At 39.2% G+C, this 72,089-nt stretch overlaps 1 protein-coding gene across 2 annotated transcripts; it reads right to left on the reverse strand.

The window, feature by feature from the left end:
• Window positions 1–9,441: 9,441 nt before the first annotated feature.
• LOC105926179 (regulator of microtubule dynamics protein 2) lies at window positions 9,442–55,885 on the reverse strand. Of its 2 annotated transcripts, none has more exons than XM_036126723.1 (11): window positions 55,822–55,885; window positions 51,249–51,687; window positions 34,807–34,969; window positions 34,620–34,722; window positions 30,228–30,288; window positions 19,135–19,210; window positions 16,653–16,730; window positions 14,259–14,357; window positions 12,664–12,717; window positions 12,502–12,582; window positions 9,442–10,105 (listed from the first exon to the last, which is right to left on the reverse strand). In XM_036126723.1, exons 2-11 carry the CDS (start codon window positions 51,662–51,664, stop codon window positions 10,052–10,054), a joined length of 1,185 nt encoding a protein of 394 aa, XP_035982616.1. In that variant the 5' UTR covers window positions 51,665–51,687; window positions 55,822–55,885; the 3' UTR covers window positions 9,442–10,051. The 2 variants fall into 2 exon arrangements, with proteins under 2 accessions (XP_035982616.1, XP_035982614.1); XM_036126721.1 differs by lacking the exon at window positions 55,822–55,885 and adding an exon at window positions 53,687–53,754.
• Window positions 55,886–72,089: the final 16,204 nt, after the last annotated feature.

The raw sequence follows: 72,089 nt of genomic DNA on the forward strand, positions 1-72,089 counted from the left end.
CGCAAGGTGCAGATGCTCGTTATGAGTAACACCGCTATAAAATGTGGCCTTTTATTTCATTTGTGTTGCTTTATTCTCAGGGTTGGCAACGTAAACTGCAATGATTTACCAAAAACAAAACTAACTGTGGCCTTGATTATACAAAGAGTCAACTTTATAACTTTATAAAATGGACCCAGCTTTTAATCATAGTTCACGTATTTTCAGCAGGATTGGAAAATAGGCCTAGCCTGCTTCAATCATACCAAAACTGCTTTTGTTTGGGTTTGGGATAATTTCCTTGGTGAAACGGTCAAATGAATCAGCATTATTGGCCATGAATGTGAGCACAATCAAGCATTATGACAGTGTAGTGTCCTCAAGCTTCAACCATCTGACCCAGACTGTCTCCTTCAGATGAGAAGAACTCGGTTAAGTCTAGAAACGACTCCAGTTACCACCACGGTTTGGGTGGGAAACTTCTGGATCGCCACTGACTGTCTACTGGCTTCACTCGCAAACAAGTAAAAATCATCTGGGGAAATGTTTCATGGTCAGAAGAGACAAAGATTGAGGTGTTTGTTAACTTCTTAGAAGTCAGAATGAGGCCTCCAAAGCCAAAGCACTGCAAAGTTCGAACTAAAAATAAGTAAATTATCTTGAAATGACTGTATTTGTCCTTGAATTGAACAGGTAAATAATCTTATCTGCCACTGGAATGAGTGTTTTTACCCCTAGAATAAGATAATTACATATAATGCGCCTGAAATAAGATGATGGAGATGAGTTGTTCCTATTTTAAGTGCAAATTGGCAGATAATCCTATTTAGCTGCTCAAATCAAGGGCAAATACATTATTTTAAAGGCAATTTTACTTATTTTTAGTTCCGTTTTTGCAGTGAGTGAATAGATGTTAAATCACGGTGGTGGCAGCATCATGCTACGGCACGGATTTACAGCTGTGATATCTTGCCTCAGCCTCCAAGGCACATTTCCCAATGAAGACGTCATGAAGGGAGGAGCGGCCGGTACAGGGTCTTCACCGGTTTGCTGCCTCTGAGCGGCTGAGGTTCTGGGGTGAATTCCCCGGCTTCAGGCTCATGTCAAGCCTCTACTCCCATAATGCTTCAGAACTTGATGGTTCCCGGGTTGTTTCTGAATATCGAAACAGATATTATTTTAGTCTGAGATGACTCTGCGCAGCCTGTGGCAGGAAAGCAACAGATTTAAATTAACTCTACCAGTTCAGACAAGCTGAGTTTTTTTTTTTTAATCCAGCAGGAATCACGCAACAGGACATGCCTGCAAAAAAAAAAAAAAAAAAAAAATGTCTGGCTGAGGTGAAACCTCATGAGTTACAGTTTGACTAAATTTTAGTTGCTGTGTGTTTATTTATGTACTTGAAGTCGTGTCTAATTTTGAACCTGTGTGGATCAAACACAAAATAGTTTTTAAAGTTATTGAAGTTGTTTGGTAATTACATCCGAGACAAACAAATCTACTAAACTGTTCACTGCAAAATGGGAACTAAAAGTTACATTTTCTTGAAATTGGTGTATTTGTTCTTGATTTGAGCAGGTAAATAAGATGATCTGCCAATGGAATATGATTTTATGCCCTTAAAATAAGAACAACTCATCTCCATCATCGTGTGTCAATTGCAGTACATCTAATTATCTTATTTTGTGGGTGGAAATACTCATTGCATTGGCATCATCTTATTTGCTTGCTCAAATCAAGAACCAATACACCAATTTCAAGAAAATTTTACTAATTTTAGTTTAGTTTTTGCAGTGTTAAAAGGCCAAAAATAAAGACATTTACTCCCATCTGAAAGGATTTTTAATTGTAAAATAATTACCGGCTGCAACCCATAACCAGTTCACTTTGTTTTCTCTGTGGATCACTTCCTGTTCCCAGGAACCGAACTCTGTCGGGACCTGAGACGGTCCTCTTCTTCAGAAATTTGTTCTGAAGAAGAGACTGGACTTCCTGCAGCAGCTCAAAAAGTCCGTCACTGACCATCCATCACTGCGTGGTTCGTCCACAAATCAAATTTTTCAAACTTTTTAAACTCCTAATACATTGTTCTATTTTTAAAATAGACATATCTCGTTTTCTTAATATGGTTAATATCTCTATATGGTTCTTGGTTGAATTAAAATCTTATTAAATCTGATAATTTTGGCTGTACCTTTATTCAGTGTTCATTTGATCACACGTGAAATCCGCTTTATATGATCTATTCATGCGAGTCTAGCTACCAAAAAAGAAAAAGAAAAAAGACGAACCAGTAAACAGCTGTGATGGACTCATGAAGGTGGATTTTTGGTTTAAGCAGACAGACATGCGACAATCTACTAACATAAAGCTAATATTTTCGTGACACATGTGAAAATGACCACAGAGCCGTTTACTTTCTCATAACGTGTTATATTGAGTGATCAATAGAGTTTTAACCGACATAGCAAACCCTTATGATAGATCTTACAAGTGTTACATTTTCAGTTTTTTTCACACTAACTGAACGACAATGTAACGACACCATTGCTATATTTCGTTAAGAAAAGTAAAACATCTTCATTTCCACACCTAATAGGTTGGAAATGAGGCAGAGTTAACTGGATTTATTCTTCCAGCTGAATGCGCTCCCGACGCAAGGGATGCAAATTCTGGCGTGGGTAAGTCGTTTGGCACAACGACACCGGTCCAAACCACAGCAAACCACGGGGTCTGCAGAGAGGCTCATCCGTGCTGACCATTCCTCCATCCATTCATCCATTCATCCAGGACCTGTACAGCTCGAGGATGTGGGAAAAGGGGCAGCTAACATCTCTGCAGATCCCACAGATGCTGCACACAAACTCTTCAGGCTTTTACCTTCAGGCAACAGAGAGAAACTTACACAAACCAGCCCCCGACTGAGTCTTTTCCACCAGACTGGACACCTTACAGCCTGAAATATATCATGCACACACACAAATATCAACATAATGTTCTCTTTATCTTTTATCTCCAGCGCGCTGAGCTTGTGAAAGCAAAGTCAGATCGCTTGTTGTGAACGTCAAGCCCCAGACTGACCTTGTGTGATCTCAAAAGAAAACCCCATAAAAAACCAACTCCTGCTTTACCGACAGGCAGCACCTTTAAAGAAGCGCCAGCCACCCGAAGACAAAACTGCAACCTCTGTTTCACAGGCAAACATGGCAGCCAGCCAACCCCCTCTGAATGAAAAAGTAGTTTTGCAATAGAGGAAACAGGACTCAAACATTTAATGGTGGGCAGTAGACAGAAGCAAAAAAAAACCTGCGTCTCCTGAACTCTTCTGCAGACACCAGCGAGCCGTCTGAGCAGCTGTCTCAACCCATGCATCCCACTGAAGTGCGCAGGCGGCTTATAAAAGCAGTGAGCAAAGATGAAGTTTCCACTACTGTATAAACAAACACCTGCGCTGATTTGGGAAGCACCTATTTAGAGCGGCTCTGCTGAGAAAAACAAATGAAACATGACTAGACCGGTGGGAGGCTGGCCTGAATCTAATCCGCTAACAAATTCCCCACCGTGCTGGCACACAATGTTCAGTCAGCCTCACAACCATTTATCCCCCCACTGACAGGAGCCTACTTGTTACTCCTTGATGATTTTGGATAAAGGTCAATTTAGTTTAACGCAAAAAAAAAAAAAAAAAAGAATCACTATGAGCTCTAATTATACGTTGGAGATTATATTACCGAATGCAAGAGGCTGCTTCTTCTAAACAGCAGTAAAACAAACGAGAACACAAACAAGATGGGAGAATGATGCCTCCGGTCAGCATTTTATATATTTACACGTTTCAGTACCAGAAATCATTCAGAACACAGTGTTATCTCGCTCAGTCTTGAAATAACAGAAAAATAACTCGTTTTGGCTTTTGAAATCATGCATTCCCTTTGTAACAAAAAAAAAACTAAACAAAAAAGAACAACAAAATCCTGTTAAGCAATAAAAACAAAAATCAGGTCATGTAATTTAATTTTATTAAAAAAAAAGATTAATAAAGCTTTCAAAGATTATGCATATTTGACCAAACGCTGTCCGTACATATTGGCACCCCTGGAAAAGATGATTAAATAGCCTTAAAATAAAATTAACTTCTATTTTCAGTTGCATAATTAAACAAAAATAAATGGGTATAAAAATGTAACTACAGTCTGGGAATATCTTTGTAGTGGATAAAAAAAAACCCTACATAAAGAAACACACATATAGACATAAAAGAAACCATCTTTATAATATTTAACAATTAATATTGTTATCACTATGCAATATTTAGTATTTTGTCATTTAGAAATAACAAAATAATTAAATCAAGACAATTATTATTCAGAAAGCAGCTTATTTAAGCAGTTTTAAGTTGGTACAACTGTTTCTCAAGGCTCCTCTGATAAAAACACAGAAGCGCATCTCTGCCACCCATTCTTCAACATGGGAAAGACAAGCGAACAGGCCATTAAAAGGCTACACACCTAAAATTGTCAAAATCCATAGTCTGAACAGTAATTAAAATCCTTAGAACGACAGGACTAGTGACTGGATGAGGCCCCACGCTGGGAGGTGAAACAATATCTCCAAATCTCACTAATGGAGAACTTTAGAGCCAAAGAGCTGAACCTGAGGGTCACTAACTCTCCAAAACCACCATTAGGTGCCACCAACATGCCTGTGAAAACCTTTTGTTTTGGTCCACCATCACTAAAAGACATGTGGATTTTCCCAAATCCCACTATAGGAATCTAACCGGACCTGCTTTGGAATGAGACTAAGGTGGAATTTGTCAGGTTTATAAAGGCTCCAGGTGGGTCTGATGTGAAACGAACGATGAATACGTGGGAAAAAACCTTCCATGGTCACCGTTAAGCACGGTGGAGGCTCTGTTATGCTACGGGCCCGTTTCTGTTCTGAAGGTCCTGGGAGCCCCTTTGGGTGGTCGTTAACTCTTTAGACGGGACAGAGAGCCAAAAAAACATGGATAAATCAGAAAAATAAGGGGTTCAGCAGAGACGATCTGAAACCTGTGGGGCGAGCTGACTGGAAGGAGCATCAGGGAGGATCCGGGTGAGTTTGTGGTCACAGACACTTCAACGCGGAGATGTGTTTCAGGAGAAAAGCAAAAAACGTGCAAAGCTTTCCTAAACACTACAAGGACTTTAATCTGAGACGTTTTCTTGAGCTTTTAGGCCATAAAAAAGGCAAATAATAGATCTGTTGTAAAGCTTTTGATGGCCAGAGGAGATCCGTGATGCTGGGGGTCAGACTGGATGGCTTCACAGACCCCAGAAAAACAGATTTAAAAACAAAAAACTAAACCTGAAAACCAGATAATGATCCAAATGATCTGACTAAACCAGGGCTCTGCAGACTTCACTATCCACAGGTTCATTTTCGCCCCCCAATCAAGCTGAATAAAAATCATTTTGAGCAACAAATCTTAACTTTTTAATTTTTGAGAGATATTTACTACAGGAAAAAAATATATTTTTTAAAGAAATATAATTTTTTTCTTGTATTTTTAGGTTCTGAATGAAAGAAAAACATACAACATTTGCCCAAAAGAAGATGGATGAATTTTCTTCTATTGGATGTTGATATTTGGGGAAAATGGAGGAAAACCTGATAAGATAAAAAAACCAAACATTACAGGTACTTTTGGTGTCATTCCGGTAAGGATATTACCTTACCTTACCGGATTATTATGCAATTATTCCCAAGAGAAAGAGAAAGACTGCCAAAGCCTGCAGTTGATATAATATCTATATTTACAAACATCAGCTGATTGTTTCTCACCTTTAACCAAAGTTATTAAGAGCCATTGTGAAATCACATCTGGATGAGCTACTATCTGTTTTATAGGATTGCTAGGGGTGCCAATAGGTGCGGGGGAGGCGCTTTATGTCTATTGAGCATCAAACTGAGATTAAACGTACAGGAATGTATAAAGATGAAGCATTTAAACATAGATTCAGACAATAATAGCCTCTCAGTTACATTCAAATCAACAAAAGCAACAAAAACAAAGACAACTGCAGTTATTTCTCTTCGCCACTACAACAAAAAAAAAAACCTGAAAATCTAATTTTTGTTATTTGTTCTTCACATCATCTGTCAACTACAGCTTAACTGACCTTCCGAACTTTATCCATATAATGTAGTGTAATAAGAATCATCTTCACATTCAGAGCAACAACATGAAGAAAGTCTGACGCCGACGTTTGCTTCAGGAAGAAATATGTAAACCAGAGTTCAGATGATTCATAAATGCTTTTTCCCACAGATCCTGGGGGATCCCCCCCCCATCCCCACCCCATCCCTCCTCACCACCCTCACAAAGGTGAAGCAATTTCAGTTTCTAAGAGGCTGGAGAGCATGGGAGAGTTCGCTTTAACTCAGGTGTGCGCTTTCTGAATTAAACTTCAGGGTCGACTGAGGTTAAAAAGGTGCAGAGTTAAGACATCGCTGCACCCTGAGCCGTCGGGCGTCTCGTGTTCAAAGGACGGACGCCGAAACCCTTCAGAGGACTTTTACAGCGTTGCACAAAGAGTGATAAACGCTTATTTCTGTTCATTTCGGTGAATATGGCTTAGGGCTATTTCTGTTTCCAGCCAACGGAGCAAAAAGATTTTTCGAAACAGAAATGTTCTGGGGAAGATTAATGACTTGACCGTCTTCCAGCAGACAGTCGTCAGAAAACTCTCCCGGCTGTTCACAGACTGCCGTCTCCCACTACATTCATGGAAAGTTTAGTGGAAGAAAAAAAAAAAAAACAACATCTATGGGAGATGTTGTGAAAGAGTAACTCATTTATATTCCATCGATGTTGATTAGACTGTGAAGTTAAACTCATTCAAGGGTTTGGGGAACAATGACCAGACATGGTTTTATAAAGCATGTGGATCCAGCGGCACAAACGCAGACGTATTCCGGACGTGAGCAAAATGGGCAGAATCCATGTTGCTTCAAGTCCAGCGTGACGTTTCCACAGGCAGTGATGATTTAGAGTGCTATGCCATCTGCTGTCCTGGACCCAGGCCCAGAACAAGACCCTGCAACTATCAAATTAAGGTCAAAAATTGTTTTCCAACATTGATTTGTATGTCAATGAAAATGCAGTATAAGTATTTAAGCTACATGATAATTATTATTTTTATTTCCTACTGGTCTAAGTTATATTTAGAACACGTCTGACAGGTAAACCTTAATGGCCGTGACTCGCTTTGGTTTGTGCCGTTTGGCATCAGGAGCTCAGAGTTAAACGAGTAAAACAAGCTGCGGCCTAAAATAAAAGAGAACAGCCAGCGTCTATGGGAAGCCAAATGTGCCACAATTATAAATGTGAAAAAAAAAAATTGGATTTGTGTTAAATAAATTTATCTTTATCTTAAATAACTATAGAAATCATTTTTTTTATTTTACATTTAAATTAAATAAAAATCCCTCAGCATGGTTAACACTACTGTAAAAAGGTGATTGGTCTGCAGCTGAGTTGCTGGGAAGGTTAACCAATAAGATGTTAAGGTTCATTATGTGACACGTAGCAGTATAAGCTATCTACTTTACACTTTGAATAAAAAATGTTTAAAAAGATGAATACTTTTTATTTTTTTTCATGTTTTGATACATTTGATTTACATTTCAACTCAATTCCCTCAATTTAGTTACATCATAAAGTAACAAATTGACGCCTTTAAAATATATAGAAAAAGAAACGTGTATTTATTTGTTGTACATTTATTTTCAATTAAATAAAATGATCAAATATAAAAATGTATTAAATAACTCATTAAATTTGGGGATTTGTGTGAAACCTGTGCAACGAAGAAAACTAAAAAAAAAAAAAAAAAAAAAAAAAAAAAAAGACAAGTATGGAGCAGATAGGAGGGGGATGAGGACCACTTTCAAACTGGTTGTATAACAAAACAGTTAAGTTTCCACACCCAGAGCGTCGCCTATGAGCCAAGCTATTCCTGAAAACATCTATCTGTTGTATTCTGAATTACAGCAGAAGGATCGGGGAGTTTTTCCTGCACAAATCAGTTAATTTTTAACCATACCGCTGCACTCAGATGTCCTAATCTCACCAGCCTGACTCATAAACATCGTTTGTGAATTGACTTTATCACCTCAGCCAGCATTTCTCCGGTTGGTTTGTGCATCGGTTGAAACAAAAACCGCCGCTGAGCAAGCACCAGCACTGATTTAGCTCTGGAACTGGTTTGGTGGAAAAACCCCCCATTAAAAGTCTGTCATTTCTGAGGAAGGACAGGAAATGATTTATTAGCGATCGGTCGTTAAATAAATCCAACTTTGCCGCCACAATGACGTGTTTTATTGTTCGTTAAACGGCTGTCTCATCTTTTTTTCCATGCATAGCGCTGCAGTTACTGAAACATAAATACATTAAAAGGTGTTAAAAAGGTAATTTTTTAAATGTTACCGCTCTCTTCATCACATTGTATTTGAGTAATTAAAAATGTAGGGCCCTTTTTTTGTTGCTTTTTGAAAATAGCGCTGCACGTTTATCGACATACAAAGAGAAGATTCACACTTCAGCTAAGTCGTTACTCTGAAATACATAATTCACCCCTAATTCTTTTTCAATATATTCTTACAGATATTGACAACGATGGACATTTTCTCAAGACACACGTTCTCAAACAACTTTAAAAAGCATAAAGCCGGTTGTTCCTGAGATCAAACAGGGTTTTCCATCCCTCGTTTAGCACTGATCCTACGCTCTAAAGTCCTTTTTGATAGGAGGCACGGAGGCAGAGTAAGCTGAGCACTTCCTGTCTGTCGGCTGAAAGAAGGAAGCTTTAGTTTTCCCTTTCTTACAAGAAAAGAGAAATTCAGCTGTTTGCAAAAGCAAAAATCACAGCCAGAGATGGAATCTGCCACCCCATTATTCCTTTTTCCTTTTTGTCTTGTCTTTATTTAATAGCCAACCTGCTTGTGCTGCCCTGTGAATGACAAATGCTCCTTAAATGAAGACCGCGTGACTGATTTAGTGTGAGAACCCGTGATTCAAACCCACCAATGCAGCCGCGCATTCACTGCTGTTGAATGAAAAACGACCAAAAGTGTTTGTTAATGTCACAATGCGGGCTGAATGATTCATTCAGATGAGACTCGTTAGTAAAACGGAGCTGGCTTACAGCAGAACCCTGCTACTGTTGTCTATTTAATGTTAGAGAGCGGTATTGTCGTACACTGCAAAAACAGACCTTAAAATAAGTAAAATGTTCCTAAAATTTGGGTTTTTGTCCTTGATTTGAGCAGGTAAATTATATTATCTGCCAATAGAATGAATATTTTGACCACTAAAATAAGATGATTAGACATCCTGTACTTGAAATAAGACGATGGAGATGAGTTGTTCCTATTTAAGAGCTAAAATCTTATTCCATTGACAGATCATCTTATTTACCTGCTCAAATCAAGGACAGATACACTAATTTTAAGAAAATTTTGCTTATTTTTAGTTCAGTTTTTGCAGTGTATACATCTGCTAGGTGAGGATTTGGTTTCTGCTCACCCTTCAGTTCAGGGAAAGGATTAACGCCAAATCTAGTCCGCCGCAGAAAGTCCAGCAGGAGCTTTTTAGATTAATTTCCGTTTTCTGGGAAGAACCTTGTTGGCACTGGGCAGCGCTGCCAGTAAACGGTGTAATTTGGCTCAAACAGCGCAGACTGCTTTGCACCATGAGTTACTTTGAAAAACGACCCGTTGCTCTCAGCACAGGTGGAAACTGAAGCCGATTTCAAGCATGTTCCCCAGAGCTTCTCACACCAGAGCTTCATGACTGATATGAGTTTTTTTTCATGATTAGAAACGAGAATTTTTCAATTTATTAAAACAAAAGTCTAGAAGTAGAAAAAAAAAGGACAAGGACGTTGCCTTGTGCTCTTACTGATGATTATATTCTCATGCTTACACTCACAGAGTGAATCACACAGATATTTTCACCGACTACATATATATCTGCAGCACCCATAGCAGGTGTGAGATTAACTTCAGAGCAATTCTTCAACATTTTTCACACTCCGAGCGCCGGGAAGAGTAAATCCAGCTCCTTTTGTGCTTCTTCATCCTGAATAAAAGAACATATTTTAAGATTAATTAAGACAGCAGACAAAGCGTGAATTCTTACCTCACTTTGGACTTTTATGCCTCTAACCGAAGCATTCAGTGTCTTCTTTGCGCTTTCCCCATGTTGCACCCACAAATCTCTGTTATTTTCTGGTGCGTGACAGATTTGTGTGACAGATCAACGCAAAAGTAGCGCATAATTGTGAAGCGAATGTAAAAGTATACACGGTTTTTGGCATTATATTTTATGAACGATGGTCGAGGATGTTTATTCAGGGCCTTATACTCTGAAAATCCCCTCAAACTAAATCCAAAACAACCAATTACCTTCTGTCCGGATGAGGTGAATACCTTAGTTTATAAAACATTAACTCAGGATTTAACTACCGTTAAAGACATCTGTAGATGACGGAAGGAGCATGCACTGCAAAAATAGAACTAAAAATAAGTCAAATTATCTTGAAATGAATGTGTTTGTCCTTTATTTGAGCAGGTAAATAAGATGATTTGCCAATGGAATGAGTATTTAATCCTCAAAATAAGATAATTAGATATTCTGCCCTCTAAATAAGATGATGGAGATGAGTCGTTCCTATTTTTAGTGCAAAAATCTCATTCCACTGGCAGATTATATTATTTATGTGCTATAATCAAGGACAAATACATTCATTTCAAGAAAATTTGACTTATTTTTAGTTTTGTTTTTGCAGTGTGGTAACTCTGTAGGAGCTGCAAAGATCCAGCGCTCAGGTGGGAGAGTGTGTTGACAGGAATACTGTCCCTCTCCACTAATCTGACCTTAATGGAAGAAGGTCCTGGGTTCAAATCCCCGGCCCTTTCTGCATGGAGTTTGCATGTTCTCCCTGTGCGTTTGTGGGTTCTCTCCGGGTACTCCAGCTTCCTCCCACAGTCCAAAAAACATGACTGTTAGGTTAATTGGTCTCTAATCGATTGGATACTAATAGTTGATTTCTCTAGGTGTGTCTCTGTGGGGTTGATACGTTTTTTTTTGTCCCTGCTTACCTTTGTATTCGCTTCTTTGTTCTGGTACCCAAATGAAACATAACAACAATCAGTCAAGCGTTTCTGAACGTTTGACTGATTGTCGTCTTCTTGTCTTGTTTCATACGACTGGAAGGCTAAAGCAAAATACTTCAGACTGGGGCCAGAGGTTTACCGTCCAGCAGGACAGTGACCCTAAACCTAAAGCCAGAGCGACAATGGGATGGTTTAGATCCAAGTATATCCATGTGCTAGAATGGCCTAGTCAAAGGCCTGACTTGAAATCAACCCAGAATCTTCAGCAAAGCTTGAAAACTGTTGTTCAGAGATGCATAAATGTCAGTTTCTAGATGTGCAAAGCTGATGGAGACACAGCCTAAAGCAGGGTGATCCAAACTTTTCGGTACATGGGCCAAAATTGTCAAGTGAAAGGAACTCGAAGGCCAAAAAATTAGTATTTTTTTGAAAAACCAAACAAATTATGTTTTTTACCTGCTCTACAAAATATGATCATTTTAAATAAATAAATAAATAAGTCAGAGTTTCTGTAGGAAATTATTGTGAAAATCATTGTTAAAAAAGGGTTTTGCTCGTTTGTCTAATTAAAAGATGGTCATCCAGTTCGCAAGTTATTTTTAATAATTTGACTACAACAATAATAAACTGAACTCTTTTTGGTCTAGCAGTATAAAAACCAGCATTTGGGTCAGTTGGTCTTTGAAATATATTTGCTGTAATTAGGTAATTTTCATAAATGAATTCAAAGCAGCCTTTAATGCACCACAGTCTGCAATTGAGCAATTAAATGTCATACACTACAAAAACCCAACTAAAAATAAGTAAAATGTTATTGAAATTAGTGTATCTGTCCTTGATTTGAGCAGGTGAATAAGATTATCTGCCAATAGAATAAGATTTTTGCACTTACACTTGGAACAACCAATCTCCATCCTCTTATTTCAAGTGCAGTATATCTAATTATCCTATTTCAGGGGTCAAAACACTCATTCCATTGGCAGACCATCTTCCTTACCTGACCAAATCCAGGACAAATACACTAATTTCAAGAAAAAATTACTTATTATTTTGAAGTTTCGTTTTTGCAGTGTATGAAATGAAAGAGAATGTCAAAAGTGTGTTAAGATATAAAGATACAAAATACTTTGTGTTGTACTTAACATTTTCAGTTGTAAGGTTTTATATTTTCTGTAATAATTTTGCCCAAATTAAACATAAAATGTGAATACCGTGTCCTCGCGCCTTTCAATTTCCCAACTATGCGCTACCTTGTGTTGGTCGATCACACAAAACCGACAAAAGCTTTTGAGTTGTAATGTTACAAAATGGACAAAAAGCGGTGTGGGCTCAGGTTTTCTTATCTGAATGAACATCTACCTCTTTGGAGACGGTTCTCATCGAAGAGGCTGCTTCACACATCTTCCTGGCCGTGTCAGTCTGACCCAGAGCTTTATAACACTGCCACAGAGAGGAGCGAAAACCGTTAGAGGAGGCGCCGAAGGATCACAGCCGACGACGTCATCACAGACCAGCACTGACCTTAGCCAGGAACACGTAGTTCAGTTTTGAGTAAGCAGGATGAATCTCTTCGACCTGCATTAAAAGACACGAAGAGGAAAAAAAACGGGTTAATTTTAGTGGCGGTGAAGGAGAGCAGCCAGCTGACACCGTGCTGTTGGGGTCTCTTTGGTCTCTGAGGTCGGCTCCAACCTCAGACTTGGTCTTTTTTCAGCAACGGGATGCATCTGCTCAACAGCACATTTACTCCAGGCTCTTGGCTGGCAAGTCGTAGCAAGAGCCGTTTAACCCAAACTGATGGGTGAGACACCAGAACGAGGCATGCACGGGAATATTGGCCAGAGGCAAAAGTATTTTCCCTGCTGTATAAACTGTTGAAATGTGGGAACACAGATATGGCCTCTCTGAAAACAAATGGCTTAGGCTTTTAAAAACTGAGCCCAGGAGCATCCTGGAGGCATTTCTTTTTCTTTTTTCTTTTTTTACAACAGCACAAGATAAACAAGACTCTGCGGGAAACGATTTTATTAACCAGGGCTGCTCATGAGAGAGAATGCAATCAATTAAACAGTATTAAAAACTCGTCTCCGATCCAGTGGAAGATTAGCTTTTCCTTATTTGAGATCATTTCCTAACGTATTGGAGCCAATTCTGATTAAGCCGCATGTTCCCGCCTCTTTTCTTTGTTTTCCTTCATCACAAAGAAAACGTCTCTTTGTGAGCTTCAGCATCTTAGCCGCAGTAAATCAGCTCTTTTCACACTTAACACGGCAACGGTGAAATTAATGTACCTAACATCACCTGCAGGTGGCAGTAATGCAAGGACTTTAGCTTTATTTGATCAAGCCAACTTCTGAAGAAGAACTTCGCGCCAGAAAGTACATCAGTCAAGTAGCTGATTGGCCACAACAAACAATGGCTTCAGGACCGGTGGTTCTTACAGTGGTTAGCAGCTTTATGGAAACTTTATGAACACTAGAGCGATCCCGGTAAATTACCCGTTATGAAAATCATGACCCGGTAAATTGACGGGTCAGTTCTGGCTTTATTCATACACAACCCTGGCTCAATAAAATACCAGTAAATTACTGGGTAAGGTTTTAAGAGTAAAAGCAGCTATTGATAGTGCTGCACTTGCGACAAAATTTATTGTGCAGCCGTACTTTAAGAATTTCAAAACAAATATATATATTTTTTACTGTAACTTTCATTACTTATAAAATAATAATCACCTTTTTCATTGCAACCTGTACATCCTAACAAAACTTCTGCATCTAACTCATCCCTTAGGGAGCAGTGGGCTACCACAGTGCGGCGCCCTAAGAGCCTTCTAGGGTTAAAGGTACATAGCCACGTTATTTGACTTTTTAATTTATTTATACGGCAGTAGTTCACTCTAATTGCATTGAAATTTTTTATGAAAGATTGTCACATTATTTTGGTGTTTTATGCTTAGTTTTTGCTCAGTTTGTTAGTAAATAAAGCCTTTGGTGTTTATTTACGACTTTAATGGAAGTACGTACTGTGCATGCACAGCATGGGTTAAAGCAAGGAAGCGGCTAACGGCTGTTAGCATCTTCAGGCGAAACAATGAAAAAAGGTCCAAGATCCAGTACCTTCAGGAAATTCTTCAGTGCATCTTCAATCGAGGCGCTTGGAGGTTCTCCAAATAGTGTTGCAGCTACTTTTCTCTCAATCCAGGACAACTGAGCAACCTGGAAAATAATCAAATATCCAACTTTAAAAGACAACTGTTTCCGCTGAAGAGGGTAACAACATGCAAAAAAAAAAAAAAAAAAAAAAAAAGAGGGTACAGAGTGATATGTTATTTTTGCCGCCCCTGGTAAAGACGTGTAAGAAATAAATTCATCCTCTACAGCATGGTTTCATTTTATTTTTTTATTTTTTTTTAATTTTTGTCCATTTATTCATTGGAATAATTATTTTCTATTTTATTTATAAAGCTAATAGTAGCATAATTTGTGATAGATAATTCTCTCCAGTTAATTTTCTCTGGTTTCTAATGCAATGCGAGTTAAACTTATGTTTCCAGTTGTTTTGTTTTTTTTTTTTTGCTAATTTTACTGGAGTTTTATGTTTGCACTTTTATCTTTATAGCTTTAATCAACAATCCTTTGAATCAACTCTGTCGGTTTTAAACGTTCCTTTTACATAAAGGTGTATTGGACTGGAGTGAATTAGTACAAACAATCCCGCTTGTTAGAAACAAAGGATGAATGTGTGGAAAAGCACCTAATATCCTATTTCAGGTATGAAGGAGAAGCTGTGATGCTGTGGGCCTGTTTCTTTCCCAAAGGCTATGGGAACCCTGGAGGTTGTCATTTCGCCTTTCAGCAGGATGATTATCCCAAAACATGAGGCAAAAATTAACAGAAATGTTTCACCAGACAACCAATAAACCCCTCCTGTTAAAACCAGGAATCTGGACTCTCTCCCTGTAGGCTCCGACAACGTCAAATATGTGCGGCTCTGGTGTTTCTTTATCCCCACACAGAGTAATTTTACTGAAATGAAGTTGGGGATTTTTCTAAAGTTTGTGGTGTCACATTTTACTTAATTATCATGTTCTCTTACCTTTAACCATTCTGAAGAGTGGCAATGGGCGTCTGTGTCACATCGTATTTATACCCCAACAGGCAGTTTTGGGTTAACGACTAAAGGTTCCTACACACTCTAATAAACTCCAAACAATAGAAATAATAAATCTTTAACATATAATTTTTTTTTTGCACTGGAAGCTCAAATTAAAAGGTGACATTTTTCACACATTTTCAGAGTGAGATCCTGCCAGCGCAATAAAACATACATTTATTTTTTCCACACCTTTACCAGGGAAACAAATAAGGCCCGTTTACACTACACTTTTTTAACCGAGCCGAGCCGAGACCAGTCTGAGCTTGGATCAGTTAACCAAGCCTAGACGACCGTTTACACACCACACTATCCCGGTTCCTTGGTTGCTCCTCGCCTCCTAGTGATGATCTGTGGTACTACCGCTCTCTGGGTTTGAAGGCGGGACCGAGCAAATCAAAAAGGCGGCGCCCGTAACATTCAGGATGTTATTGTTAGACAGAGTCGGCTTTTGGGACGAGGATAAGACAAACGAACGTCTAATAAGGATTTACAGATGCAGGAAACAATGACAGACGCTGAGGTTCATAAGCAGAGTCATCACTGGAAACCGTGTGGCACGGTAAGGAAGCTAGTATTATTATGAATGTCAGAAATTTGTCTGAATGGAGTGTGAATCGGGACGTGCAGCCAGACACGGCGGAAAACCCGCGGACAGTCAGCTGACTGTAAGGGGATGACGCGGTCTGCTCATGCGCTCTTTATCAGAAAACCGGGATAAAAAAAAAAAAAAAACAGGCCGAGACCTACTAGGGAACTGGTCCGCAGTTATCGCGGTCCGGTTACGTTTAGCGCGGTCCGGTTCAGTCTGCTGACCGTTTACACACAAGAGTTATCTCGGTTACCGAGCTCAGACTAGTCTCGGCTCGGTTAAAAAAGTGTAGTGTAAACGGGCCTATAGATGCGAGGGGGGGTGGGGGGGGGTGGGGGGCATTAAAAAGCGCAATTTCTATAGTTAAAATCTGTCAATGTTTTACAGCACAATTTAAAGCTCTTATCTAGATGCACCTAAATTTCTCAGTAGGAAATTTAGATCTCAAAATCTTAAAAATGTAACAATAAAACCTGAATCAGATCCAAACATAACAGCAATGACTAAAGCGACAGAGAGACGTAGCGTGGCGGCCATAAAACGGTCTTTATCTGAACAGCAAACAAAGAAAAGGAGTCAGGACGCAGCTATCAGCCGGTGGGAACGCTGGAGAGTCTAAACAGTGAGCAGGAGGAAACCGTGGGTGGGTTAGCACGGGGAGGAGGGAGACCGGGCCAACATGGCCGACACCAAGAGCTTCACGATCTGGCTTTCTGAGGTCAGACAGGAGAGAGAGAAACGAGGCGAGGCGGGCGGGGTCACGTACGGCGTAGCACCAGCGGCCCAGCAGGTAGTAGGACAGGGGGTCGTGCGGCTTCAGCTCGATGGCTTTGTCCAGGTGATCCTGGCAGGGGGAGACAAGAGACAGACAGGGAGACGTTTTCCACTGTTGATTCACCATTCCAGCTGCTTCTGTCCTGACCTGATCTGTCCTGCTTCACCAACCCACAAGTATTTGACAAACACCTCACACACACGCAAACCTGCTGGAAACCCGGGCTCTTTGATGAGTTTTTCCTTTTCTTTTTTTTTTTTTTCACATCTACCAGCGCTCTCGCTCCGTCTCATTCACCTGTCAAGAGCTGTGAAGGTACACAGTGTTTAGGAAAGCTGCTGACAGGAGATAAAACGCTACGTGCTGTTGCTCCATGCCCCTGCTTATGTAAGCCCATGTCTGTAGGAGGGCCTTCCCGCCTTCAGGGATACAAGCAGCCGTTCACCCTGATCCGTACGCGGCAGATGCAGTGCTCCGTATCTTTTATCTCTTTGCAGCGCCGTGTTAAAAGTATTCACACCCCCTGACCTTTTACCTATTTTTTTTCCCCCCACTCCCCAACCACAAACTCCAATGTATTTCATCGTCGTTTTGGATGAGGTGAGGAGGAAAGAACAGGATAAAAGGGTCCTTAATCAGGGTTCCTGCAGCATAAGGCAAGTTAAATTCAAGACTTTTTAATGCCACTTGAAATAAAAAGTTAAGACCAACTTCACGATAAACAAGATAAACCTGGTTGTGACAATTTCACCCAAATGTTTATTTTAACATAAACCATTACTTTCTGGCCCAGTAGACATGTTTAAAATTTAAAAAAAAAAACATTTCATATAGGAAGAAAGCTAAAAAAAAACACAAATTACAGATATATTTTTAACAACTACTGAACTGAATTCACAAACTTTGTTTTGTTCCCTACTAAAATAAACTATAAATCAGTTTTAAAAAAAACACTACATAACCAGTGCCAACTCTTTTTCGCAGCTATGGTCCGGCCGCAACAGTTTTTATTGGTTCCGCTATCGGAACGGAACCAATAATGGTTACATTGAACCCTGATTAATATTGAGACTCTGATAGCTCTAAATAAATTGTCTAGTTTTGCAAATAAAATACTGTTGAGACAAACATCTAAAAAGAGTCATTGTTTTCCTTTCTATTAGAGATTTTGTGGGGGATGTTTTGCCCATTCTTCGTTGCAAAGCAGCTGAAGCTCGGTCAGATTGGACAAAAAGCTTAAATTTTCCGGTTTTCCCACAGATTCTCAATTGGATCGGGGTTTGGACTTTGACTGTGCCATTTTAACACATGGATACGCTTTAATCTAAGCCACACGTGTCAAACTCAAGGCCAGCGGGCCAGATCCGGCCCGTCAAGGTAAATTATCCGGCCCTCGAGAGCCAGAAAAAAAGGCATATATCCTTTTAAAGTGTATAAAGTGGCTAAAACTGTGCCTACTGTAAGTGTAACTTACCCCAATAACAACTTTTTTTGCAGATAAACTGTATAAACTGGGCCTGAGGGTGCTACTTTTATGTTACTGTGCATTTTGTATACTACTATGTGAACTGGAATGAAATTATGAAATGAAAAGTATCGTCTCTACACGTGCAACCGGCCCTTTTAATGACTTCATGATGCCAAAGTGGCCCCATATAGAAATTAGTTTGACAGCCCTGATCTAAGCCATCATACTGCATCTCTTGCTGTATGTTTAGGGTTGCTGTCCGGCTGGAAGGTGAACCTCTGCCCCAGTCGCACGTCTTCTGCAGCCTCCAACAGCCTTTCTTCCAGGATTGTCCTGGATTTGGCTTCCAAGTCTTTGCTGAAAAAAAAAAAAGCATCCCCACAGCATAATGCAGCCACCACCATGTCTCACCGAGCGTCTCTCACATTTGGCTTTTAGTCTAAAAAGTTAAATTTTGTTCTCATCTGACCACAGCAGTTTGTTATGGTTCTTGGGATTTTCTCATAACGACGAGCTTTTTGGAGATCTGTGGAGAGCACAGCTTATGGTTTTTGTGTCAAGCTTGTGTTGAGGAGGTCTTGGCTGCTTCTCTGGTGAATGCTCTCCTGGCCCAGCCTGTCAGGCCAGATGGACTTCCATCTCCTGGTGGGTCTGCAGTCGGTCCATCTTCTCTCCGTGATCAGACGATGGACTGAACAGAGTTCTGTGAGGTGTTCAAAGCTTGAGATACTGTTGCAGGACCTGACCCGCTTTAAACTGAACCAGAACGTCCTCCCTGACCGGTCCGCAGGGTTCCTTGGTCTTCATGAAGGAACCTCTGAGGCCTGGAACAGAACGGCTGCTTTTCTACTCAGACTAAACAACGCACAGGTTGACTCCGTTTACTAATCTAGTGACATCTAAAAGCTGATGCGCTGAATGTTATTTAGGGGTAACGTTGAATGTGGAAACGTTGAAGGGTAATGGAATAGTTTTGCGAGGGGCTTGCAGATCTGCGTCGCTCACCTTAAAGACGTAACCGTTCCTGATCTTGTTTTGTATCGTGTCGTATTCTGCCAGGATTCCACACATGATGGCGTACCTGTGAAGACGACGCACAATAAAGAAATCAGTTTCAGCGTAAGCAGCTTTTAATGCTAAATAAAGGGTAAGAACAAAAATAACTAGAAGAAAATAGGGAATCTAAGGATTAGAAAGGAAATGACAACATTTTGTGTTGCATCTTTAATGATTCATGAGCTTTTGTGTTGATCAGTCGAACCAGATTTCTGGTTATTTTTTAAATCTATTTTAAAAATTAGGGATGTATGATATGTATCGGCATTAATATCGGTATTGGGCAATTTTTTTAACATATTTGTATCTGTCCGATAAGTGAAACTGATCCAATATGTTTATTTCCATCTAGTTGCCCTTTATTCCTGGGTTTCAGGAGGGGGTTGGGTCGGTCATGGTTTTTTTTCGGGCCACGTGATTGTAATGCAGTGCAGCCAGGATTGTGTGTGTTTTATGAAACAGAGATGCGATGTCAGTAGTGTGGTCGTTTTTCACAATGTCGAAAGAAGACAAGCAGCAAGTAAGAAAAGCAGAAAAGAAAGAAAAGCAGCACGTAAGTCTAGACGCATTCAAAGATTCAGTTAGCGTAGTTTTCAGTCGATCCAAAATTATGCAAAATATGACCGTCCCAGAAACGTAAACAGAGACACGTCGGTAAATATCGGTTTTCAGGCAGCGATATTATTATCGGATACAGTTCTGTTAACTGTGACATCATCCAGAGAAGACGGCTCACCCGCTACTACCATCTAATGTAGAACAGATTACTAGATCAACGTGTGCTTCTGTGCTTTTTTGTCTTTCTTGTTGTGTCTCTGTTCTGTCTTCTGTAACCCCAGTCGGTCGAGGCAGATGACCGTTCATACTGAGCCCGGTTCTGCCGGAGGTTTTCCTTCCCGTTAATGGGGAGTTTTTCTTCCCACTGTCGCTTCATGCTTGCTCAGTATGAGGGATTGCAGCAAAGCCATGGACAATGCAGACGACTCTCCCTGTAGTTCTACGGTTCTCCAGGAGTGAATGCTGCTTGTCGGGACTTTGAAGCAATCAACTGGTTTCCTTATATAGGACATTTTTGACCCAATCTGTATAATCTGACCCAATCTGTATAATATGATTGATTTGACTTTGTAAAGTGCCTCGAGATGACATGTTTCATGAATTGGCGCTATATAAATAAAATTGAATTGAATTGAAATTGAATACTGATATCGGGCAAAATTTGCATATCCATCAATTAGACTCTTATGAACAGAGAAAAAAGCATTTTTCTCTGAATCTCAAACAATCCATAACGATACGAAACGATCCATCAAAGCCAGTTACTAGACAACATTAGCAGCAATGCTAGTAAAACCCTCTGACTCGTTAAGCTGACATATGGAGGGGACGCTTTGAGCTTTTGAATCTGTAGATCAGATGAGAAGAGGAACGAGATGATGATGATGTTTGTAAACCCCCAACAAGCTAAAAGTAGTTTTGGGTTGTTACTATTTTTCCACCACTGTTTTACTATAGGAGCAGAAATAAATATCAAAATCAGCAAAAATGTATTAAATGTAGTTATTGTTTAGCAGCACAATTGCACTGCTTAGTGCCAGTGGAGTCATAAAGTACCCTAATCAATAATCAACAAGTTTGTTTTTTTGGTTGTTTTTAATACAATGTTAAAGCTTTTCGTGTATTCCTAGAAAACACGATGAAATGAAGGGAGGCCCTGGCCTTTTAAAACCAAAAAGTTGGTGATGAGTTTAAGTCGGCAGTTTTCCAACTTTTGACAGACCAAAAAGGAAAAAGGAAAACAGACTGCTCAGGTGATCCAGGGAAACCACCATTACTCCCACTTCATGGAAAATCAACAACGATAAGACAAATACTACCTCAAATTACCCTGAAAGGTTAAACGCCGGCAGAGGAACTGAGGGCTACTGTTACTAAAAAAGACTTGAGTTTATTTTCTCAAGGCAGCACAGGAGGGGCCCCACACAGCCACCGGCTGGCGCTCCACCAGCTCGCAACCTCCCAGAGATGCTATCTGTCACCAGTAGTGCTGCCTGGCTTCCAATAAAAACAGGCAGCTGGATATAAAGCCTTTGAACAGATCTATCTGCTCTGATTTAATATCTGCTGAAAGTTAACTTAGCCACAACACGGTTGGTTTAAGCCTGACCTCGAGGTGTCAATCCTGGTTTCAGCTCTTTTCACACAAGTAGTTCAGAGTCTCTCAAAGAGTTCAGCTTGTATGGAGCAACCAAGTCATTATACCTTCTTAACTGTACCTAAAAAGAGTGAAACAAATAATTTACATCACAAAAAGAAGCTTAATCGATAAAAGAAATCAATCATATTTTAATTTTATATAGAGCGAATTCCCAATTTCAGGTCTTTCTGAAGAACTGAATCTTTATTAGGGAGTCACGACTTTCTAAGTGGTCGTATGATAGAATTGCCAAATACATAATTACCAAATAATAACAAGAATCTGTCTTCTTGTTCGGATGGAAATGTTTATTTCGTGAAGCATTTGCCTAAAACAAAAGTGCACAACACTTTGCAAAGGTAGAATATAGGGGTGTAAATCACCAGCAATATCACGATACAATGTTATATAATTTCTTTGGATGACGATACAACATTTGGTGATATCTAGCACTGGCACTATTATTTACATTGATACTAAATAAATAAAAAAAGAATATGATTTAACAATTTTATTTTAAGCAGGTATTTAAAATCAAAAACAAGATCCTTCTAATTTTAAATAATATAAATAATAATTAATAATAACAGATCACCTGTTTATTCTAGTCTCATGCCTTGTGAACTTCAAAATAGAGGTGCATCCTAAAAAGGACGATACGGATTGACGTAATTTTGCATCGATGTAATTGAATTGACAATCACTTGATTCATATATCGATGTGGAACGATGTATTGTTACACCGCTAGCAGCAATGTCTTCTCTTTTTGTGAAATAAAAAAAACACAAAGGAGTGAATAACAGTGATGTGGAAATAAATAATGTTCTTCAAACCCTTTGTTTTGCAAGAAAATAAAAAAATAAAAGTTTCTTCTGATTCCCAAAAATAAAACCCAGCGCAATAAATTCTCTTCCTAAAACACCTAGGAAGTAAAAAGGGTCCTCGTCAGATTGACTCGCCACGTCGGTATTTAAATAAAATTAGATATTATGAAGGACAGTCAGTTCATGAGCTCATCTATAGATGACTCTCCTTTAGGAGATGTTCTCAATATTTCCATTGACATTAATCATCTAAGGAAGTCAGGAGCTTGTTGTAACATCCTTATGTGACTCAATGCAATTAAGTGGTGGTGAGACAAAGACACAAACTAGACCGACATTCCAGAGATGAAGAGTAATCAGCCCTGGCATCAAGCATTGCTGAAGTGAGACATGCAGGAGAAATCAAACATGACATGATTTCTTTTGGGTTATTGACCCAATAAAACATGGAGCTACTTTGACAAGAGTCAAAGAGATCCATCACTGCAGCCAATCAGTCATCGTTATGGTAGCGTTGTAAGAAGCTCAGCTGTTTTTAACATGAATACTTGAATGTTAAGGTACCGTAATTTTCGGACTATAAAAGTCGTATCAGTCAAACAATGCGTCATAAAGAGGAAAAAACAAACAAACATTTATAAGTCGCACCAGGCAATACACATTTATTTAGATATTTATTTCACTCAATCCGAGACTGAAAACTGACATTTAATCTGGTTTTATCCAATGCGTTTCAGAGTAATGGCCTGTTACACTGAAAGTTGTCAAACTTACGCTGAAATTAGACCGTGAGCGTAGCGGTGCTACGTGCTAAGCTAACGGTACGACACAGATGTTTCAGAGCAACACAAAGCTCACGTGCATTGGAGAAGTTGTAACCCGCCCGGACAACAGAGCTGTAAACTGGTGCTAGCTGCTATTAGCTTCTCGGTGGCGGTCTGGGTCCTTCGAGCTGCACCACATAACGCTCTGCTGCGTGAATGCAGACTGAAGCAGTGAAACAACCTACAAACATGTGTTCAGTCTTTGTTGTCTATAAGTTAATGTTTTAATTATTTTTTTAAAATGGTAGAGGAGCAGCATATAGTTATCACAGGCCTAGTGCGCCCTCTCGCGGCTATAGACGCTAATGTTTACTCATTGGTTCATGTTGGTATATCAAATTTAAATTTGATATATACCGTATTTTCGCACTATAAATTGCATCAGTCAAAAATGCATCATAAAGAGGGAAAAAAAAAAGATATAAGTCGTACCGGACTATACAAATAGAAATCCGCCGAGACAACAGAGCTGTTAGCTAGCGCTAGCTGTTATTAGCTTCACAGACAGCACGGTAACAGGGTTGTAGTCTGGGTCCTTCAAGCTGCACCACGCAACGCTCTGCTGCGTGAATGCAGACTGAAGCAGTGAAACAACCTACAAACATGTTGTCAGTCTTTGTTGTGTATAAATTAATGTATTAATTAATTTTTAAAATGGTAGAGGAGCAGCATATAGTTATCACAGGCCTAGTGCGCCCTCTCGCGGCTATAGACGCTAATGTTTACTCATTGGTTCATGTTGGTATATCAAATTTAAATTTGATATATACCGTATTTTGGGACTATAAGTCGCATCAGTCAAAAATGCGTCATAAAGAGGGGAAAAAAAAAAAAAAGATATAAGTAGCACCGGACTATACGCATAGTAACCCGCTGAGACAACAAAGCTGTCAGCTAGCGCTAGCTGTTATTAGCTTCACGGACAGCCCTTTAACTCGGGTGACCATATTTTCATTTGGGAAAACCATGACACCTCGGAGCGCGGGGGGGGGGGGGGGGGGGGGGGGGTTGTAAGGCAAACGCGGCCGAGCGGGGAGGAAGACAAGCGCGGCCGACAAGCGCGAGGGAGGATTCTTTCTTCTGATTAATAACAGGGCTGCCCACACTGACGCGGCTCAGGGATTACGTCACACGCAGCGTGACGTACCAATGAAGGTAATTTAAAAAACAGGACATTTTCTCACTTTATAAAAAAAACTGTCCCGTATTTCACGGGACAGGACGTGAAATACGGACGTTTGGTCACCCTACGTTTGGTCACCCTACTTTAACAGGGTCGTAGTCTGGGTCCTTCAAGCTACACCACGCAACGCTTTGCTGTGTGAATGCAGACTGAAGCAGCAAAACAACACACAAACATGTTTTCAGTCTTTGTTGTCTATAAGTTAATGTTTCAAAACATTTTTAAGTTAATGTGACCAGATTTCTCTAACGAAAACCTGGGATATCTCTGATTTTGTTGAGAATCTCTGTCTGGGGGTTGGTTTGTTTTGCATGATTGCAACGCCGACGGGGCGGGGACAGCCGCAGGACCGGGTAAAAAAACTTTTTTCCTCCATCATGATACAATGAATATATATACTATAAACTGTAATGTTTACTCCTTTATTCATGCTGGTTAATATGAATTACCATTTAAATTTGACACACCTGATTATAAGTCGCAGGGTCAGCCAAACTATGAAAAACAGTGTGACTTATAGTCTGACAAATATGGTAAGTCGCACCTGACTATAGTCCGAAAAATAGGGTAATTCACCATGCAGGTAAAGGACTACATGAAGTTCTGCTCTTATGCAACAAGTTGAAGAGGCACAGATGAGGGAGGAGCGGGAATAGGATGTAAAGGTGTAGAGGTGTGTCTGGCCTCAGGGCCTCAACTGCTGTAGTTTATCCGCTCCTAACTTTGAGCTGAAACACTATCTTGGCAGGACTGTCTAATAAGAAAAGGAAAGTATCAAAAGGGGGAGGAGTGCAGTCACAATAAATGACAGGGGAAGACGAGGCGAGGACCGAGCACTTTATTGCGTAAAGTGCACATGTTCTTATAACATCTCTAAGAAATCCCCCAGTGTCCTGGGCAAAAACAAAGAGCCCAAAGAGAGACAGGTGCTTGGCGGAAACAGCAGATAGATTTCAGCCTTCAGATCCAAACATGAACAGCTCACTCAAACGCAGAGAGTGCCAGAAGGGACTCCAGGAAAAAAAAAAAAAAAAAAAAAAAAAAAAACGTGTACAGAAACAAGACGAGGAACTGCCAAATCTTACAAGAGAGTTCACGGGAGTGCGTAAAGTAGCTCAGCGCAAAACAAAGTGATACTGTTTTCTCTGCCGTCTCATTGTGGTCTCGATTGTCACAGAGATCGGTCGGGTGTCAAGTTTACGAATGTAGTATGTCAAGGTTTTCCTCGGCTGCAGAGAATAAGGTGCAGCAGTGGCACCGATGGCGTAAACAGGTTTAAAATGAACCAGCTCTCTGCTCTCCACTCCTCAGCCTGACTCGGTCCTGCAACTGGCTTTTGCTTCATCATGAAATCAAAACGTTCAGGGACTCTCTTGCTCTTATTTACCTGTGAATTGAGCAATTAGAGTCCCAACATTTTTGCACCAAAACGTGCCTAAAATTCTGCAAGAACCATTAGAGTAAAGGATGCATGCAATTTATAGCATGCATATGTGGGCCTACTTCAGTTTGCATCATTAGTTTGTCGTTACCCTGCAATCCATCTAAATTCTGCCGGCAAGAAACATCTTGTGCACAACACTTTGACTCGTCTTGTTGCTGAAAACTGGTATATAAATACACTTGTGTTTCTGCAAAGTTTGGCAGCAAAGATGGGGAAAGCATCCACTGTGATGTTTGCTGTGCATGGATGTGAGTTTTTAAAGAGAAGGACCTGAGATGACCCACCGACCATGCCAAACCTGTTTTCTTTTCCATTAAAGCTCTGACAAAAGAGCTCAAAAGACTCTTGGTTTATTAAAAGAACATCTGAGCTTTGTTGGCAAGACGAGACGTAGGAGTGGTACAAAGCCAGAACAGCAGCACCTTTCACAGTTACTGCTACAACCAAGATCTTCAAAGCAGGTTTGTTCGGATAGTCTTCCTCACCCAGCCTATTAAGCCATCACTCACATTCTCTCCGTGGACATACATTAAGACCCAACGCCATTTTTTACCAACAGTGCGATCTCCGAGGTGAATGCCGACACCTTTCCAGTACAGAACAGGTTAATGTGCTTTCACATTGAGCCAAGTTTGGGTCCTTTCGGGGAGTTTCCTTTTAAGAGTATGGTAATGGAGAAGTTTAAAGCCTCTTTATGCTTTTTTGGGGCAAAAAGGAGCTTGGCATGTAGTTTCAGTGATGGACCAGGAAGTGACTTGCGGTGCATGTAAACGGCACCTGCCAAAGTGTGACAAGCTGGACGGCATTCAGAAAAATAAACGGTGACAAGTTTTCTCACGGCATCTGGGCTCTAAGTAAACAGTTGCCTGCAACATAAACTTCCTTTCAACACCTGGCACCGCTCCACCAGTCCCACCCTCCTCACTCTACCTAATTTGACCCGTCCTTTCAAGTTTCGGGCGCTTTATTTTAGGATTCTTCTCAATTCCATTTGTGAAAATGAGATTAACCATTAGGCTTCCTAGAAGCATTTTCTCTTCGTTGACTAAACAAACACGGCTTTGCGTTTTGTTTGACATCTCAAGTGCTGGGGCGTGTGCACGAGCCAAGGCCAGTCGGTAGCCAGTGGACTGAGAAAACGAGGCTTCAGCCACATGCAAGCGGCTTTCTGGGAAAGCTTTGTCCGCGAAAACAAAAGGAAACCGCATGATCTCAGCAAACGGAGATTCATTTCAAGAATTCCTGACACACTGAATGAGGAAGGGTTTATGCTATGTAAACAAGCTAATGAAGCGCAGTCACGGCACGAAGGAAGACTCTTCCAGCTACAAATGGGTTCATTGGAAAAAACAAAGTACACTGATACCTCCAAGACTTGTGGAACCACATTCAGAGAAAATTACTCTTGGTAGTAATTTTCCCTCTGACCTCATCAGTTTCTCACATTATTGTGGAGGAATTTTGCCACTCGTCGTTATACAACATTGCATTAATGAAGTTTTTCAGACATTTGCGCCTCACAGCTCTTTCAACGTCCTACCAACGAAGTTTAGGGTGCTTTCACACCCGAGGTGCTTGGTTTAAAATTAACTGTGGTCCGTTTATCCGCTTGGTGCGGTCCGTTTGTGTGTGTCGATGTGAACACAGCAGTCGCACAAGAATACGAACCAAAACCACCGAGCCCTTTTGGGGGAGGTGGCTCCAAATAAACTCTTTAGCGGCTCTTTATTGGTGCGAAAGGGACCTAAATCCGATGCGGGTACCAGGAGTTCTCTGCAAGCTTGAGTCTGACAAACCTTCCCGTAGCCAGGTTTGCATTGCATTATGGGATACGGTAGAACAAACGAACTACTACACAACAGCCGGGCGTCTTTTTAGCAAAGCATTAAGCCCCGTGCAACTTTTAAGACGCCCTCTCATAAATCATTTGGAGGACGTTTGCTGTAAATAGTAAAGAGAAACACACTGAAGGTGTGATCAAATTATTAATGTTGTCAACTAGCTCGGAACAAAGCGCCCGCTTCCTGTATTTGCATTTGAGTTGTCCCGCCCCCGGACACATCCGACCAATCAGCAGACTGAATGCTCTGTGGCGATAGGTTTTAGTTCGCTTGGAGTTTTCTCTGTGTGAAAAGAAACAGAACCAATGCAGAAAGCTACGAGTTTAACTAGTCAACTGATTCGGACCAAATAAAATTATCTATAAGTGTAAAAACATCAATTAGGCTGAGATCTGGGTTTTAACTAGGCCATTGCAACCACTTGATTTTATAATTTTTTAGCCATTTTGTTGTAGGTCTGCTGCAGGGTTTGGGATCAGTGTTAAAAACCAAATCTACATAATTTTGTGCCCTCTTCTGGGGAGTTTTTGACTTGACATTTTTAGCTAGAAAACACTGGTCTACCTAATTCTTCCCATTCCTATTATTTTCTCCCTGGACTTCCTGTGTTTTCACTGTAGAGGAAATGTTAAATGTAAAAAAAAAAAATAAGTCAAGCATAATCTGACAGGACACACATTTCAGGCAGGTTCTGCAGCCCTAATTACACAGATCCAGCTGCGGATTCTTCATCTAATCAGCAGTCAAGTTTTGACAAGAGCAGATTTGAAACATAGAGCGGCCTGCACAGTTACAAACAGGAATGTTACATTGAAAACTTAATCAAAAGCAAAGGGATTCTCCCCCAACCCAACAGGCACACAGCAAAATTTTAAGTCATAGTTAGACTGACTGATTTACTACAACCACAGATTTATTGATACTTCTAGTAAAAATCTGAACGTCAGACAATAATGAGACGCAAACATGAAGCGAGAACGTCTGACTTGCAGCAACATTCATCACCATCACATCTTAAAGCATGTAATCTGTGCATGTGTACATAACGTATGCAGGCTACCGCCAACCCTCAGGAACAGCGACTGTAATATTAGAGCATCATTAATGAAACGAGTTATTCTGGTATAACTGTCAGGATATGTACGCCAAGTTATAGCCCTGGCTCTGTTTACATTCCTGGAGCTGGAAGCGATGCTATCAGCTCGACGAGGGAGTGATTGGAGAGAAGGAGATGTTTGGGAGGTAAACTGCTACTATCTCGTAAATATGCACGACTGGATAACCTGCAGAGAGAGTTCATGTGTTTACTCATTTCTGTGATTTTTGGATTAAAAGGGAAAAAGGTAGAAATGAGACAAGTACAGATGAGACCACCCAGAAAAATGCCGGCATTTAACTCGGGGGGGGTTCTGGCCAAGTTAAAATACAACGTCGTCACAGTTTTGTGTGATTTGGTCCTGTGGATTTTCTTGTGCTGTTGTGTTTTGTAAAACGCTGAATTCTGCACAGAAACAAACCCCTCTGGATTACTTAAAGTACTTTGTCACATCACCCCGAAGTTCAAGCGCCTCGACGCCTCTTCTCAAAAGAAAATCACCTGCTTTTATGCTTTTATTCTGAAAAATCAACAGCATGAATATTGAGACAAGCCAACAGGCTACGAATCTCCTCTTCAGGATATTTCTAATTCCAGAACAATCATCAAAAACCAGATTCCTGGAAAGTTGAGAGGAAGGACGACGTGTGGCAGAGAAAGGAGGACGAGCAGCTTGGATAACTCCTGGGGGGAGTTTGGGCTGCAGGAAGAGAAATGTTAGAGCCGTTCATTCTTCCTTCTGCTGACGACTTTAACGGAGACGCTGGTTTCATTTCCCAGCAGGACTTGGTACCGCCCCACGCTGCCAGAGGCACAATTACCGGCTTTAATGACAATAGTATCACTGTGCTTGACTGACCTGAACCCCAGAGAGACTCTATGAAGTGTTGCCAGGGAGGAGACAATGAAAACAAGATGAAGGCTATCAAAGCAAGCCGGGCTTCCAGAACATCTGAACAGAACCGCAGGCTGAACTTCTCCATTAAAATTACACGGACCTACTTTTCAGTACGCTGACAATTTGATGTCTTGAAAACTATTCCTCAATTCTCTTATGTAATATTCTTATCTTCAGAGAAAACGTCGGGTTTTTAATTAGTTTTGAGCCCTAATCACCTAAATTAATTTTCAATTCAATTAAATTTTATTTATATAGCGCCAATTCATGAAACATGTCATCTCAAGGCACTTTACAAAGTCAAAATCAATCATATTACACAGATTGGTCAAAAATGTCCTATATAAGGGAACCAGTTGATTGCTTCAAAGTCTCTCCAAGCAGCATTCACTCCTGAAAGAGCGTAGAGCCACAGTGGACAGTCGTCTGCATTGTACATGGCTTTGCAGCAATCCCTCATACTGAGCAAGCATGAAGCGACAGTGGAAAGAAAAACCACCCATTAGCGGGAAGGAAAAACGTCCAGCAGAACCGGGCTCAGTATGGAAATGAATGGAAATACACACTTGATGTATAGTGCATGTAATGAATGTATGTAATATACAAGTTTCACACCTTTAATTAAATGAAGAAATTAACTCGTAGATATTTGAATGCTAGTTTTTACTGCATCTAACAGTGAAAACAGTAATCATCAGCAGAAGGAGGGAAGGACAAGTAAAGTGAAGACCTACCACTGATGACTTTCAGCACACTTGGGATTCACGTTTATGGCCTCTTCGCCAACTTGTTTACCTGGCAGAAAAAAAAAAAAAATCAAAAAGATTAATTGTTCACTAAAAACACAAACTGCATACCGGGTTTTCAGGGCTAGCATTGTGGACCTATTGGTAGTGAGAAAGTTTTGAGAAATTTGACAAATGTAGGAAATGTTTGTGCGGAGGAAGCAGAGATTTATCGCAATAATTGAAGTGTGTTCCCGGTCAACAACAGTGACGAGGACTGGGTCGGTCAGTGCAAAGCTTTAGGTCAGCATCGTTTTGCAGAGATGAGGCACGTAGCTGGCTGTACGTCCAACTCAGAACATCACATAAATTAAATAAATAAATAATAAAAACATAAACGAAGGAAAAAGGAGCAGATTTTCTCCTTTGTCAATTTGTTGCCCCATCTTCTCCCCCATTAATTAAAAACATTTCCAGCTCAGGTATTAAAACTTTGCTTATTAGTTTGTTTCTTGGTAGTGAAGCAGTTTCAAATTCAAGTACAGTTTCAAGTACAAATTCACTGTTCACTCATAAAATTAATTAAATCATACATCATCTTCTGCCGTAAACTGTGTTTCTGATCCACACTTGGACGAGTTTACCCTTATGAAGCATGGGAGATTATGACTTATTGAACCAAAATACCCGAACGTCTCATTGCGGGTAGACAATTTTTTTCGGAGTAAGAGAATTTTAATACATTTAAATTAACTTTAACCTCCTGGGTGTCAGAGTGGGTCCAAAAATGACCCAAAGGCGAGTATTAACAGGTGCGTGTCATGTATAAAAAGTTCCTAGGCATGCAGCTTTTTGCACATCAGAGAAACCTGGGTACAAAACGACAAAGTGGAGAAATGACCGACGCCCACCTGGACCCAGACCCAGTGTTCTGTTCTGGCCAAGCTGACGCTCAGACCCTTAAAACAGCAAACTACAGCAGCGTTATTTCAGCTCTTTATTGCAGGCTGTGCTTCTTTCAGAGAGTAAACTTTTGCAGCATTCTGTACATTAATTGACTTAAAGTTAAACATTTTCTTGCATTAAACTGATGGAGTCTGCCACCAAAAAGCTGCTAATGTGAAAATGGGCCACTTAGTTGTCATTTTATTTTCACTGAGTTGCAAAAACATAAACTCAGGGTTTGGCAATTAATTTTTCCAAGGAGGCAAAAACAAATGTTTGCATGTGTATGTGCACCTGTACATCACTTCCACCTCTGACATGTACATAAAAACAACAACAATGGGAGTATTTATCCTGCGTCCTTTGCACTCTGCTCATTGCAGCATAGCAATTTTGTCCCAGTTGTCTGCTTGTTTCTAGCGTGTTCTGTATACTGCAGCCTGTTTGATTTGGATCACTGCATTATTGTGTTATTATATGAGCAAAGATTGCACAATCCAGAGTCAAATTCCTTGTATGTGTTCGCATACCTGGCAAATAAAGCTGAGTCTGATTAGAAACATTTTCTCTTTGGCTTTCAATACTCGGTAGGGTGTTGGTTTCATGTTGATCTTTTGTTGTTTTACGTGCATGTTTAAACCTACTGGTTCAGCTGGTGTTATCTTGCTTTTATCTGTACAGCACTTTGGCCTCCGTTTCTGTTTTTAAATGCTTTATAAATAAATACAAAAGTTGGAAGTTGAAAGTTAAGCATCATGGGTACCACCTTGTCGGATGAGGCACTGACTGGAGTTAGACTCCATCCAACAGGCTGAATATCTTATTAGCTATGTTTAGATGCACAAAATTTACGATCGGATTAAAATGTATTCAGATTAAATAATCGGCTTTTACCGTTTATATGGGCACGCAATCAATTAACCTGATCACAATATACGTGTATATGCACCTGGGTGTATTCAGAACATAACCACTCTGATATACGCAGCTATCAAATTCCCCTAAAAAAAAAAAATAATAATAAAAAAACACAAAAAGGAGAGGAACTTCCGTCTTCTCCTTTTGTGAATAAAGTGGCTGCTTCTGGAGTCCGAGCTCCCAGGCTGGATTTGCACAATGTTCTAATTACGGTTAAAACGTTACTGAGTAAACAACAATTTTGTGCTTTTACTTCTTCAAACAGAAATGTTTTATCTGGAGCACAGACAGTTTTGAAACCCGACGTATTTCTTCCACTCACCGACGCGGAAATACGTCACGTTTACATCAGGCGCACATGCGCACTAAGGTCAGTTTGCCACATTCAGAATAACCTCAGCCTGACGAGAGTTTGTATGAACGTCCGGATTACAATCTAATTCCGATTGAGCTTAATCTGATCATCATATTCTGATTGGCTTGTTTGCATGACACTTTTTCATTTTATCTGAATATTTTTTTATTCCGATTAATATCAAACAGACTTTAATTCTGATTACTTTTGTCCATGTAGACGTAGCTAGTGACAGATCTACTTTATATGATATTTAATTTGCGATACTATGTTTTTGTGTAATGATTCTTGGATGTTTGGGTTAATCTGTCAATCTGTCTTTCCTGCGTTGAGCATTTTTTTAGTTGATTCCTCGTGTTTAAGTTCCGGGTTTTTATTCCTCTGTTGTTGCCTCATTCTCATTTTTTTCGGCCGTTTTGGTTCCCTTTGTGTATCCAGAGAGTTGGTTCAATTAAATTAAATTATTGTTTGAGCGTGCGCCTACCGTCGTCTGGTGGCCGCTTTGGCCCTCCACCTCAAAACATGAAGTTTTGTCTATTGTTTTTATTTTTAACGGGTGAATTCATTCTGATCTGGGCATTTTTACTTTCCCTACCTTACCAGTAACAAACACTCACTGACCCAAGATTTCTGTCCTGCCTCTCCTTTGCATAAATATGTTGTTAGAATGACATAAAAATTGAATAATTGGTTAGATCAAACGTTTTGTTGAACAAAAAGATACACATGAATCAAGAAACACTGCTTTAGACGACAGCAAGGAAAACAGAGGTTGATGAAATGCAATGCAGGAAGAGCTGAAGTTTAAATCTGTCATCACTCTGGAAATCGTCATCCTATCAGCTCTAATAATACCTAAATGAATGCTAAACATGATGTCCTGTTCTTTAAATACCCGTGTCCTCATCACTGCTGCACGCTTAGACACATGTGTCTCTGCAAAAAGCACCCGGCCAACTCTGACGAGAGGCGCAGCGACGAGGAAGAATCAAAGTTTAGGGAAACAGGCCAATCCAGTTTGGGTCACAGATTATCCCCTCTGTGCATTGAGGAAAAAAACAAAGAAAAGAAAAACAAAAACAATGCTGTTCATTGCAAAAGTTTCTCCTATGAAACAGAAGGTCACTGGAAAATGTTTGCTTTCGTCACGTGTTTTGGAAAAAGTCCAGAAGGTTGCGACAATGCGATGAGATTCAGTCACCTGCATAGACAGTGTGATGGAAATGTTCTCCACGGCTTTCACAGCCAAACTTTTATTGCATATGCATCATATTACTAAGACTATATAACTTTGCAGTAAAGGGTATATAAACCCAAAGAGTACACTGATGCTTGCGGTTGTCACGTAAGATAATATGGAAAGGTTCAGTCATATGGAGACTATTAGAAGGGACTAAGCTTGGCTTAATGTTTGAGTTTGGTGTCTGAAATACCCGGTCCATTTACTTATAGGAAGTTTTATTAATGCTTGAAAAACATTTAGCATGAAAGAAAAGTTAAATCTGTTTAGGGAGAGCTTGAGTTCGCATGAATTTGAGTTTAATTAGTGGTATCTGAGGGTAGATGCCACTTGTGCATGAACCCTGGTTTACGTACATTTCTTATTTTAACATTTCTAACTTTTCCAGACACACATTTCTAGATTTTTCTCTCAGGTTTAGATGTAGATTTAATGCTTGGTTAGACATTTTTTACCAGACATGGTTTAATAACCATGTGCCTAGTTCTATCCAGGTTTTAAGCTGCTAAAAAAATCTAATGATATCGAAATATTGGTGTCCAATCGGTTAAAACGTCAATAGTCCAAAATACTGACGTTAAAAATCATAAAAGCTGTGGCAAATCAAAGACGCAACATCAACCGCACTTGATTATTTTTCTTTTGGAAAATTTGGAAAAAAAGACCAATCTCAAGCTAATTTTAATGTTTTCCACACTTATCTAGACCTGGAAAACAATGATTTTTCAACACTTCCTGGGAAAATGGTGGTTCAATCAGAGTCACTGGCTCCAATCAGAAGCTTGAAATGATTCAGTTTGTCACGTTTTGGATTAACAAAAGTTGTCAGAAGTCGATCATTAACGAACATAAATGTGCGACGTTTGTCAGGATGCATGGACTTTCTTTAATCTTTGAGAAATTACAGCCAAATGAGGGTTTTACACAGCAGCTGGTAGATTACCATTTTCAGCATGGGCCTTCTTCTCCTCCAGAGTGACGCTGACGTCGTGAACGTCACAGTAAGCTCGGGTTAGCCGCCAAAGAAACTCCGAGCTGTGTCCAAACTGCAGAAGTAAGTGACGTCATTACAAAACGCTGCCATGTTTGTCGTTTTCAGGTAAGGAAACACGAAGTGAACGCAAGCAAACCTCGTCTCTTTGCTCCAAAAGGATGTTCAGGCTTTCCCTTTTGTCCGACTCGTCGCCCTGACGCAGGCGGTCGATTCTTTCGAGGAGGACGAATAAGTTGTCTTGAGTTGGCTCTTCGTCGCTTTCCTCTTCTTCCTCCGTGTCTGTCAGCGCCGTCAAGTACCTGTAATCAGAAGCAATAAAAAAAAAAAAGGTTTTGGCAATTGAAAGCTGTCAGTTTGCTATCAGCAATCGCAAATGAGCCCCACTCATGTTGATGAGAGAGCTGCGCTTAACACAGACAGCCTTTACTGGCAAGATGCTCAATTTCGGAGCGCACACATGTCAAGAAGGAGCCTGGAAGAGAAACAATAATCCTCTTGTGAACTGAGCTCTTTCTTTCGTCTGCGTAATCAAAAATTCGAAGCAATCTTGTCATAACGAGCATTTTTAATAAGCCAGAAGCTCCCAGGTGGTGATTATACCAGATCAATCTTCATGTCCTGTTTGCACACAAATGGCACCAGGTATGTTTACATAAGCAGGTAACTTAATTGTTTATGATTTTTAGTGGCTGACGTCCGACACCTGAAGAGTTTCCAGGAACATGGGGGAACTTGTTCAGCAGAGTAAGGCACGCAACACTTCCATTAGAGGTTTTATGGAGTCTTTTCAATCTGGGGGGGTGGGGGGGCTTGAACCGACAGCCAGAGCTAACACTTGAAAGTCAGAGGTAGAAATGTAGGTGTAATAAAGCTAAAGGTAAAAAAAAATCAAAGACACAGACACCATAAAAAGCCTCTATTAAGTGTTGGCAGCAGCAGCAATGTGCGTCATTGGTGGTTAAAGAATATTTTGGGCCGTGAGGCATGGTTTAGAGGGGAGGTGTCAGAGCGGGACGCAGACAGCAACGCAGTAGGCCCAACAGGTGTTTTAGGCCTGCTAACTCCAACGAATAACACACACTCCCAGTGCGTTGATCACAGCAAGGATAGGAGGGCATTTGCACTCCAGCAATGTTATTCAGGCTGGCAAAGACCAAAAACACAAATCGGGACATGCCTACAGGAATCCTGCTCTGTTTTAGTACCATAATGTTTTTCAGCTGGTCACTTTATTCATTAAACAATAACCGGACCCGAAATGGATAAGTTATGTGCGAAGACTCTGGGTTAAAACCTTTGATTAACTGATCAGAGCAGCAACGACCTTAAAGTTAAACATTTAAATAGCGACTTCTTCTATGTGCAATATTCACTACTAACCTCAAAAGAAATCTAATTGGAAATCTTAATATTTTGTGTGTATAAATTAGGGCTGGACAATAATTCAATAACAATTTATATCAGTTGATAGACTTATATGGATGACGGAGGAAAAAAAAAGTCAATAAAAAGTTCAATACAATAAGTTTTCCTTCCTTTTGCATTCTGGCCCATCATGCAGGTTAATATTACAGTCATTACATCCTACCAACCAATCACAAACGAAGATCCAGGAAAGCTCAGCCCCAAAGCTCCACCCCTTTTTAAAATACTTGCAGTTTTGGTAAAAGGTTGGTTGAATATTGGGTTGAGTTTGAAGACAGTGTTTGTCTTTATCTAAAAATAGGTCACTAAGCAACTGCATAAAACGGCCAGGGCTGGACTTAAAATACATGTTTTGTATTTGTTGATAATTATCGATATTGATCAATATGAATACTATTTATTTAGCTTCATTATTCAGCTTAAGAGCGACACAGATGGTGATAGACGACTGTCATCTCTTAGCAAGGAGACGACAGAAATTTGTGTCTTAGTGAGGACATGTGGTTGACCCAATTGGTACGAGTGACCAATTTAGTTCTAGTAAATCAATGCAGAGAACAACAGTTAAATCTCAGCCAAATTAAATAATTATCCCACAGCATCAAAACATTTGAACCTACCACAGTTAAATCCTGATCATTGTTTTAAATTGCTTATTGTACCGTTTATTCACCATACTGGTCATTTTACTAGTTCACCTGTTTGATGTTAATGCACACTCACCAGCATTTTACTGTTATTGCATGCTTGTATAAAACGGTTGTATTTGGCCAGACAACCAACATGAAATGGAGAAAACCAAACTGGACAGAGAACCAACGCCTCAAAAACTTTAGCTACTCACTAGCTACTACCGCTCGGCCGCAGTCTTTCCTCTGTTTAACTGAATATTAGGGCTGCGACGATTAGGCGACGTTATCCACAATGTTAATAATGAAAAATTGTCGAAGCAAAATATTCCTCAGTCGACGTGTCGTTTAAAAATATCTAAACATCAAGGTTGCAGCAGAGGGCAGTATAGCGTCAGTTCTTTGAGTGCAAAGATCACGCTGCTCAGCCCTGGAGTCGGAGGCTTTGTGTTGAATCTACCACAGCAATTTAATTAGATGATATATCTAATGGTTATTATTGGGTTTATTTCAGTGTTCATTCATCACTAAGACAAATGGTTGAGATTGAAGGGATCTACACGACAGGATGGTTTTATTTACCTTTAATGTGTGACAGGAGTTTATTTGGAAATGAATAATTAGCTCATTTTTAATATTGATGCTGGGAATATTGCCTAATTAAAGAGAAAAGGCTTGACTGTAAACATTTTAATATGCTTCTCATTTTTACACTTGGCTATAGTTTAAAATCTCTTCAAACATTAAGCAACGTTAAAAGCTTGAAAGTCGAAAGATTGTTTTAAAAAACACTTTTACAGCAAAAAAATCTACTTTTATAGAAATATTACAAAATAAAGTTAATTTTGAAATATTTTATGGAGGATCCTTTATAAAGCTAATAAAGGAGAGTGACAACAAGAGGCAATACAGAGGCGTTCAAAGGTGTGTAGGCAAGAACAGGTGAGTCCAAATATTTTTACAAGCAACTGAAGTGACGATGGAGATCATACAAAAAAAACTTGAAAAAACAATTAATAGATTAGTCGACAATAAAAATAATCGTTAGTTGCAGGCAGCCCTACTGAATATTGCATTGTATCTGAAAATGTGGCATTATCAATAGTTGTGCAATATTTTCTTTTTTTTGTTGCCTTTCTGATAAGTTCTCTTCCTGTTGCTGTAGAATTTAACTTTAAAATTAGATTGTTTTTCATGACCGATGTGGTGTGTAGCTCTGTTTTTGCCCCAGTCACTCCCGTCTTTCCTCATTCTGGGACAATAAAATAATTTATCTCATCTTATCTAACAAGTAAATTCATAGAACTGAACAAAGATTCAGTTTTTTTCATATCCACTGTGGTTGCAGGAACAGTGCAGCCGGTGCTCTACGTTTTCTAAATGAAAATAGATCCTCATTCAGTGGCAAAAACCGGGTTTTAAAGTCGGCTATTTTAACTATTTTAGTAGCCTATTTTAAAACTGTTTGCAGAAATGCAACTTAAGTCATCATTTTATTGAAAGTTACATATTTATAAAAGGATAGTGGAATAACCAGCAGATGAAACACCAGCTAATTATTGGTTTATGCTTCCTTCACATGCAGTATTTAAGCAGAAAAGTGCTAGAGCCTCCAGACTTATGGTTACCTTAAACTTTAATCTCCGTCTGTTTTTAATTCTATAATTGTAGGATAAAGCGCCAAATCCTTCATACAGTCTTCCTCTTTCACATTAACCCCAAAACCTAAAAGATAAAACTCAATTTATTTATTGGCCAACCCAGCTTAAACAGAAATCTAAATGGGCGTGTTTCCGTGTTTACCCTCATTCTCGTGGACGCTCTTTTTCGTCTGGTGGCAAAGATCCCAAAGCTCTAAGCTGCGACAAATGTGGTCGTTCTCAGGTTGAGCCGTAGCGAGACTCTTGGATTACTGGAGCTGTTTGCTTCGTTCATTCATTCCCAGATTCATTCATTTTTTTGACCTTGCATTCATTCAGTAGTTTGCTTTGCCACTCTCCAGCTGTTTACTCAGTGGCAGCACAGTGCTGAGCCATCAGCGCATTCCTGTCACGCCATTCCACGGCTCATGAATCACGTACGCCGAAAGAAAAATAGACACTAAGGCTCTTTTTGTATCACCGTGTTTATGTAATGTAACTTGATTTGCAGCAGTTATTATTTTATTCGCAGAGACGCTTGATGTGAAAGAACATGTCAAAATATTTCTTTAGGAATTTCACCACTGACCAGGCGCATAATGGCGCATTAGGCCCTGTTGTGTCTCACTTATGACAATAAATAAAGCGGCAAAAAAGAGGTGAAACTTGCCTTAAATACATTAAGGCAAGTTTGAATAACCATGCAGCAGGACACGTAATAGATGGTCAGTGTTTGGCAAAGTTACAGCATTCTATAAAATATGAATATATATGGTAAGTATATGTAAACCTACATGAAAAAAAATGTTTACATCATGCTAAAGGTCGTGAATCGTTTTGCGCCGTCTCCCAGACGCTACGTTAACTTGCACACGCCTCAGCTACTTAAGAGATGCTGCTGAACTATGATGCATATTGCAAACTATATTATCATGTGTTCAATACGCTGCAGTATGTTCACTGTTAAAATTTAACATTTTGTCTTATTTTTACCTGAGTGTGCCATATCGATATTTACTCTGGTATTTACACTTATCTTCTATTCTTGGCGTTTCTTTAGAACTAACTTTAGATTTGGCTAGTTTTTTCTTCTTTGCTAATAATTATGTGTAACTGTGTCTTTGCCGGTTACAGCTTATTAGAATAAAAGTGACAGAGGCCTAAACACAGCATCCATCCATCCATCTATCTATCTATCTATCTATCTATCTATCTATCTATCTATCTATCTATCTATCTATCTATCTATCTATCTATCTATCTATCTATCTATCTATCTATCTATCTATCTATCTATCTATCTATCTATCACCTGGGCAAGTTAACGCGTTAATTTCACGTTAATTCATTAGACTATTCACGGCGATATTTACTTTATCGCACATTAACGCATGTTGCTCACATGCTTTTATTTTGTGAAGGTCTATTGCTGCGGTGTAGGGGTTTGAATCAGAACAGTAGGTGGCGATAATGCGGCAATAACCTCGCTGTCAGCCAAGCCTCTGACATTTTCAGTTTAAAGTTCTTTCAGCAACGAATATGACAGAAACAAGTTAGTTGTAACCACTGCCAAGTTAAACTTTCTTATCACCGGAGCACCTTGAGCTTAACATATCACTTAAATACCAAAAACACTGTAGACATCACCAAACAATTGAATGACTCAGAGAAGCTAACCAGTGTAATGGCGAAGTGGATATTACTGTAGACCTTTTTTTGTGCTTCACACTTTGGTATAGAACATAAAATGGTAATGCTGCTCCCTGCTGTTACCTCAGAAATTGCCTGTTTTTGGTAGATTTTATCCCCATAAAGAGAACTCCCTGTCAGTGGCAATAAGCTTTAATTTATTATTATTGCTATTTTTTGTTAACATGTTTAAGTTGAGCTTTACACTAAATATGTGTTACTGATAAGTGCTACAAATGTTACAACACTTTTGTTCGTATGGCAGCAGAACATTAAAATAAAAGTGCTCTTTACACTACTTTTGAATTCATTCTTGGAGTTTGTAAATACAATGCGATTAATCGCGATTAATCGCACAAATTATGCGATTAATCGTGATTAAATATTTTAATCGTTGCCCAGCCCTAATATATATATATATATATATATATATATATATACACACACACACTGTATATATACTGTATATAGACAGACAGACAGACAGACAGACAGATAGACAGATAGATAGACAGTATACTATTTTTCATAGGAGCATTCAAACTCCATATTGCTTTTAAAGTTCTCTTCAGTTCTCCCACAGGTGCTGGGTCCCAGGTTTTAAATGTTCACTTATATACAGAAAGCCTATACCTTTTTTCAGGTATCACATTACACATGTCAGCTTAAATAATAATACATATGATTTAGCAATAGTATCAAGGTGTTACTCGATTGTATCTGTTACTTTATGTCTGTTGGTTGTGCTGTTCTTTTTGTGTCTCTTTCCAGGTGATGGAGCAGACAGAGGACGTTTTATCATTCTCTCCCTTTTATCTCTTCCTTCTTTCACCTCTTTTTTTTTTTCTTCTTGTTCTTCCTTTACTCTCCTACTTTCCCATTGTAGTGTCCATATAATTTGAAATTCTCTCTGCAGGAATCACAATAAAGCTATTTACATGCACAAATCAAGCGGAGCATTATAGCGAAAGCTGTTTGCTCCACTTGTGAAAGTAAAATCTGCCGAGCTCTATCTGGCATTAAGATATCAATTCTTACTGCCACATTGCTAGACAGGACACTGGGGAAAAAAAAAGAAGTTCTCTTCAGTTATAGAATAAAACACTTTTTTCCTATTTCAGTGCTCCGCATTCAGACAAGTTGACATTCACGTTGCCACAACTAAACGCCCCACTGCAACACTCCACCTATTGTAAAACGTTGAGGATTAGAAGCGTTGCACGTTCATTTTTAAACAGCGCTGGGAATCAGCCACTCAGTTTGAAGACCCCAGGGGGCAAAGAGAGGATGTCTCCAAAGCTTAGCGGTGCCAGTCTCTGCGGTTACCCCGCTCAAAACAAACAGGAGTTACCATCCCAACATCTCTGGGCCCGGGAACATGCTGTCCAGCTCATTCATCGCCTGTTGCCAGGATCAATGAAAGGCTGCCTTTAAACAATGTCTGGCTGACTGCAGAGAGCCCAGTTTTCAGCCTCCATCGCTCCTGAAAGCCTAACAAAGACTCTCCTCCGGGTTTGACTCCCACTTTCACTGCTGCTGAATCACCTCGCTGACAGCATCATGAATGCTTTTCACGCTGCAGCTGGAAAATATGTGGTTGAATAATAATAATTAAAAAAAGCTGTCACCTATTTGTCACAAACACGAGATGACATTTCACGGAGGAAATGAATGCGGTACTTAATTGTGCGTGCTGTTGTCAGTTTCGTCTGTACTGTACGGTTATAAATAGCACCTCTGATTTGGCTGTGGTGAAACTTTGTTCCATAAATAGCCGGGTTGACTTGGGTGGAAACTGTGGGGAGTTTGCACGATCCTATACGAAAATACCTTTCATAAGTTTCCGTATAAGATTATACCAACAAATGTCTACTGTTTTTCTGATTTATTAAGTTTCTGCCATCAAACTAATTTTCAACTTAGACAAATATAACCCGAGTAAATGCAAACCAGCCTGGCGGTGCGTGAGAAAGATAATGGCCCACTAAACTAAATAAGTGGTTGTGACACCCTTGGCGGCAATTGGCAACGAATATTTCACATCGCTGTTGAGGAATCGCTGAGATGCCTGTCAAGGGCAGCACCTCTTCTGAATTTTAGTCCAGACTTTGACTAGGCCATGTCATGTTGTTGTTGTTTTTTGTGTGGCTGGTGTGCTTTGGATCTTTGTCCTGCAGAAAACTCTGTGTTCTTGAGTTTAAGGTCACAAACTACAGGCCTAAATCTCCTTCAGGATTTTCTGCCATGGAGCAGAATTCATGGTTTCATCAATTACAGCAAGTTGCTCAGCTCCTGTAGCAGCAAAGCGAACCCAGACCATCACACGGCCACCAGAATATGCCTAGAGAATGACAGCGTGATATTTTAGGAGATGTGATTTTTCATCAGTAGTTTTCAGCTTGGATCTCTCCCGTGGAGGCCATTTTTGCCCAGTCTCTCTTTCTTATGTTGAATTATGAACTCTGACATTAACGGAGGCAACGAGGGGGCCTGCAGGGATTTAGATGTACTTTGTGACCTCCTAGAAGAGTTGTTGATGCCCTCTCGGAGTAATTTTAGTAGAACAGAATAATCTGTGGTGGGGAAATTCAGGGGCATCAGCAGCCAGTGAGGGAAAAATTTACAAAACGTGTTGCATTCATTAAAAAATGGCATGCTCGGATTAAACGAAATGTGCAACTGAGTATGGTGTTTTGAAAGTGTTCAAAATACAAATTCTAAATTAAAAATGGAAAAAGCGTGCACTTAAAAGCAAGGATGCAATCAACTTATTGAGGATGCTGGCAGCAGCGACGGTTATGAAGTCCAACAGCGGCTGGGAGGAAGGATCTGTGATGACGCTCCTTTGTGCACCTAGTATCCAGCAGTCTGTCACTGAAGGAGCTCTTCAGCTCTGCAACAGCTTCCTCCATGGACCATGTATGATGTTTATGCCAGAGTCCTTCTGTCTCCCTCCGCCTGAACTGGGTCGGGGGGGGGGCATCCTACGACAGAGCTGGCCTTCCTGATAAACTTATCTAACCACTTCCAGCCATTACTAGTGAGGTTTCTCACTTTTATGTGTTTTCCTTTGGACAACAGCCCTAAACGCGGTTCTCTGGAGTCTCTTATAGCCTTACAAATGGCTTTATATCATATTTCGAAACGATAGATGTCAGTGATTTTGTTTCTTATCCTGCTTCATGTGTTCAGTCGGGTTCTGTTTATTCTATGGGTTTGGCGGTAATCAGGATCATGTGGGTGTGTCTGGTAAAATCTAACAAAAAATGTATTTATTCAAAGTTAATTAAGGATTTAACAATGGGAGAATTTTATGTTTGCATAAGACCAGGTTTGTCTGGATAGCTCTTTTCCCTAATCAAATTACTTCTGCAAAAACAACAGGAATTGGCTCCCTGCTGTGTTTGGCAACAAAGATTTCTCCAAGTCATACTGAACCACGACTTTCTTGGGAGTAGCACACTTATTTCAGCGCCTAATACATTTTTGACCTTCATGTGTGTTTTTCACAGATATTTGGTGGTTCTTTTGTCTCTTGACATTAGGATTAAGCTTCGATCAAAGTTAGCGACTAGTCTTTTTTTTTTATAGTGAGTAAATTTTAAAATTAATAGAATCAACAGGAGATTAAATAATGACTTTCACTGACGTATATTATTCCAATGCCAGATATTATTGCAAATTCTTGGTTCTTATTATTTAAATCAATGATAATTCGAGCCCGACATTGTTTCCCCATACTGAGCAGTCCTAACTTTGCCTTACATCGAACGAATAGCAGTTTAGGTATCTGCAATTCTTCCTTGGCTGTATAAGACCTTTTCTTGATAATTAATATTCCAATAATTTACACATTTAGCTCTAAAAAGAAGTATTTGCATTGAAGGACGTGTAGTAAATGAAAAACCAAGGATCCAGGCTAAAAAAAAAATAGTTGTGGGTGGTCAAACTCGTCAAATTCAGGTCACGGCCCGGCCAGACACATCTGACGGCTCAACATGTTATTGCTTTGTTCGCAATGTAAACAGTTCTCTCACAATCTAAAGCGAATAAATGCGTTTGTTCGGCTGAGAGCCTCCAATTAATCCAAGGAGACGGCGGTGAATGTCTCAGGAGCTGACAGGTGTGGAGCAAAGCCTCAATGACGTCATGTGGAAGTTCGACTAAGGCTTTTAATCACAAAGCAGACAATGAGCGCCTTTTTCTCCTCCTTAACATTTCTGCGTGCTGAACAGGCTTGCCCTGCGCACAAATAAAACGCTACTTAACATCTGCTTAAATCAACAACTATCCAGTGTCAGAAATGCAATTTTTTTGGAAGAGAGAGAGAGAAAAAAAAAAAAGAGAGGTGGTACTGTCCTTAAGCTACAGCGACGTGATCCAAATAAACTCACCTGGAACTGTTTAAGGAATTACAAGTTCCTACAAGACGCCTTCAAATGAGGCTTCTGACAGCTTGGCTCACAGGCAGCATGATTGATGGGTCTCCTTACGTGCAGAGCGGTAACTCAGAGTCAGTGTGACACACGGGGAGGGGGGGTTGAATAAACGGCTACAAATTACAGTTTTGCAGATCTGCGTTGTGACCCTGCGGTTGGGCTTAAACTGTCTTGCCAACGCTGGTCACAGGTGAAAGATCTATGTACACATGCAGAACAAAGTCAAATTATACAATAACAATTCAAATATCTTTCCAAAGAACAAGGAGAAAAAAAAAAGCACCAAAAAAAACCATTAAGCTTGCATAATTTATCACTCCCACAGTGTAATAAAGTCTTGCTTTCAACCGTTCATGCACATCCATCATGTTCCACCACAGTTCAGTCCACTGTTCCTACTTCACTACCGCCCCCTGTTGGTAATCTGCTGCCAGGACAGAGAAGATCAATTACATGAAATTAAGTTTCCCCCCTTTCTTGTAAACTTCACTTGTAGCGACCAACATTTTACAAAACTAAGTAAAATAACTAATTAAGTTATCTGAGACCTTCTCAGAACCACCAACTTTAATCAATCATCGAGATGTCAAGGAGATGATTTTAAAGGCAGACCAACACAGAAAAAAAGTCTGAAAAGTGTGGCATTTATTTGTGTTGCCCACTTTTCTGATGCTCCTATTTAAAATCCATTGCAACCAATTACCTTCAGAATTGAATTAGTAAACAGAATCAATGAATGTTTATTTTAACCGTGCATTTATTGAATAGACTTGCATTGTGTGATATTGTAATGACGATAAATGTTATTTTTTTGTGCTGCAGAAATCCATAGCTAAGGGGGGACCTTTTGTTGACAAGACAACTATTAATTGGGGCTTTAAATTATTATCAAAATGCTGTGTGTGGAGGAAAACTAACATAACATTCCCAAGGTGAAACGTGGTGGTGGCAGCATCAAGTTGGACGGATGCTTTCCTTCAACAGGAACAGGCAAACTACTCAGAGTCAATGATGGAGAATTCATCACATTGTTTAACATTAAGTGGGAAAATCTTAATTGTTTTTTTTTCCTCCATGGAAGCATCTAATATAATCAATCCATCTAAAATGATGAATTAGTGCAATTACTTTTTTTTAGAGATACTGCCACAAAACGTAAATAAGTAGCGCACTGAAAGGAGTCTATAGGATTGTGTAAATAAACTTAATTTTTAGAAAAGTACACGCAGTGACAGATGCATGTCCATAAAGGTGTACATTTTAAATACTTTGTATTCTCATATTAATCATTATGGAAGTTGATTCAACACAATATCGTTTTAAGTTCATACCAGCCATCGCTACAAGGGCAGATGTTAACTTTCCAACAGAACAATAGTTACAAACATGCAGCCAGAGCTGCAGGTGAATTAGTTATATCAAAGCTTATGCTTCTTTTTCTAATTAGCTGATAAAAGACCTAAATCAAACTGAAAAGTGAATGTTCAATTACAGTTTTCCATTTAATCTGACAGTTTGTGCTATTTTGCAACAATAATATGTATAATATGATTGAACTTGACTTTGTAAAGTGCCTTAAGATGACATGTTTCATGAATTGGCGCTATATAAATAAAATTGAACTGAATTGAATTGAATTAAAAATGTGCAAAATCAGTTTCTCGGTGTGCAAAGCTGGTATCGCCTTATTGCAGAAAACGTGCACCAAAAAGGTGTTTATTTTTAACAAACTCAGGGGAAACAAATATATTTGTGTGCCACTTTTAACATTTTTATTTGTAAAACATTTCAGAAACCCATCCTTTTCTCCTTGACTTCCTAATTATGCACCGCATTGTGTTAGTTTAACACACATATTGAGGTTTGTTAATGTAATATGACAAACTGTGAAAGGTTCATGGGTTACTTAGACTTCTGCAGGGTGCCATAACAGCGTGTCGACTCCAAATAAAACTTAACCTGCTCCATTTACAAATTTGCAATCCAAACCAAACAGCAGAAACACAAGAATCCTGCTAATCTGCTGGTTTTCCACCAACTTTTTAACCAAACTTTAGAGCCTCGCCTCCTGCTGGGTTATGGCGTTGAGATATTTCCCTTGTCAGCCAGCTGAGTCGACACAAAGAGCTCCCCAGAAGTATGCAAGGATTAGAGATCTTAATTAGCCGCTGTAGGGGAACAGTACATACTCCCTTGGGTGCAGGACTTTCATCACTCCACACACACCTACACTGTTCATACAAATAACACAGCGGCAGGGAGGGCTCTCTAATTACGAGAGGTGTGTACGTTTTCTGATTTCTTTTATAGCAGAGTAACCTGAACTGTAATTAAGAGTATGCGATGTGGCCGCCGGCTCTTAACAAAAACCAGAGGACCAACATCTGCCAGTGGGCTCCATTTGCTCTCCAAGCCAATGGCACGGCTGATGGTAACGTAATTACAGGCCGGCTGACCAAAAGCCTTTCATGCAGTGTGAAAGGTAGCGCACCTACTGACTGTCTCGCTCCCTTCTTCCGATAAACGCACATGACCTGAAACCATCCGAGTCTGCATCCAGGTTTTGGGAGACGCCCGGCTTCAATCAGGTTACGCAACATTAACCGGGGGGGAAGTGATTTAAACGGTGCTGAAAGGTGTTTATATATCACAAAGACAGCACGCTCTGTGCAATTATCAGCAACTATACTGTGTAAAAAAACAAAACAACCTGAAAGCTTTGCTGTTAGCACTTTATAAAAACCTTTAGAGCTCAGTCTGCTAATAAAACGACACAAGATTAGAGCGTAAAGAGAGACGGATCTCTTCTTTTAAGCTCAGCCCGTTGAATTTAGGCTGCAAAAGCCACTGAAGAAGAATTATTTAGTGTCTGAAAACAGTTTTTGCATTGGTTTGGCCGCATTATCCAGCTAATAAGGTCCGATGAAGACCCGTTTTCACCTTTCTGAGAGGTACCACCGGATTTTCATTTAAAAGCTTCTCATATTTCAAAGAGTTCACAACGCCATGCAACACACCGAGGTTGTGACCAAAATTAATGACATATGTTTATATGCACATGCCAAACATCATATCAAATTAGGACAAGATGACCAGCCAATAAAATTCATTTTCATTGATTATAGGGATGCACCGATATGAAAAGTTGGGCCAATAACGATCCAATATTAATTTTGATATTTATTCTAGACCATATTTATGGTCTAGACTTTCACAACGTTTTCTTACGTCTTCTTTTGACACCGTGAAAAACGACCACACTGCTGACAACGTATCTCCACTTCATTTAAAAACAATCCTGGTTGTGATGCATTACTGTCACATGGCCAACAAAACCAAAAACTGCATGACCCCTCCTCAAATATGGTCACAAAGGGCAACTAGACAGAAACACACATCTATTGTTGATATCGGCCCAGTTTTGCGCATCGGACCGATACGTTAAAAAATGATTTAACCACCGATACCGATGTTAAAGCCGATATATCGTGAAATCCTAATTGATAGCTTGATATATTCCTAGGGCTGTATGATATCAGGAAAATCCTGCGATAACATTGGTAAATACTGAGCTGACTACGGCTGTTTTAAATGATTTTTTTCCAATTATGAATTGATTCTCATAAATTCCAAAAAAAAAAAAAATCGATTCATTTAATCAAAGACTGATAAAAAGAAATTTCACTGTGAAGCTCAAATGAGCTCAATTTGTGAATATGTGACACAGAGCTTCTCCACGATGCGCGGCATCACAGTCCCTCTCTGTGAGCACTGACAGATGTGCGATGGGTGCCCGCTGAAAAAGAAACGTCTCTACGTGCTCAGCTAATTAAATATTAAACCATTCCTTCCCCCCGCTTCCTTCCGTAGAGAAAAAGTGTGGGAATTGTAGGAATTTGACACAAGAAATGTAGGAAACCGGTACGCTCGACTATGAAGGTAAAAGGTCTCCGATCCCCGGAGAGTCTGTGCGGCTCAGAGTCTGCGCAGAGCCGACTTTAGCTTAACAACGTGTTAGTCTGTTTATTAGCTCTTCTTCTGCTCTGAGACCTCAGCAGGACAAAAACAAAGCACCAAGCTCCACCTAGTGGTCGGAGTCATGGACGCAGCATCCATCACAGGAGTCTTCACGCTCCAGTCCAGGAGGTGAACTTCTAATGTCATATTTTCAATAATGCACCAGGTTAGAGTCCAAATTTAGTTTCCTTTTCGGTTTAATAAAGTGTTTTTGAATTGAACTGAGTAGAAATAGCAGCTGTAGACGTCTCTGGTGTCTCTGTTTTCTACCCTGGATCTGGTTCGGTTTTTCAGGAAGAGGGTTTGGTCCTTACAGCCACCATCAGCTACCATTACTTTACTACCATCAATATATTGCATAACTACACAGTTATGAAATTCAGGTAACAGCTAAAAATTGGTTTTAACGCCAGCAATCCAATTTGAGATCGGATCGAATTGAATCGAAAAGAATCGATTCCAAATCTTAAGAATCGGAATAACATTGATTCTTGAAATTTGAATTGATACAACATCATCAATCATCATCATCATCAGGTGTGAGACACTCCCATTTCTTCTTTCCTCTCTTTCTCATCTGGGACGCTGGGAACGTTAGCAGTCTGGCGGTGTCATTTGTATCCGGTGTAAAGCTCTGCTGTCATTAGACTCATCCTACTGGCTAAATATTACATTACCATTTAAAATGCATGTTCAAAGCACTTGGAACAAAGCACAACGTATTAGCCAACAGTTGTTGCTCTCCAACCACTGCTTTGCTATGTGAATATTGCAGTGACGACATATTGCAACATACTTTGCAGCCCTACACGTTACCGTCTATTGACAATATCTATTTGACCTATTTTATGCTTATTAAGGTCATGAAAAAATGTGCTTGTCAAAGGCATCTGGTTAACCTTCCTTCCCCGCACACAGGGCTGGGCAGTAATTATCTGGATCTGATCCAAGGCTCATTGCATGCCAAACAGAAAGGGCTGCTCCTAGTTTCTCATGTCTTGTTTGGCATCCTGCACGCTTTATCTTATAAACTGATTGCCAACGTTGTCTATTTATATCATTACAAAATATATACCTATTGTTTGTGAGAAATCATGCAACTTTTCTTGTATCCAATATAGAGTTTTCACTGTATCCAGTGTCAGGCACAAGAGAAACGCAGAATCCCGCCTTTAGACCTTGGATTAATCTCTGTCATTTTACAGCAGGTCTTTGTTTTTAACAGGCAGTCGCCTTAAAAACAAACCCATCTATTGTTTACTCTATTCAAGGCGCCGCTTCATGGACGAAGAAGCAGCTTGATTAGTCTGTCATCCCTTAGCGCCACCTAAGGCAGAACTGTGTTGAGCCGGAGGCTAATCTGAAATAGGAATCGAACAAACCGGTTCCACAGGCAGGGACCATGATCCATCCACTTCCCATACTGATTAAAAAAAAGTGGAGATAAAAGAAGGCAAAAATTCTCACATAGACATCATGAGACAGTCTCACTGCTTGCATCCAAAGAGTTTTACTTTTTTATTAAAAAGCTGTAAAATCTGTTGAAATTATATGACCAAACCGTGTATTGATAATTTAAAAGGAGAAGTCCGGTCATATTCAGCAACAATATGTTCTAAAGAAATGAGAGGTCTTAACGGAAAGCACCGTCTCTGGAGAAACAAACACCGACCCGTTTTGCAGCAACAAGCCCTAGGCACCTTACAGGCGTTGAGTCGACAGTGAGCCGGCCTGAGCTCGGCTCCAACTGGGCCGTCAACGGGTCAGCGAACCTGCAGCAGAACGGCCGAGGCGACGTGTTACATCGGCCCAGTCAAAGCCCAGACATCCGCCTTATGGTAAAGGTGAGGTGGGACCTAAACAGAGAAACGCCAAAACCGATGGTCTGCAAACCTCAATAAGCTGAAACAACGCTGGAAGAGAGGCGACATTCCTCCATGACGACGTTATTGATGATGGAGTCAGACAGAGAAACACCACAGACAGACACAAGCTGAATAACGCGGTGCACTTAGTTTGTGCTCCATCTTTGTTTAATAAATATGGACAATGTGGTCTCAGTTGAGCTTTTTTTTTGTGTCCATTTTAGTTTATATTTAAGTAATTTAGAACCTGGTACGGACCAGTTTATTTTTATATGAGCAAAACAAAATACTTGATAGAAGATTCACTTTATTTCTAATTATTCTTATTTTATTAAAGCTGTAAGGGCGTACCTTGTTTTATACACTGCTCCTAAATCCGGACGCACTTTTAGCAGATTCCTGCTTATCTGACATTCAGAAGATTTAAATTTTAAGACCTTCTGAGGATTGGACTGCGAACTGCTCTAACCCAAAATGGACACTGCACCACACTCGCATAACTGCACATTTACACATTTGCATTTACACTGCTGAAGCCACTAAATGGACTCTGTACCACATTTGTATATTACACTGTTCTAATAATACTCTCCTGGATACCGTGAATAGCACACTGTCTATTTCCCCTGCATTGTTTACATAGTTACATTGGTTTATATTGTTTACATTTCAATTGTTTACATAAATCACTGCTGCATCTTTATCTTGAAATTTAGTGCAATTTACTGTGATTTTTCAAGCTGTATGCAAACGAAATATCGTTCTGTACGCACTTTGTGCATACAAAATGACAAATAAAGCTGTCTAAAGTCTAAATTATTATACCCTGAGTTTTTCTTTGGTAACCTAATCATTTGCCAGCAGACAAACTCACCCTCCCTCGCTCTCTGCGTCCTCGGAGCTCTGTCCCTCGCGCCGGGTGGCGCTGGCGGCGGCCCGTTTCCTCCTCGTCACGGTGGTCCTGTGCTGAGCGCCGGCCCGTTCCTCCCTGACCGGGTGCGGCGGCGCTGGCAGAGCGGTCTTCAGCGCCTTCATCTCTTCTTTCAGCTCGGACACACACTGGATCAGGGCCTCCAGGCGCTCCAGCACCTCCGCCTGACCCCTGGTGAGTCCGGGACCGTCCACCACCGCGAGGGCCGATCCCGGTTCATCGGCGCGGTTTTGGAAGAACCCGGGGCAGGACGCTCTTCGCTTGGACCTTAAGCTGCGATAACACACCACAGCCAGGCCGATGCCGGCCACTCCGGCCAGAGCTCCCAGGATCAGCACCTTGCTGTCCGTCTGAGCCATCCTTTCCGACCCGCGGAGAACACCTAGAAAACAGAGCCGACAACAGCACACAACTCGTTACTAACATTAAAACAGCTTTGCTTTAAGCACGTCAAAACTACAGAGACGGTAAAGGCAACAGATAAAGTCTTGTTTTGTTCAACCAGCTATGAGCAGAACATCATTAGATGTAGGAAGATAAAAACAGAACAAAAATGGATCGAACTCCACACGTGGTCACAATTTCCAAAATTGGAAATAATATTAACAACATAGGGCTGGATGATATGGAAAAAAAGCATATCGATAAAACAGAAATTATATTGATCAATATCGATAATCATCAACTAATTCAAAACATTTATTTTAAGTACAGGCCTGGCTATTTTATGCTGTTGCTTAGTGACATATTTACTGAATTCAAACTCAGCCCTTTATTCAACAAACTTCTTACCAAAACTGCAAGTTTTTAAAAAAAGAAAAGAAAAAACGCGTGCTCTCTGAACTCTTTGAAGGGAGCGGAGCGTTCCTGGGTCTGCGTTGTGATTGGTTGGGAGTATTTAATGACTGTAATATTAACCTACATGGCTAGAATGAAAAAGGGAGAAAAACTTCTCTCATTAATATACGTCTGTTGATCGATAAATATTATTACTGAATTATCGTCCAGCCCTATAACAACATAGTATGGCATCATGTGAAAATGGAAAAGATAAACAACTTTTTTTTAGTTAGTTTAAAGTTACACAAGTGAAGCGAAGCCTGTTCTCAGCTCATTGTGTAAAACCACTAGAAAAAAGCATCTAGAAAGCATCTAGTCTTAATAGCCGTCCTCCCTTTTTCCTGCTTATATGCATCGGCCATCTCTCTGCATGCGTTTGATGCTGTTTATCATATATAATCATGGATCATAACAGGATATATATATATATAAATTTCTCCCCAATATATCAAGATATATTGTGATATAACTATTTAATAACAGTGATATTTCATAGTCTATGATTACAGCATTTGTCATTGACTGACATTCCGGGTTTTATGTAATTCAGAGTTTCATTTTTTTATCATTGGATATATTATATAAACATGGTAAAATAATCATCATAAGTTTATACAGGCATCTGCTGTGGGCATTCTTTGCAGTCTTTCTGAGGCTTTTATTTTGTTTATGTCGATATGGTACTGACTGAAATTAAGAAATATATTGAAATATAACTTTTGGCCATATCATCAAACCTTTATATATAAAAAAACACTGAATCCTGAAATTGAATGAAAAGACATCTCAGCAACGTGTTATTGTGCATACAGATCTTACATCTTCAAGCCTAATGTATTTGTTTGATTTTAAGTGACATGTAGGGATGAAACCTCACATTGATGGTAAAATATGTGTTTTAAAATGATCATGATAGCTAGATTATTAATATTTCTTACATGTCCTGCCATTTTAACAAGACTGTGGACACTTTTTTTAATTATCTACTGCATTTTTAAACCAGACACTGTTTGGAATCACTATCAGAGCCCCGCAACTCTGGTGACCTCCTCCTCCGTATAATAAAATCTGGATTCTTAAGGTTGATTTTAACGTTAATTCCGGCACTCGTTGCTTAAAATGACTCGAAAGAGAACCGATGTCGTGCTGTATGAATTTAGTAATCCCCAGTTTACAGTGTCATTTGGCCTGGCCAATTAGCAGAGATAATTGGATCAGCAGGTAAACATGAAGCGCGGGGTGTTAGCTTCCGCTGGAACAAGAGCTGTCAAACTTATAAACAAACACACCAAACTGCGTCTGACATCTGCTTTAATCTCCGCGCACTCACTGCATGGAGTCTTTAGCGGCGTCAGAACAAGCTAGGTGCGTTAATTAGCAGCACCAAAGTCAAACCTAGCATTGACACACAGCTTGTAGCTAAACCCAACCGGTTTAAACCGGAAACAACCGGTTTGCTCCAAGTCAAACTCAATAAAGACGCATTCGCTCACAACCAGCAGCTTTAACAAAAACAATGTTTCCACCCAGAGGTAGCTTACCTCACAGGTGAGGTCGGGGATACTTCTGTTGACTTGACAGCTCACGGGTGCAACGGTGAAAACATTCCGTAAGGAAATAGCTGTCACAATAGATAGTTCCGAGCATGATGTTGACTAAATTCTTCGACTTTTTTTGTGATTTTTTTTTTATTGTTGGCAAACAACATTAAATAAATTAAGTACAAAATCATGTTTTAAAAAATTTAAAAGTCAATAATATTAAATAAAGGATACTTAAAAAAAACAATGAATTAAAACTGAATCAATGTAAATAATACATTAACATAAAACCGAGAGAAATACCAGTAAGACAAATTAAGTTAAAAATAAACCAAAGGGGAAAACATAATGAATGAATTAAATTTATTGTAAACTCAAACAAAAGGGAATTAAATATTTAGAGGTAATATATAAGAGAAGAAAGCAATAAACCGAATGTATTAAAAACTTAGGGAGAACTTACATAAAATAAAATGTAAAAAAAATTAAAAATGCTTGAAATAGACATAAAAGGGAAATATATAAAATATGATAATTAAGTTCACAATAAAATCCTAGTGAATTAATTAGTGGAATAAAAATAAAAATAATTAATTAATTACAAATGACATCAGGTGAAATGAAACTAGCAAGTAATGTCAATTACAAATAAAATACACTTATTTGACAAATCTTACAAATTAAAATTACCAATCCAGATGGTATTCTTTTCAGGTTATGTGGCTTTTCATTATTGAGAGCCCTTTCATTCAAAATTAAATAAATAAATAAATACTATTAATAACAGATGATTAACAAATATTCCATCAAATAAATACACTTTCCCATGACATACAACATAAAATATAGATACTTCTGTAATTTATTTATTTACTTCAACATTTATTTATTTAGACCTGTCCAGGGTGTACCCCGCCTCTCGCCCAGTGAACGCTGGAGATAGGCACCAGCAACCCCCGCGACCCCATGAGGGACTAAGCGGTTTGGAAAATGGATGGATGGATGGATTTATTCATTTATTATTTATTTGAAAATGCATTTATTTTTATTTAATTCAATATTTATTTCTTTATATATCTATTTATTCATTATTTATTTATTTACTTTTTTCAAGATAAGAGCCTGGAATAACAACAGACTTAAAACAATAAGTCCCAAATAGATAGATAGATAGATAGATAGATAGATAGATAGATAGATAGATAGATAGATAGATAGATAGATAGATCTGGAAGTAAGTAAATAAATAATTACCAAGCTAAGAATTCTTTAATTATATATTTTGTTTTATTTCTTGTGGACATTTATTTAATTGATGAAATATTCATTATCATTTATTATTAACAGCATGTATTTAATTATGTAATTCTGAATGAATCAGCTCTCCATATTTGTTTTCCCATACGGTACCATACGGTATGCTTAAAAGTAAGCATTTAATTTAAAATGCTTAACTAAACATAATGACTATAACAGCATATCCAAAGGTAAATCGTTTGTTAATGTGGGTTATGTTTTTTCTATATCTTACTAAAGCTAAGTTTGTATTACTATCAGGAGGACTTTGAGGTATTTTACAACAAGAGCCCTGACCATTGGACATGAAACTTGAATTACCACCTACATAGAAAATGGGGACCCATTTCATACACTTTTATTTTGTTTTCACTTCTTTGAACGTAATCTGTTTTTTTTCCATGTCAGTTTCTGTGTCCTATGATTCCTTTCAATGCCTGAATACTTGTTGCAGCTTATTCTTTGGAGCTCCCCCCTTGTACAACATACTTTGAAAAACAGGTTTAACTTAGATATTTTAGTCTGAACTGTTTTTGTGTTTCAGAGGTGATTAGGTCATAAACAATATCTGCATTACCTTGTCTGTTGCTTATATTATCTTTCCATGCATTGCAGCGATTCATGTTCCTCACACGTGAGCGGCTAATAAAAGACCAGCAGGTGATCAAAGTTCATCACAACAGCAACTGCAGGAGCTTAAACGAGTCAGAAAAACCTTTAACTTTTATGATTGTATTGCCTTCCTCACATTGAAAATTTGGTCTAAGTACATGCATTCTTTTATGATGCTATATAATAGTTCCGACTTTAATTCTTTAAAACAAAGCTTAAAGACTCACCTCTCCAGTAAGCCTTTCCCTCGACTGTGTCCCTGCAGTTAGTTTTAGCTCAATGTGCACTGTGTTTGAAATGTTGCTACACACATTCATCAACCTTGGACCTGTAGCCAGAGCACTGAGCTGACCTTGCTCAGCTTGATTTGAGTGCCATCTGATGAAGGGGAGAGTTCAGACGCTTGATTGAGTGCGATTTGAGAGGTGTGTTTTTTTTTTTACGTTGACTTTAATTATTTTTGGAAACCAATTATGCAAATAAATACAGAAACCCTAATAATCATTGGTATTCCTGACAAAATGTGTAAAAAAAAAAAAATTATATTTACAGTAAAATATTTAAAACAAATATTTACTGCAAACTAATAATTAAAAAAAATCGCTTATCAAGCATGTGAACATTTCTACAGTAATGACCTGTTTGAAGAGTTTCAGTCAGAGCTCATCATAACACTGAAACAGTTCCAGTGAAAGTCACTAACGATATTCTCATGGCCTCAAAATTGGGGCTTTCAGCAGGATAACCATCAAAAACGTACAGCAGTACAATACAACATTTGTGATCTATCTTATTTAATGCAAATTTTTCTGCAATAAAATATTATTTGTGTGATTTTTATTGCACATCTCACATGGGGTTGTTATTTATATAAATATAAGGGGCACTGTCAAAATTTCAAAAGGCTTTATTTGCCACAAATGATAGCATAAAAAAAGAACTATGGTGGCGTAACTGTTCATCACCCTGAAAACAAGTTCAATTAAATCCTTAAAAGTTATTTAAGTTTTCAGTACTTGTGCTCTTCATACTATAAATTATAAATTGCTGTTGCCAGATTGTTTTTTATAGACAAAATATCACTTAGCATGCAGCGATATTTTTAGACAAATGTCATTTAACTGGTATCATTTCAATATAGCTCTTTCAGTGGAATTTAAGCTGCTCATTTATTATTATTTTTTTAATGTTATTTATTTCTATGGAAGTGTGTTCTGCACAGATAGACAAGCTCAACGGTTCAGGGAACAGACATGCAGGAAAAAACACAAACAGCAGGCATCATTCAACAGCAGCCTTACTGAAATCAGGTATTTTTAATTGTGTTTATTTATTTTGGCCGATGTACAGTAGATGTACTATATTTGTATCCCTGAGAGAGGAATGAAGGCTGGGAAGCAAAGGTGACAGGGAGTTTTCTTACATAATGCTGTGGGGACTGCTACGTGCAGTTTCTGCCTTCCTCTCTGAACGCAGCATTGTTTCACAGCCCACAGCCTGCATTCGCTTTGCACAAGGAACAAAAAGCCCACCTGAAACCCAGAGGCATGACAGCACAAAAAGAAAACTAAAATGCAAAAAAACAACAACTTGCAATCAGGGTTGGCCCCACAGACGTAGATATGCTGATAAGGGAGCTGCAGACAGCCTTGGCTTTACTCATTTGAGGTCAAGGCTTGCAGTTGAGTTGGTGTCTTTTCTTTTCCAACCACCACACATCTGCCTTACAGCAAAAGGAGAAACAAGAGCAGCCTATTACAGCTGTCCAAGAACACATGGGAAAATAAACCTTGTGAAATAGGGCATAACTATCAGAACTTCAGTGGGTGGAGCCACATTGTTCCCTGTCAGTCTTGTGGGATATCCCTCTGTTTATGTGCATGCCATTCAGGCCTAATTGAGTGGGAAGAAAACGTGTACGGGTAACAACCACATGTACATATCAAGGCATATTTTAAAGGTTCATTCACCCAGAATAATATGGCAGGTGGTGTCTAAGAGAAGTTGAAAGCACTTATAAAAAGCAAGAGAAGCACAGTCTAATGATTCTATATTAGCTTAACTGAAGTTATATCAGCACAAGCACTGAGGGATTAAAATTTAACGTGGGAAAAAAATGTCCAATTCTAAACTGTATTTTCTTCCTCATTTTGTAACATAGTTCAAGATGTACAGTGCCACCAGAAAAATAATCCCACTCCTTCTCTTTTTCCACATTTCTAATGTAACAGACTTATTCCAAAGCCAAATTGGAGTATAATTTCCTTTTCTAAAAAAAATCAAAAGTGAAAAGAATTTTTTTTTTAGATTTTCTTGTAAATGTCTTTCAAAAAATGCAAATACTTAAACATAATAGGCACATAAGTATTCACACCCCTAGCTAAGTACTCTATTTTGTTGAAGCACTTATAGACTCATGTCTTCTTGGGGACGCCTCTACAAGCTTGGCACACATGTTTTGGGGTGTTTTCTACTAGTCTTTATACAGATCCTCTCAGCCTCAGTGAATGCGGATGACCAGTGTTAGCAGACAACTATTTTTTGGTCTTTCCAGAGATTTTCCTCCTTTGTCACCTTGGTTGTGGGGTTCGAATTAATCAATGAATTGTCATCCTACGATGAATACCTGAGCACTCTGCAGAAGGTTTTCCTAAAACCAATCTCTCTTTACCTAGTGGGATGCTGTTTTCTTATATTTTTGTGCAGACCAGATTCGGCCTCAGGAAACATCCACACGCCATGATGCTGCCACCACCGTGCTTTACAGTAGCCGGCCAAGAAATGAGGAGTGGTGCTGTTTTCTTTGAGTTTACCATAAAACGTTTAAGTTTACATTAATCAGACCATAACTTTGTTTCACATATTCTGATGTGCATTTTGGCAAAATGTCATGTCTATTTGGTCACTCCACCATGAAAGGGCTAACTGGAGAAGTTCCTCAGCTAGGCTGATCTTCTGGATGGTTCTCCATAAGCAAACACTGGAGGTCCACCAGGTGACCACTCTGACCCAGAACTTTCTTCCCTGATTACTCCAGGAAATTTGCAGTCACTTCGTATGGATTATCAGTAGAAATCAGATGCTTTGATTTTGTAGCCAAAGAAATGTACTGGAGAAATTGAAGGGGTTTTATTGTCTCGTGGATCTGCTAATCATCTCGTGCCTAAACTGACATGCTTTCCTTTCAGGCTGTCATTCATTGAACAGGTTCTTGCAAACAAACAGAAAAGAAAAACAATAGCAGACATTAACCTTTGTGATGCTTTAATGAACGCTGGAGCCAAACAACACCTGGTTTTGATAAAATAACTTATTTGTATCAGAAACACCCATATGTGGAAACCCAACTTTCAGTCATTGTCGGTTTACCAGGTAAAACTTAATTCAAGAACACGATAAGTGCAACTTAGACCTTTATTTAAAGGCTGAATGTTTCCCTCGTAAGAGGTGTTAGGCTTGCTTGGTGGTATGATGGAGTTTGAACAATACAGCTCTGCACAGGTGGATTAAAATCTGGACTTTACATGCTACCACATGAACAAAGCCTTGCTCCAAACTGGTCATACTTGTCGGTTGTGGCATTTGGGAATTTACAGGTTATGGCTTTTCAGCTTATCTAAATAAAGCTATGCAAAGCAACCTAGTCCTGTGTGCAAACAAATCAATTGCTTCCTCCTATTAACTGGTTGCACAACCCTTAGTGGCAATGACTGACATCAAGAGGTGCTGACAATGAGAATAGATTAGAAATAACATTTGTTGCTCCTCAGTGGGGAAATTCAGGAGTAGCGACAGCAAAGTTAAAGGTAAATGGAAGCATGTAGATTCACACAAAGGTTAAAATATAAAAACAAAGATTTGAAAAAGAGACTGTAATAGTAAGAGCAAATATATAGCATAAGAAAAAGAAACTCAGATGGAAGTCTAATTTAAAAAATGTACATGTATATTTATGCATGAAAAACAGCAACAGGCTATTTTCGAGAAATACATTGTCCACTCTTCCTTATATAATTATTTTAAATCACTTGCTTTGGAAGGTTTTTAAACAGGAGCCCCTGTTAAAAGTTGATTAATAATTTACCAACGGGGGCCAAAGGTTATATATATATATATATATATATATATATATATATATATATATATATATATATATATATATATATATATATATATATATATATATATATATATATATATATATATATATATGCAACATTTTTGCAAGTCAATAAGATCTTTCTGACAGATTTTCCACAATTGGATCGTATTTAAGGGAATATCTCTGAAACTGATAATCAGCGTCTTTGCAATATGGGGAAAAAGGTGTAACCAGCTGCTGTTTAACCGCTGACTTGTATTATATGCACCCAGGAGAGCTGAAGGCCCAGAAAAAGGCAGATTGCATCGGAGAACATTGTGACTTATGCCTCTATGGGTTTAATGACCTCTTCCTTCCTCTCCTGCAGGCCTGCCCTTGGTCTCACACAAGCACCACCCACACTGATATTTACTGAACCTTGTGCTACAGTCGAATCAGATCTTTCACCTAAAATGATGCTCTAGTTGCTGGAAAATCCCTTTCAGATGTAACATCAACACATTCCTGGCCCTGAGCTTTGATCTGCCCTTCTGTACTTCAGCCCGTGTTCGGTAGTAAACACACACGCTTCCTGCACTCATGTGCTCTAAGAGATTCTCAAACTTTATCATCAAAACCTGTAGTCTAAATAATAAACCGTTTATGTTTAAATTCTCCAAAGATCTCCATATACAACCATAAAAAGAACCAAAGAACAAATGCTCGCTGTTTGGTGTTATACAGTCGTTGTCCAGAAGGTGGCGCCTTCAGAATGAGTGTTTTGATGAGCATGAAGGGATGAGCAGTTTAATGAGGATTGTGACCCACTAAAAACAGACATGTTGCTCATCCTGTGCTCAATCTTTATTTTGTTGGACCTGATGAGTTTCATCACCAGTCTGAGACACAACATCTCCACTGCGGTTCTGCCTGGAATAAAAAGATTAGGATAATTGGCTCCTAAACACAGCCTGCATGTTACGTTAAAAGATCTGGACCCATTACCCAGCCTGCATCTGTGTGTGACGATGAGGACAAGAGCCTGACTCATGTCTGTATGGACACCAAGAATAAGTCTGCTTCACTCCACTAAAGAGACAAAACACATGGTAATTAGTTATTATCAAGTACCAAACCAGACTTTACTATGTGCTCATCTAAAGTTGCCTGTTCTGTGTAATGTGTTTTCTTCACAGTGTTCATTCATTGTGAAACTTTTGGCAGACGGACAGCTATTTGCTGACTATTTATACCCTTTGATGTTTTCCACATTTTACATTTCAACCACACACTTCATTGTATTTAATTTGGATTTTATGACGCAGACCAACATCAAGTAGGACTTGATTGGGAAGTGGAAGGAAAAAGATGCATGCCTTTTGAATTATTTTTTAATACTGTGGTTTAATTTGGTTTTGAGGCAATACTGCAAATGGCAATTATAACTAGAAATCTTTTTGGGTAGCCCCCTACCAGATTTGCATATTTAGGATGAATGAGGATATTGAAAATTCTTGGAGAGTGTCTAAGAACATACATTTAAAAGTCTTGCCACAGTTTCTCAATTAGATTTAGGTCGGGGCTTTGACCGGGCCATTCTCTAACGCATAAATATGCTTTGATCTGAACCAGTCCTTGGCAGCTCTGGTTGTATATTTAAAGCTTCTGTGCTGCTAGAAGGTGAACCTCTGCCCCAATCTCATGCCTTCTACAGCTGAAACCAGTTTTCTTCCAGGATTGCCCTCTAATGCTCTTCTCCACCCACTGTGTCAGTAACTCTCACCAGCTTCCTTGACACTGCTGAAGAAAAGCAGCACGATGCTGCCACCTCCATGTCTTATATTATACATTATGTTCATGACAGTGTTATTTTTTGTAACACGTTATTTTGAATGCAGGTCAACAAGTTAAATTTTGTTCTCATGTAACCAGAGCCCTGTCTTCCACATGTTTACTGTGTTCGCTAAATGGCATAAGGTAAACTCCAAACAAGCCTTCCTATGATTTCTTTAAAAAAATTGCTTTCTTCTAGTCTTTCAAAAGCACAAATTTCTTGACTGTCTGAGCAACATTTGTCCTGTCAACAGATTCTCCTACCTGAGCTGTGGATTGCTTTAGCTCCTCCTGAGGTACAGGTGAGAACTCTCACCTGATTCTCTGATAAATTATGTACTTGCCTGTCAGTTTAGGTGGACGTCCTTGTCTTGGTAGGTCTGCACTTGGTCTATCCCCTCACCATGTCCAGATGTTGGATTCAAAGGAGCTCTGGAAGACGTTCAAAGCTCGGGATTTGGTTTTATACCCTAAAACTGATTTGAACTTCTCAACATCATCTTCCCTGCTCCGTCTGTTGTGTTCCTTGGTCTTCATGGGCTTGTTTGTCCACTAATCAAATCTATATTTTATATAGTGCCAATTCACAACAAATGTCATCTAAAGGCACTTTACACTCAATCCAATCAAATTATATACACTGGTCAACCTTTTTTTTTAAAGTAAACTCAGCAGATTGCATTGTGTCATTGACACCTGCATTGTGTCGTTGATTTTGATTTTGCAGCAATCCCTCATAGCGAGCATGCATGAAGAGACAGTGTAATGCTCTCAAACAATCCTCTGAGGCCAAAAATAGAACCGCTTGTTTTATACTGGGATTAAATTACACAAAGGTCAACTCGTTCACTCACCTCAACATGCCAAATGCTTGGGGTGCCTTTGAAGGCAGAAGGGTTCTGGCATATTTTCTAATGATACCAGGTAATTAACATTTGACCACTTGGGGCCACTAGTAGACAGTGTAAAGAGCTTTGAACCTTCATCCCCAGATGGTCAGACAATCATTACAAATCGAAAAGGGGGAAAAACCTTAAATGGTGACATTTTTTTTTTTTACGGTAGCACTTAAAATTTAGCATCAGATATGCAAAAAATGTACATTTTTATATAACTTTATATAAATAACAACTTCTTACCAGTAAAGCAAATAACACTGACCACTGACTTGATGTTTCACAAAAAGCTTAATCTCTTCATGTGGACTCTTCAAAAATATAAAACCAATACGACAGTGTACATGGTGAGATGAAAAGCTGGATGACAGCAGTTCCGCAGTAAGTATACCAGCAGCTTTATCCTGATATTGTAACCCTTTGTCAGTTGATAAACAGGTAATCCCTCATGGGAAAACACACAAAAGGCACAGGACCTTGGGTGGGGCGGCATCTTGACCGAGTTTTGCAAATCCACAACGACTTATTACCAGGAGTTTGCTATTCAAATTGAAATGCAAACTTTCATCAATGAGTTTAACCATAAAATCCATGGATGCAGGTGCAGAGGATGGCGAAGCAATGCCTGAATGGCTGCAGGGTCCTCTGCTGCTGGTCAAGATGTAAGCAGCCATGTTATGAATTTAGCCGGTTTGTGAGGTCTCCCCAAAAAAAATCCATTAGCAATCTATGAGTGCTTGCTGTTGTCCACCACACTGCAGATCAATTACATGAGTTTTAATGCACTTTTGCTGCAGGTTGGTAATTAAAATAATCTAACAATAATTTGATTTTACCTTAGATGTTAAGTACTTGTGCAACTAATATACCATATAAATCCAACTTTTGGTGCCATTTTATTAAAATGCTGGAGAAATTATTGTTTGTGTGGCTATAGAAAATACAGTTGAAACCAGATTTTTACATACACTGTATAACATACAGCAGATGTGAATTGGATCCATGTCAGAAACCTAAACCTTACATGTTTTATGGCAGTTAGGACCAAAATTATTTATGTTTGTCAAACGCTAGAACAATGTGTGTTTGTTTCGTCAAAATCAGAAGTTTAGAAGTATTTAATATTTGGTGCAGATGCTTCAGTAAGCATCAGCACAAGGATTTTTGCTTTGGTTCTAATGTTGATCCACACATTTCATACCAAAGCATCTGCTCTGGGACGCAGAACCCATCTACTTAAACTTAAATAAACTTATCTGTTTATTTATGTCAAACCTATTAACGTTCACATTCACCCACCATGAAATGTTTTCACTTTATTTGTCTGACAAGGAGGTAGGCAGAAGTAAATAGTTATATGACCCTACCCATTTTCTGTCATATATATATATATATATACATATATATATATATATATATATATATATATATATATATATATATATATATATATATATACATGTTTCTATATATAAAACAAATAATAGAAAAATTACAACACTGTTTGTTTTACAAGAAGAGACATAAGATATTTAAAGACAATTTTTATCAAACAATCCAAAATTATGTTTACCCAAATAATACAACTTATTTAAATTAGAAAAGTAGAACAAAACAATAGAAGGGATTATTTTATATATGCATATAATATGTGTATAATTATTTGAAGGGATACATGTGGCACATCCAGGTAGAAGGAAATTTTCCCTATGGATGATACATATTTGGGGAGGTCTACATTTCACTTTCTGGATTTCTTGAATGATTTCCATTGATTTATTTTTACATGATTTCACACAAGGCTGCAGTGTGTTTGAGGTTTTGTCTTAATACATCCACAAGTGTTCATCCATTTAATCTCTAATTAAATGTTCACCTGTCAGAAGCTTACAAAGCCTTGATATGATCATCTGGACTTTCCCAAATAGTTTAAAGGCATAGTTCTTTTGGTGTATGTAAACCTCTGACTTTGAAAAAGGTACAAGAAACATCTCTCGTTCATTGTTCTGCTCTTCAACAAATAGAAATAAAGTTAGTGTTCCAAAATGACCTAAAAGAGTTAAACTTCTGCTTTATCTGATATATCTGTCTGATTTACTGTCAGACTGGGGGAAATGGTTATGTGTCTTTCTAGAAAGTGTGTTTTTACATGCACCTTGTAATTTTTGCATTTTTATAAAGACTAAATTCAGAATTTACTTTAAGTAAATAGGTGGTTTTTGCACTGCCTGCTTTTTCAGGTCGTAGACTGATCACTTAAAGAGCAATGTCCATGATGCTTTTAAGTTTTCATTCATCCATTTAGCTAAAATCAAATAGATTTCACCAGTCTCCAGTCACCAGGTTAACACACTTTTCTTAGCAATAATGTCTTTGGGATTTGGGCAGACAGTAAAAATCAGGTTTGACCGGCTTGAAAGGAAACAAGGTTTATGCATCTTGTCAAATTGCATTGTAACACGACTGATTTAGAAAAGATGTCAGAACTAATGAATATATGAACTATAGTTTTCACAAACACAGAATACAATTACACAACCTTAAGTTCATGCCTTAGCAAGGCACACGTCCCCTAAATCAGCTTTCACACAAAGACATGTCATTAAAAGTAAAATAATAATAATTAAGAACGACAAAACAGGCAATTTAGCATACAAACAACTGCACACCGCTGCACACCAGATCTTCCTGTTTCTCATGCTTTTCTTGCTCAGGCTTTTATTTGTGTGGTTGCTGAGTGAAAGCCACCACAGGGGCAGAGAGACCCAGAATAGCTGAGGGTGGGGAAGGCAGGCGCGCTTGCATGTGGGCTGAAGTGTCTCTAAACCATCTGCTAGTCTGTGGAATGGAGGCTGCTTCCTCGTGCATGCCAGTGGTCGGAGTCAGGCCTACACACCCTCAACTATTTCTGTACTCCTCTGTGTAGCCACTCTCTAATTCTAACTTCTCTTATTTTTCTCGTACAGCTGCATTTAAAAGATGACAAATATCACAGAATATAACAGAACAAAAATTATTTAAAAAATAATAATCTGTGTTAGAAATGTAAACTTTGAGATGGAATTGCAGCAGAGAGGAAAGGGAAAGCACAGACGTATTCCACAAGGTAAACAGAGAAAAGTTGATTTTTTTAAAAAATAACTACACCCTTACTGCTTCTATTAAAATTAAAAGGGAATAAAATGCATGGCTTACATAACTGACCTTCAGCAACGCTGCTCTAAAAGCAGCACTTATGGTAGTTTGCTCTAAAGCATTCAGGTGGACATTAACACCCTACCAAGATGGAAACAGATCAACAGGGTCCTTAGGGACGCAACTCATATTGCCATCAATGTTGGAAGGGTTATAAGGCCTGTTTTTGGAAAATATGTATTTAAAGCAGCACCGTGTAAGTTTTGACCCAAGTATTTGCTTAATTTAAGATACATTAAATCATTGTTCCAGTCTAAGCACAGTACTTGGCGTGTATTATGCTCTGTACGGGCTGTCCTACTTAAAAAGTCGCCTATCTAACTTGAGGGGGTTAGATCCATTTCTGAATGGGTCATACTGCTGTACCAACAAAACAACACATGACACTTACCTGATCCGACATATTTTTTTGTTAGGTCTACGGGGTGAATGTCACCTTGTCTTCTCAAGCAACTCAATGACTTCTCAATCGGTCTGCTATCCAATTCCAAAACACAGAGGGAGACTGTTTTATTTTGCAACTGTGCAGTGTTGCCAGTGGCCTTCAGGGACGTCAAACCAAGAAGTTACAGGTCTAGCGCCCCTAGTGGCTACAAGTTACATGGTGCTGCTTTAAGAAAGCTGCCAATCTGACTAAGATGTTATTTCCTTCAAAATGTATTGCAATGCTCAGAGTTATGACTGTACAAACATTAGTGCCACTACACCGCTGTGCATCTACTAAGTTTCTGCCAGTATGAGCGGTCCTCCTGCACTTGAGCACCAGCATAGACACACCCATGGCCTCAAACTCTCAATGTCAGTCGGAGAACAAGGGTGTGAAAAGACCCCGAGCCTGCCACCTTCTGTACGTTGTACGTTGTTCTCAAGTGTATTTAAAACTGGGAAGGCCAAAAACTAGTGCACTCCATCCCCTCTACGGAAGGCAGCCAGCGCCCAACCCAGAACCCTCAGTGTATATATGAAGTTTAAAGCTGGAGGCAGAGGAAGACACAATCCAACCCCCACCTCCACTACCAAGCATTCATAAAATCAAAGTATTACAAAAAGGATGAACTTCTCCATGAACCTGCTTCTGCTTTTGCATGTACATTACCAAAATTCAAATCTATATTTCAAACCTCTCTGTTTTCCCCTATTCCTGTTTTATATGAGCTAAATGTCCTTTTGACAAAGGTTTTTATTCAACACTATGTCCATGTAACGTTGGTTTTGGCTACTGTGCTGTAATAGGGATGCAGGAACACTCACTTATTTCCTCTCTTATAAATACTTTAGAGCAGAGAAATGCCTAAATCTGATTAATGTTTTTTACATACCTCGAAACAAATTTAGGGAGGTTTTTATGGATATGAGAATAAACGCACCCTGTTGTGCCGTTAGTCGCAGCATCAGTCATCGGTGTTAACAATAACACCAACATTCCTGGGACGTTTTTGCTCTTGATCATCCAATTATGGTTAACTGATTATTTCAAACTCTGTGAATAAAAAGTGTTTCAGAGCAGGTTTAAAAAAAAACTATTACTTTTTGTTTTGGCATCTGATTGTTTAGGCGAGCTGGCCCGCTGGGAAATATAAATCCCAAACAACTAAATGGTCGACTGCTGGGGAATTCTGCAGCCGTACAGAGATATCCATTGTTACTCAAAGAGTCCAAGTTAACATCCGTCATCCTGAAGCCTTGCTCGCTGACTTAAATGCGCCGCGGTGAGAAACACAAAAGGCCGTATGAGTGAATTATTGCCTGTTTGTCCAGAAGCATTCCAGGCACCTGGTGAAGCACAAACTCAGCATCCAAGAATGTGTCTACTGGAAACTATATGAAGATCACATCCCTGCTAGATCTCAAATCTTTGCTGTCACCCCCTCTCTGATCCTCTCTTCCTCATTTCAGACTCACACTTAGTTCACTTTAATGGCCTGGACGCCTACCAACTGGATCTACTGTATTTCTCTAATGCATACAACAACAGCAACCCTCAGAGGCCCACTTTTTGGACTCCAGCTTGACCTGAATTGTCCTTTCTGTCAACCCCAATGCATTTCCTAGAAAACATGTGAAGTAATCCCAGCCGTCCAACCTCCAAGTCATGCCCAAGTCTTGCCCTCATCCCAGTTCAGATACCTCTGTCTGCAGCGGCGTCCGACGGATCGTCTCGGCTCCACCAAGTAAAGGGATAAGCAGGCCCAGATGGGGCAGGTCAGATATGCCTGTCTGCTTGATTTAGCCACTAGTCTAGGGACAAGAACCAAGGTAGTGTCCCCACCCCCAGCTCGTGTCAAATACTTACCACATGGGAGAGGTGTAGATCACTTTGATGATCGCTTTTGATCTTCTCTGCGTGGAGTCAGGATTTCCAGATGTGTCTGACCTGTTTAACGGTCCTCAGCTTCTAGGTGACACAGCTACTATGATTGGGGAGGTTTATTAACTGTGCAGTGAATCAAATCTAATGCTGCTCGTTAAGACCAAAACAACAGATTTACCCTATGTTAGCAACCCTTTCTGTGGCTTTGCTGTCTGGGTTACTGACTCTTAGGCCAGAAGGATGACCACTTGAAGCAGTTAAACATGATTTTTCACATTTTATCATAACAAAGCCCCATATACGTATTTTAATGTGATTTTATGAGATAGAGCAGCACAAAGGTGGGTATGATTATGAAGACTCAATTGGGAACAACATGTAACACGGGGGGGGGGAGGGGAATAAAAATGGATTGTAGGCAAAGGAATGTCACACGTCCACACAGAGAAAGCCTCTCTCAGCATCGGTACTCCTTACTGCACCCTTAGATCCTTCCATTCATTTCACTGTTCCTCCTTCTGGCTTCAGCACCATGGGGAGCAGAGCTTTCCCCAGCTCTATTCAATTCAATTCAATTTTATTTATATAGTGCCAATTCATGAAACATGTCATCTCAAGGCACTTTACAAAGTCAAATTCAATCAGATTATACAGATTGGGTCAGATTATACAGATTGGTCAAAACATTTCCTAAATAAGTGAACCCAGTTGATTGCATCAAAGTCCCGATAAGCAGCATTCACTCCTCCTGAAGAAGCGTAGAGTCACAGGGAGAGTCGTCTGCATTGTTGATGGCTTTGCAGCAATCCCTCATACTGAGAAAGCATGAAGCGACAGTGGAGAGTAAAACTCCCCATAAACGGGAAGGAAAACCTCCAGCAGAACCAGTCTCAGTATGAACGGTCATCTGCCTCGACCCACTGGGGGTTAGACCGACTGTTCTCATCCGTAATACCGACACCCTCTACCAGTTGAAGTCTAAACTCAAAATCCATCTGTTCAAAAGTACATACTCTCTATGTACGTTTGCCTGCTCACTGTAACTTTATTGTTTTTGTTTTATCTTTATTGCTCTGTGGTGTCCTTGAGTGTCGTGAAAGGCTCTTTTTAAAAATAAATGTATTATTATTATTATTATTGTTTTTGTTGATATATGTAGTTAAGAACTTGCAATTCACAGAAACTGTAAATAATACATTTACATTTGTACATTTTAGAAAATGTTTCTGGAACACACTTTCATAAAACCCTGTGGATTGGAAAAAATAAAATAAATTAAATAAAAAGTGATGCATCTGAATCTTTCTTTCTGCTGTTTTATATACCTGCAATCAGTAGACAAGGCAAGGCAAATTTACTTGTATTGCACATTTCAGTACAAGGATAATGGAACATGCTTTATATGATTAAAATATAGGAACATAAAAACAGAATAAAAGCAAATAAAAAAAGCAGTTGGAATAAAATGTAGAAAAACTTAAACAAAATGAAACATAGAGACTAGAAGCAAATATTAAAAACAGTTGGACTGCAAACTTAAACTAATGATGATTCAGTAAAACAGTTTAACTTGAACAGTCAAAGGCAATCCTAAACAAATGTGTTTTTAATTTTGATTTTAAAAAACTTTTACAGTTTTCTGGAAGTTTGTTCCAGATAAGTGGAGCATAGGAACTAAATGCTGCTTTTCCATTTTTAGTTCTGGTTCTGGTTCTGCAGAGCAGGCTGGAGCCAGAAGACCTTAACGGTCTGGAGAGATGATGCACTGACAACAAGTCTGTGATGTATTTAGGTGCTAAGCCATTCAGGGATTTATAGACTAACAGAAGTATTTTAAAGTCTGTTCTCTGAGATACAGGGAGCCAGTGTAAGGACTTTAGAACTGGGGTGATGTTCTCTACGTTCTTGGTCTTACTGAGGACACAGGCAGCAGCGTTCTGGATCAGCTGCAGCTGTCTACTCCACTTTTTAGGCAGACCTGTGAAAACACCGTTGCAGTAATCAATTCTACTAAAAATAAACGCATGGATTAGTTTTTCCAGATCCTGCTGAGACATCAGTCCTTTAATCCTAGAAATGTTCTTCAGGTGATAGAAAGCCGACCTTGTAACTGTCTTTAGATGCTTTTGGAGGTTCAGGTCTGAGTCCATCACTACACCCAGATTTCAGGCCTGATCAGTGGTCCTATCTGAAGCGACTGAAGCTGTGTGCTAACTTTTGATTGTGTGTCTATAGGTCCAAAAATGATTACTTCAATTAAATTTCAATTAAATTTTATTTATATAGCGCCAAATCATGAAACATGTCATCTCAAGGCACTTTACAAAGTCAAGTTCAATCATATTATACAGATTGGGTCAGATTATACAGATTGGTCAAAAATTTCCTATATAAGGAAACCAGTTGATTGCATCAAAGTCCCGACAAGCAGCATTCACTCCTGGGGAAGCGTAGAGCCACAGGGAGAGTCGTCTGCATTGTTGATGGTTTTGCAGCAATCCCTCATACTGAGCATGCATGAAGCGACAGTGGGAAGAAAAACTCCCCATTAACGGGAAGAAAAAACCTCAGGCAGAACCGGGCTCAGTGTGAACGGTCATCTGCCTCGACCGACTGGGGGTTAGAGAAGACAGAGCAGAGACACAACAAGAGACAAAAAAGCACAGAAGCACACATTGATCTAGTAATCTGTTCTACATTAGATGGTAGTAGCGGGTGAGCCGTCTTCTCTGGATGATGTCACAGTTAACAGAACGCCAGACCAGGTGTACCTACTATGAAGAAAAAAGAGAGAGAACAAAAAGTTAAAAGCTGAAATGACAACACGTAATGCATAATTGAAGAACAGTAGAACTCTATAGAGTGAGAAAATTAGATCCTGATATACTCCAGTAGCCTAAGCCTATAGCAGCATAATTATAAAGGTAGCTCAGAGTAACATGAGCCACTCTAGTTATAAGTTTTGTCAAAAAGGAAAGTTTAAAGCCTAGTCTTAAAAGTAGATAGGGTGTCTGCCTCACGGACCAAAACTGGGAGTTGGTTCCACAGGAGAGGAGCCTGATAGCTAAAGGATCTGCCTCCCATTCTACTTTTAGAGACTCTAGGAACCACCAGCAGACCTGCGGTCTGAGAGCGAAGTGCTCTGTTAGGAACATATGGGGTAATCAGAGCTCTGATATATGATGGAGCTTGATTATTAAGGGCTTTATACGTTAGAAGAAGAATTTTAAATTCTATTCTTGATTTAACAGGAAGCCAATGAAGGGAAGCTAAAATTGGAGAAATATGATCCCTCTTGTTGATTTTCATCAGAACTCTTGCTGCAGCATTTTGGATCAGCTGAAGGCTTTGAACTGCATTTTGTGGACTTCCTGATAGTAAAGAATTACAATAGTTCAGCCTTGAAGTAACAAATGCATGGACTAGTTTTTCAGCATCACTCCTGGACAGAATGTTTCTAATTTTGGCGATATTCCGGAGGTGAAAAAAGGAAACTCTGGAAACCTGTTTAATATAGGATTTAAATTACATGTCTTGGTCAAAAATAACACCAAGATTTTTTACTTTATTACCAGAGGCCAAGTTAATGCCACCCAGATTAAGTGATTGGTTAAGAAGTTTATTTTTTGAGGACTCTGGCCCAAAGATTACAACTTCTGTCTTGTCAGAATTTAGATGCAGGAAATTTAAAGTCATCCAGCATTTGATGTCATCAAGACATGACTGCAGTCGAAGTAATTGATTGGATTCATCAGGATTTATGGATAAATATAGCTGAGTATCATCAGCATAACAGTGGAAATTAATCCCATGCTGTCTGATAATTTTGCCGATCGGAAGCATATATATGGTAAAGAGAATTGGTCCAAGGACTGAACCCTGTGGTACTCCACAGGTGACCCTAGAGTTTGAAGTTTTATGATTAACATGAACAAACTGGAATCTGTCTGACAGATAAGATTTAAACCAGCCTAATGCTTTCCCCTTAATCCCTACAGTATGTTCAAGCCTTTGTAGGAGAATATTGTGATCAACTGTATCAAATGCAGCACTGAGATCTAACAGGACAAGTATAGACACAAGTTCATTAATTTAGGCCATGAGAAAATCATTAGTGACCTTCACCAGAGCTTCCATTTTGTTTTTATTCAGTAATTAAACTTCGAAGAAATTCCCTAT

This window comes from Fundulus heteroclitus, chromosome 22, assembly GCF_011125445.2.
Source record: "Fundulus heteroclitus isolate FHET01 chromosome 22, MU-UCD_Fhet_4.1, whole genome shotgun sequence".
NCBI classification, from domain to species: Eukaryota; Metazoa; Chordata; class Actinopteri; order Cyprinodontiformes; family Fundulidae; genus Fundulus; species Fundulus heteroclitus.

Excerpts from the sequence above, each read along its gene's own strand:
- LOC105926179 (XM_036126723.1), bottom strand. The coding sequence starts at position 51,664 with ATGGCTCAGACGGACAGCAAGGTGCTGATCCTGGGAGCTCTGGCCGGA. Across the intron at positions 14,358-16,652 it reads TGGGCCGCTGGTGCTACGCC|GTTGCTCAGTTGTCCTGGAT; the intron begins GTACGTGACCCC and ends ATTATTTTCCAG. Across the intron at positions 12,718-14,258 it reads CACTGAAGAATTTCCTGAAG|GTCGAAGAGATTCATCCTGC; the intron begins GTACTGGATCTT and ends CTTTTAATGCAG.